General features: G+C 40.8%; 3 protein-coding genes across 4 annotated transcripts; all 3 read left to right on the top strand.

Annotated features, from left to right (window-relative positions):
• The first annotated feature begins 1,109 nt into the window (after window positions 1–1,109).
• On the top strand, window positions 1,110–39,029 carry LOC117674273 (b(0,+)-type amino acid transporter 1-like). Of its 2 annotated transcripts, none has more exons than XM_034432184.3 (6): window positions 1,110–1,929; window positions 16,102–16,235; window positions 22,976–23,105; window positions 25,193–25,317; window positions 29,382–29,469; window positions 32,780–39,029. In XM_034432184.3, the coding sequence occupies exons 1-6, from the start codon at window positions 1,174–1,176 to the stop codon at window positions 33,011–33,013; spliced, it is 1,467 nt and encodes a 488-aa protein (XP_034288075.1). In that variant the 5' UTR covers window positions 1,110–1,173; the 3' UTR covers window positions 33,014–39,029. The 2 variants fall into 2 exon arrangements, with proteins under 2 accessions (XP_034288075.1, XP_087738471.1); XM_087882345.1 differs by lacking the exon at window positions 1,110–1,929 and adding an exon at window positions 3,890–4,161.
• A 16,420-nt stretch (window positions 39,030–55,449) lies between these two features.
• Window positions 55,450–55,908, top strand: LOC117674504 (rho-related GTP-binding protein RhoB-like). The gene has a single exon (XM_034432547.2). The coding sequence runs from the start codon at window positions 55,450–55,452 to the stop codon at window positions 55,906–55,908; it is 459 nt and encodes a 152-aa protein (XP_034288438.2).
• Window positions 55,909–56,792: 884 nt separating this feature from the next.
• On the top strand, window positions 56,793–61,258 carry RHOB (ras homolog family member B). Its single transcript, XM_034432185.3, has one exon. It carries the CDS (start codon window positions 58,977–58,979, stop codon window positions 59,565–59,567), a length of 591 nt encoding a protein of 196 aa, XP_034288076.1. The 5' UTR covers window positions 56,793–58,976; the 3' UTR covers window positions 59,568–61,258.
• Window positions 61,259–61,845: the final 587 nt, after the last annotated feature.

Below are 61,845 nucleotides of genomic sequence, written 5' to 3'. Positions count from 1 at the left end.
GGATAGACTGCTTTGATACAGTGTGAGAATCGTGCATTGGCACAACTGTGTGCCTGTGTTGTGGGATGGGTGGGAATAGGTATTTGTTTTCCTAAGGGTGACTATATGATAAAACTCCCCACAAATACACCTTGGGAACTCCATAAAGTGATGATGGCCATGGGAGGTAGTGTGATGTTTCTAGAAGAGCTTGGTAGCCACTGGTACTATTCATAACAATAACATACAGGGGTTGTTTTGGTTCTTATGAGGGTCCAGCTATATCTTTGATTGAGTACTAGTGTTGGTTTGCGTTTGGGTGTGTGTGGGAGCAAATTAGACTTTTTTAGGAGCTTAGGCTCAAGGGCATCACTGAGACCCCCCCCCCCATTTGATTTTGTTGTTGACAGTGCTGAGGGTATGTGGTTTTGTTGCCTCTGAAAACCAAGGAATATTAGGAAGACATGTTCAGTTGCTGCCAGGACTCCAGCAATGAAACTTAAAATGTTCACCATACCTCCAGAGGAGGAGGGGGAGGGAGGGAGGAAGGGAGGGAGATCAGGGCACCTCACTGAGTTCCATGAAATGGCAGATTAAGCAGAGTTTTAAGTTAGACATACTCATGACTCTCTTTGGGTCTGAATCCAACTCCATAAGAATTAGTAGGCTGGTCAAGTAATTCCTCTTTGATGTTTTCCCAGCCCATTGACTTCTCCCTCGAAGGAGAACAGTGCCATTGTGTCATATACAATACCATACTTATTTCATGGGACTTCAAACGACTTCAAGCCATTCAGTTATACTATAGTTTTGTAAGAAGGTGGATGTAAAATATTCCCAATTGCTTTTCTTTTATCTCCTGAAGGGACTAAGTACAACAACTACTTATCTTGATGCAAACTGATATAAAAGAAGCCCTTAAGAGCAGGAAGATTCTCCGCTTATCTAGAAAATCAAAAGGATAAGTTACCAGAGCTCAAACAATTCACTACTGTGTTTCCCATCCTAAATTGCTTCTTACAAGTAAAAATAACCTTAATGTTTCATACAAGGTAGGGCTTTGAGGACTTCATGTATACTAGCCAAACGTGAGAAGACACTCAGTGCCTGCAATCATTAACTTAACTCAAAGTGTGAATTCTAATTTATTCTTCGCAATGGACAGACCTGCTCCACTCTGCTGAAGAAACAAGCATGGCAAGTCCTACCATAGGGAAGAGCAGAAGCAACCTCCAAAACTCAGCTGCTCAGCTGAGTGAGATGTCAGAGAACTTGACCTTGAAGCGAGAAATTGGCTTAACCAGCGCTATCTCACTCGTAGCTGGAACTATGATTGGATCAGGTATTTTTATGTCACCAGAATGGGTACTGCATAACATAGGGAGCCCTGGTGGTAGTCTCATTATTTGGGCAGCCTGTGGTTTGGTGGTCATCTTTGGAGCTCTGTCCTATGCTGAGTTGGGAATTTTAATCAAAGAATCTGGGGGTGACTACATTTACATCCTGAGGACTTTTGGGTCCCTTCCAGCTTTCCTTTTTGCATTCACCTCAATCATTGTGGTAAGGCCTGCTGGCGTGGCAGCCGTCTCACTGAGCTTTGCAGAATATGCTCTGGTGCCATTTTATTCTGGCTGCTCCCCTCCGCAGGTCATGATCAAATGCACTGCTATAAGCTGCATCCTCTTCCTGACATTGGTCAACTGCCTCAGTGTCAGGTTAGCGACGTCCATGATGAACATATTTACGGCTGCCAAACTCTTGGCACTATTGGTCATCGCAGTGGGAGGACTAGTGCTGCTTGCTCAGGGGCAAACCCACAGTTTCCAAGATGCGTTTCAAAACACCAATATGGAGGCTGGAGCTATTGGAATTGCATTTTATCAAGGTCTCTGGTCTTTTGATGGATGGAACGTCTTGAACACGGTGACTGAAGAAATTAAAAAACCTGATGTGAGTGAAGACTGCTTTTAATTTTTTAATAGATTAATACATTATAGATTAATTTATGGATGATACCTGAATTGTGATTTCATTTTGACATTTTATAGATAGTTGGTTTAGATCTGCAGATTTGACACTCAGGGTTATCAAATGACCCAATTTTCTGGAAATTGTCTGTACAGGTCATTTCTGCCTGTTTGGCTTAGGTTCCCAGCTTTCATTAAAGAAACTGAAAAAAGTAGAAGTCACTGACTAGTAGAACTAGTGGCATGGTATTGTTCTAATAAGGCTAGACAGGCATGTACAGTATAGGTAGGAAAAGAAGATACTTACAATGTCACTATCTTAAATGAGAATTTCTAGATTTCTTTTTGTTGGAGATTTGCGTCCAGCAGGAATGCTTGTTAGAGAATACGCTCCTGAGCATATATAGATGCTAAAAGAATATCAAGCCATTAGGTGGCATCAGGTTTCATTAGTAAGAAAATGCTCATAATATAGAGTATAGTATACAGAGTATAGGATGCAGAGTATAGTCATCATCTAGCTATTAGTGTAGCTCTATTCAAAAATGTTGCATTTCTAAATTAGTGGCGGTTCAATGGGCAACCCTGTTCTCTGCATTCAATAAATGTTGCCATGATGAATTGATCAAAATATCACATTTGCATCATATTAGAACAGATGGAATACAATGCACGTACCATTAGGTCACCCAGCCTTATGGAACTGGCATGTGGTAATCCTATTTCCTCTTCTACATTAGCACAATTTAATGCTGGAAAATGCTGCAATTTCCAAAGAGGCTTTCTTAGGCTATTAACTAGAATTGGGGAGAAAATGTATCTCTGTATTTAGGGCAAGAAAAAATTCAAGCATGGCATTCTTTCAAAAGCTCATCCATTTTTAGGCTTGCATGAGATCTAAAAAAACCAACAGGACCGCTTTAATTAATTAAATGCCATTTATTAAAGCTGAAGCCATCAAATGGCCAACAGCTTAAACTTTGTGAATTGTAATATCAGGTACATAGAAAAATGGCTACAGTTATGTTGCACACAGTTGCCTTTTAATTTTCTTTTGCATTAATATAAATATAATTAGTGTAAAGTTCTGTTCAGATCAATAAGCCATCCAGCAGCATCCATGGGGAGGTTAAAAAGAACCCCTCAAGATGGCAGTTATGGCATGTAATTGTAGAAGAAGAGCAGGTAGCACTGGAGACAGAGTTAAACATGTCATAAGCTTAGAGTACTTATGTTGCCACAAGCGATTCAAGTCCAAGTTCCCTTGAATTTCTTTGACCCTTATCTAATGCCAATTTAATGCCAGCCATTAGTTGACTAGATTCTTGTGTATAAGCTTGAAGAAATTTTCTGTGCTGCAGCTTAACATATTTTTCTGAACTTTTGTACCTGACAGCAATTGAAGCCTATTTGTATATATGTGACATTGCTGTAAATCAAATAACTTTTTTCACAGCCTTAAGACCTGAAAGATGTTGACTCTACAATTTTGCATACACAATTGTCAATTATATGATTTTCCTTGTGAAAAGAAGTGATGTCAGCCCTTTTGGCTACACAAAACGGAGAAACACGCACTAATGAAGTATAATGAACTATATTTCATTAAGATAGGCTTAATGACGAAATCTTGCAAGCCTGATTGTGAGTTACTTTCTTATCTCTTATATTCTGTCTACGCTGTGGCCCTTGCAGTGCCTCTGCAGTTACATGATTATAATTTGAGTGCTTGGCAAGCTGCCCACATTTATGACTGCATGAATGCTTCAACTCTTCCCCCCCCCGCCTTCCCCCCCTCCTCCCAATCTCTGCCCTTTTGGCTACCCTGCATTCCACTGTACCTGCTGCTCTGCAGCACTTGCTGTCCTGCCCCCCCCCTTCCCGGTACTGTACCATTCCTGCTGCACCCAACCTGTCATCCCTCATCAGTAGCTGGAGGAAGAAGATGGCAAAAACCATCTGGGGCAGCATGCTATAGCAGGTTGACAGAGTATAGGAAGGTGGGGAGGCAGGGCAGAGTGAGGTCAGTGGGGGCAATAGGGGTGAGGGAAGGCACAATGGCAGTGGCAGTGGAATGCAGGTCAGCCAAAACAGCAAAGATAGGAAAGGTAGGTGAGGTGAGTTAAAGCATAGGTGAGCACAGCTGGGCAGGAGAAGTGTGAAGTCCTCACCTAATAAGTGTGGTTCTGGCATAACAATGGCATACAAGACAGCGGTGAGTTTTAAATTTTTTTACTACCGGTTCTGTGGGTGTGGCTTGGTGGGTGTAGCATGGTTTGGTGGGCGTGGCTTGGTGGGGCAGGGGAAGGATACTGTAAAATCTCCATTCCCATCCCACTCCAGGGGAAGGATACAGCAAAATCACCATTTCCTCGCGATCAGCTGGGAAGTGGGAGGCAGAGAATAGATGGGGGCAGGGCCAGTCAGAATTTTTACTACCGGTTCTCCAAACTACTCAAAATTTCTGCTACCGGTTCTCCAGAACTGGTCAGAACCTGCTGAAACCCACCTCTGATACAAGACTACCGAAATGGCTGTCAGTAAGCAGTGGGATCACATGCTAACGGCTACGTTGCTTAGCAATGAAAATTTCAGTCCTAATGAAGGATGCTAAGTGAGGACTTTCCAGGACTTGAGGAATGTTTAAGCCCTTTTTGTTTCTATCCTGGCTCTTGCCTATTTCTTTCAAGGCCATCTCCCTGTGATATTCTGCACCACCTTCTCCATTAGCCTCAATCTTCCTTCTTGTGCGCACAGAAAATCTGAGGCCAGAATCATGGGAACAAACTGTCAATTTACTTCTCTCTTCTGCCATTAGCCTTTGCTGAAATCACTAGACAAGTCCTATAACACAGTGGTTTTTTAAAAAATAGGCTTTTCCCTCAGTCCTTTAGGTTTTAGCAAATGAAATTAATCACATCAGAAAAGGGACTAGGAAAATGGTGAGGTTGCATCTGAAGGCTCTATAGCAGGGCTGTCAAACTCGTGGCCTCTGGGCCAGATGCGTCACGTGCTGGCCACACCCACATGCCCAGTTTAGCAAAGGGGGGGGGGGGAAAGTCACGATATGTCATGTGATGACGCCGTGACGACGCGAGTTTGACACCCCTGCTCTATAGTCTGAAGTACTATCTTGGCAACTCACTGCAACAGAAAGCAAGGTTGTCCTAGAGTTTTCTTTGACAGAATTAATTGAAGGGGAATGGAAAATTTTATAATTGGTTTTAGTTTGGTTTAATCTCAGAGATTGCTAAAATACAGATAGTCCTTGGGTTCTGATGATTCAATTAATGACTGCTCATTGGCATTGAACAACTTCGGACTGGTCTGCGAAGTTGCAGCCATTGCAGCATTCCCATGGTCATGTTATCATAATTCAGGCACTTGGGCACCAGCTTACAATTTTGATAGTGGCACTATTCTGTGGTCCTATAGTTGCTATTTGTGACTTTCTTTGATGGCTTCCCATAAGAAAAGTAAATGGAAAAGTTAGCAGGAAGTTGCAAGTCATTCCTGCTGCTTTATTGCCTGTCCATCCCTGTGTCTCCTTAGTGTCTGGCCCAGCACCCAACCACCTGCCCATGCGCCATAGTGCCCATCTGTGACACCCATTCATAGCTCTGACTATTTCTCTGGGACTCTATCACAGTGGCGCAGTGGTTAGAGTGCAGTACTGCTGGCTATTTCTGCTGATTGCTTGCTGCCTGCCATTTGGCAATTCAAATCTCACCAGGCTCAAGGTTGACTCAGCCTTCCATCCATCCGAGGTTGGTAAAATGAGGACTCAGATTGTTGGGGGAAATATGCTGACTCTAAACTGTTTAGAGAGGGCTGTAAGGCACTGTAAAGTGGTATATAAGTCTAAGTGCTATTGCTATTGCTACCTCATCCTGTATTACTTCTCATACATGAGGTCCTCACTTAACAACCCACATCGTCCTGGGATTACAAGACAACTGGGACTGCCATTGCTAAGCAATGCTTTCATGTGACATCATGGTTTATGACCACATCACTTAGCAATAGACATTCTGGTCCCAATTGCCATTGTAATGTGAAAAACCCTGTAGAGACCTTTAAAAAAAAAATGAACTGATGAGGCTGCTTTCTTAAACCTGATGTGAGGAATGTCTAGATGTGGGCTCTGTTTGGAAATATGAAAATAATGCTGGTGCTGTTTTAATGAATAGAATTACATAACCTTTAGCAATTACGAAAAATAGGTGATGCATTTGGTCAAAGACTGAAGCATTTCTTCTGAGGCATTTTTGAAACTTTCACAACTCTAATATGAACACAGAGAAGATAATGAAATAAAGTGAAGAGTGTAAGGAACAATTCTGTTCCAAGACATATATAGCAATAGTAATAGCAATAGCACTTAGACTTACATACTGCTTCATAGTGCTTTTACAGCCCTCTCTAAATGGTTTACAGAGTCAGCATATTGCCCCCAACAATCTGGGTCTATATGCTTGAATTACATCTAAAAATGAAGAATGCTAAAGTCTCTAGGAGTAGATAATAATCTAGGAGTAGATAATACTAAATCAAAATCCTATGAAACAAACATGTAGTAATATTTTAGATACTCAAGAAAGAAACACAACTAACTGAATGGAATAAAAACTGGGTGTTATTTTGTGAGGGAACTCTGGATAATATATAATTGGATTAAAAAAATATTTAGCCTCTGGAAGAAAGTTGAGAATTTGGAAAGCAAATATTTTGCCCTGTCAACTTTGAGGAAACATAAGATATGTTGAGGCATATATGTTTTGCCTGTAAATGACTTTTTCTGTTTTAATTGCAATAATACGCATGCGAACAACAGCTTTAAACTCAATGCAAATCATTCTAAACTTGATTGTAAAAAATACGATTTTTGTAATAAGAGTTGTCAAGGTCTGGAATTCTTTACCTGATTCAGTTGTCTCAACTACAAAGCTAAAGAGCCTTGATAGTGCAGGGGTTTAGTGCACCCTGTTATTAACACAGCTGCCTGCAATTTCTGCTGGTTCGAATCTCTCCAAGGCTCAAGGTTGACTCAGCCTTCCATCCTTTCTAAGGTAGGTGAAATGAGGACCCAGTTTGTGGGGGCAATAAGCTGACTTTGTATAAAATATACAAAAGAATGAAGGCTATTGCTTAACGCATTGTAAGCCACCCTGAGTCTTCAGAGAAGGGCAGCATATAAATCAAATTTAAAAAAAAAAAATTCACAGTTTTAGTCACAAATTGACTTCCGTGGACCTCACTTCGTACTTAAGAGGTCCGTAGAGGGGGCGTGCACAAGTGCACTAATGTGCCTCTCGTCGCTGTCATTGTATTATTATATTATTTCTGTTTTCATTCCTGTTCGACAAATTACAATAAATAAAAAATAATATATATCCCACAGGTTGCCCACCCTTGTACAGGTAGTCTTAAAACTTACAACTGTTCCTTTAGTGATCGTTCAAAGTTACAACATCACTGAAAAAAGTGACTTATGTCCATTTTTCACCCTTACAACTGTTGTAGCATCCCCATGGTTACGTAATTTACATTCAGATGCTTAACAGCTGACTCACATTTATGACAGTTGCAGTGTCCAGGAGTCATGTGATCACCTTTCGCAGCCTTCTGACAAGCAGTCAATGGGGGAACCAGATTCATTAACAACCCATGTTATTAATTTAAGAACTGCAGTGATTCACTTAACAAATGTGGCAAGAAAGGTCATAAAATGGGGCAAACTCACTTAACAAATTTCTCACTTAGCAATATAAATTTTGGCCTCAGTTGTGGTTGTAAGCTGAGGACTACCTGTAGAAACCTAGTAAGGAGAAATGGCTTTAGTATAGATCATCCCAAAGAGTTCCAAATACCTTGTTACTTTGTGAGTTCAAAATCAACAAATAAATTCCCACGCTTTCCCGAAAATAAGATTGGGTCTTATATTAATTTTTGCTCCAAAAGACTCATTAGGGCTTATTTTCTGGTTAGGTCTTATTTTCAGGGAAATATGGTATACATATTCAAGATTAAGAAAAAATATGGTGTCCATCTGGCTGACGATCTTAACTGGGACTTATTTTGTGGGTAGGGTTTATATTACTACCATCCTGAAAAATCATGCTAGGGCTTATTTTCCGGTTGGGTCTTATTTTGAGGGAAACACGGTATACATATTCAAGATTAAGAAAAAATCTTTTTGAAAGCAAGTTAATAACATATTTAAATACTATGTCTACTGAAAATAGCAAAAAGGTCTGAGAATTGAATAATGAGTGGTTTGTTATTTTTTTAATTGTTTTTCCATGGGATTATTTCAGTTATAAATATTTTTTCTTTGCTGTGCTGCTATCAGATAACTAAATAATTGAGGGTCCTTGGCACTGTCTGAACTTGGTTGTTTTCTTGCAGACCTTTCATTATTCAAACTAGGTCAGGGGTCTGCAACCTTAAACACTGAAAGAGCCATTTGGACCCATTTCCCACAGAAAAGAAAACACCAGGAGCCACAAAACCCTTCCCATGCCTGACTATTTCTTGAGCAGCCACAAAACTAGCATATGTAGTTGAATTAAACATTCTGTTTTCTTCTGAAACTTTTCCTTTCTTGGATTTATCCATGGTTGACCTAAATCGCTTGCCAGTGGGTGTCACGGATTGGTGGTTGTGACACATATTTTGAGTGACAGGGAGCCGCAGCAGAGGGGTGAAAGAGCCACATGCGGCTCCAGAGTCGCAGGTTGCTGACCCCTGAACTAGGTAATAGCATCAGTTGTAGTCCTAGGTAATTGGGTAATGAAACATCTGCATGAAAACAACCAAGCTCAGAGACAACCAAGGACCCCTCATTTCAACCCTGACCTATTTATATTTCCCTTTATTGGTACTAAATAATTCCACATAGAAACAATTTTGAAAAGAGCTAATCAATCTGTGCTGAAAGATTTGATCAAATGCATAGTAGATCAATATTCCAAGTTCTAATCTGATAGTTTTCCTTAATGTGAGCCTTTCTGATGGTACGTTTAAAAAATAACTCTATACTGATATTCAAAGAAAATAAAAAAGTACTTGTAGCTCACATAATGTTCCATATATTTATATTATTTTAATGCTACTAATTACTATGACATAGCTCAAATATGGAATAAATAATGATCTCTAAGAAGTAATATGTGAAATCTTGGATTTCGAAATGCATTTGCTTGTTAAGAGTAACAATATTTACGCTGTTAAGAGTAATATTTTTAAAGAAATAAACAGGTTCCCATATCTAATGAATTATTCCATTTACAATTGTTTGAAGACTTCAGAAACTCTTGACTTAATTCTGAGATTGAGGTTTGTTATTCAGTGGACTTTCTCCCCATTTTTGTCCACATTCTTTAGCTAATGTTTCATTAGATATTAACAAATTGCTGCATAATTTACTGCTTAGAAACAGCCAGAGTAGGTCCATGCCAAAAACAGAAGTATGTTTGCTGCAGGTCATGGAAGCAGAATATATAATAGAGTTCATACATTGATCTGCTTTCTACATAATTGTCATAAACATTACTGTCAGTTCTGGCACTGGTTTACTTGTGGCTAATTCTCAGAGCAATCATCCATTTTATATAGGCCAACCTAACAGCAAAGCATTTATTACAAAATCATTGGCTATGAAGATTATTTTTAAACTATAGAGTTAGAAAACATAATGTAGAGATTTTATAGGGGAACTATTGAATGTGCCATTGCTGATATGCAACAGAGCATTGTGCAGTCTTTAGGCACCCATTTATAATATATTAATGATGTTCTTTCTTTTTTTTTCTTTTCTTGGTTGAATTACAAAGATCTTTGGAGAAAAGGATGGAATGGCGGGCTAGCCGCTCCTCTGCCTCCTCTTCTTGTTCCCCAGAGGACTGTCAAGGCAGAAGTTTGACTCTGCACCTTCAGGCACAGCAGTGTTGTCCTCCGCCTCTTGCTTTCCCTGGCCAGCCTCCCCCCGTGCATCTTCCCTACCACCCTTTCCTTCTCTCCAGAGATCTGTCAAGGCAGATGTTGGACTTGGAGGAAACTGCTTCCTGCAAGCTTTTTCCTCCATGCTTCCATGTGCAGCAGTGTTGCCCTCTACCTCCTGCTTTGCCGGGGGGGGTGGGGTGGGGGGGGAGGCACCGGATAGTGAAATGCCAACACTCAGATGTCTGGGATTGGGAGAAGAACATCTCTTTTAATGTGCTGTGTTTACATGCATACACAGACATTCCAAGCTTGGAGACTTTTATTCACATCTGGGCTGGCAAGCTGCCAATCATGCCTGGGCTTAGGAAGAAGGACCTCTCCTTCCTCTGTGGATAAAGGTCCACAAACTCGGAATGGGATGTGCATGTGTGTGTGCGCGCACATACGCAGTTGGCTGCCGGCAATTTGGGGAGGCAAGAAGCTTGTAGGGCACCAAATAGTCCCCATGACAACTTAGACAATGTGACTTGTTCTGTGCCAACTCAGCCATGCCGAGCCAGCTGCACGCACCTAGTCACACCTACCCAGCCACACCCATCTGGCCACTGTGAGTCGCGATAGACCCCTTTGAAGCCATGTTGAGAAATCGACTTTATATGCTGGACTACTAGAAAAGGACCAATAAAATTTGAGACCAACTTGCAGCAAGGTTAGGCAGAAGGCAACATTTTTCTTAAAAGCCACATCAAATCTACTTTGGCAATTTTGGCTCCCTCTTGTCTGTGGGTGTCTGTAGCTTGTATGCAGGTTTTGCCAGATCTAGTTGTTCCTGTAAAAAACAGTGGGCAGCTTGCTTCTCTTGCAGGAAGTCCGAGATATGAGGAACTGCAGATGCAAGAGCTCTGGAGGGCAATGTACAGGCATAGAAGCCATAATTTGCATGAAAAGGAGACATGCTGATGTAGGAATGTATTGTGTTTTGTGGGCAAATTCTACAAGTGACATAAGCTTAATTTAATTTTGTTGCTGATAAGAGACATAGCATCTCCCTCTTAGACGCTCTTATAATGTTGGGTTCAATCTCTCAAATTCTCCACTTGATTCCAGATGGTAAGAAGATGACAAATGACTGTTAATGTCTAATAAAGACTTGGTGGTAAACTGAGATCTGCAATTTGAGATTACATGCTTGTGTAGGCCTGCATACCTGAAAACATGGTCTAAAAAAGCTGCGCCATTTCCTGAGCTGAGGCCCTTGCAGGCAATGAAATGGATCATCTTTGTAAACAAATTGTAAACAAATCCACCACTGCAAGAATATCAATAGCACTTAGTCTTATATACTGCTTTACAGTGCTTTACAGCCCTCTCTACAGAGTCAGCATATTGCCCCCAACAATCTGGGTCCTCATTTTACCCATCTCAGAAGGATGGAAGGCTGAGCCGAACTTGAGCCTGGTGAGATTTGAACTGTCAAATTGCAGGCAGCCGGCAGTCAACAGAAGTAGCCTGCAGCAGGAGTGGGTTCTACTTACCTTTATTACCAGTTTGCAATGGGAGCATGCACATGCGCAGATCACCAAATATGACGTCAGGGCAGGTGGGCGGAGCCTCCCCCCACTTTTACTACCGGTTCTCAAGAACCGAACAGAACCGGGAGCAACCCACCACTGGTCTGCAGTACTGTACACTAACCACTGCACCACCGTGGCTCAGAATTCATTTATTTCCTTAAATTTATTATAGCCACCCATCTTACTTGCAAATTTTTGAGTGGCTTACAAGTTAAAACAGCAAAAAAATCTTGTGTAAATAAAGAAAGCTACAGCAATTAAAATACTACATTAAAAACTTGCTGGCATACCCCTCTACCAGCTGGAGATCAGTAATAAAATCTATTGATAATGTGTCCCAAGGTCACAAAGGTGAATTTGGTTTGCTGCACGCAGCTGGCTTTCGATGGACAGATTTTACCTGTCATCCCATGACGGGATGAAACATAATCCCCAAGATCTGCCCTTATTTTTAGGCACCCAAAGTCTCTAAGGACCTAACGCTGGATTTTAAATAGTCTCCCATAAACCAGCCGTTTATTGTCCTGACACAGTCATAACAATTATTCCCTTTAAGGAAGGGGAAAATATAAACAACCATTGTGAAACAGTTACCCTTCTTCACGCATGAAAGATGATAGTTCATCCTGTGGGGTTTCCTGTAGGTCATTCATATGAGTCCCAGAATAAACAATGTGTTTGTTGCTGCTCTTTAATTTGAGCTAGCAAATTCACAGTTTGTCTCCCTGCCCCCAGCCTTTCTAACTGGCCTAACCTTGATTGAGAGATGAAGTTGCTTAACTGCAGAATTGTGACATTGGGAGCAGTATAAAGAAGGCATGGGCAGGGCATCTGGAAACTTATTCTGGGAGCTTGATATATATAGGAGAAATATAAAAATTAAAATGGGTTAAAAACTGTGCTCACCTGACCTGCCAAGACAAGAGAGTCTGTGCTTTCTGCAGAGTTTCTGTGAGCAGTTTGGTCCTGGAACAGCTGGGATGTCCCTCCTAGAGGGTGCTTCCCAGGGGCGGGTTCCAAATCCTGTCTCTACTGGTTTGCTCATGCACGCGCAGCGCTTCTGGGCATGTGCAGAAGCATCCAAGCGGGTGGGCGGAGCCTCCCGCCACCACCGTTATTGGTTCACCCGATCCTGTGTGAACTGGTAGCAACCCACAACTGGTGACTCCATTGTTGTGTAGGAAGCCCCATCCCCTCCTAGAAGAATGAAATATTTTGGGAAATATTAAAAAGTCAGGGTAGAGTATTTCTCCTAAATGAGAAATGGGAAAAATCTTAAGGGAGGCAGAAACCAGCTCCAGTTTCCCTGCCCCAAGCAGAAACTGAGGAGGCCAGCTTTTAGAAATGCAGATTTGGTAATCCATTCAGAAAGACTGGGTGAAGACAGAAACTCAGATAAGCAACAAACAAAAGGTTGACAAAATTAGCTCAGACAAACACCTAGGATTTGCATTTCCCCTTTTGCCTATAGAGCCAGCCATGAACCCTACATGACCCCATAGGAATCCAGAAGGTATAAAAACCCACCCACTCTAAACTCCATTTTGTCAGCTGTCCCAGAATCACATGTGGTTCTGCTTCATCAATCATTTTTCCAATCAGCCTCCAGCCTCCATTTTATTTCCAGCGCCTTTCTCCCAGCATGCAACTGGACCTGGAATTTTTCTTCCAACAGTTGGAAAGCCAACTTTACAATAAATAACTCTATGAAAATGCCACGATTTCCTTTGGCTGGATGAAGCAACCTAGAATAAAATACATAAGGAGAGAAATGCAACATTCCCCACCAACTGGAGAGGAATTTGGAGGCAAAATGATCCAACCAACACATTGGATGCGTTGGTTGGTACCACAAATCGGTGGGCAGGTCTGCGTTGCTTGAGAAGTGCCTGTGAAGAGAAACAATGTTTAAACTCCTGCAATGTTGCTTATTCTTGAGTAGTGAATTTTCATCCTTTGTGAATTTTTATCCTTTTTTAAAAAGTTCAGTTGGTGGCTATGTGTGGTCTTCCAAATTAGGGATGAACTTCTGATAGAAATTAGTAAATTCCCAGAAAACTCTTGTACTCTAGTCTCATCTATGAAATTGTTTGTCATCCTTAATTTTGTAAGAGTAGAGAGTTGTATTTTCTGGCCTGAGTCAAAACAAAGAGTAACAGGAATCAACAGGAAAATGTCCTTGCCTGCCTTTGGCTATCTGAATGTTCCATAATGGTCTGAGGCAGTGGTGGGTTTCTACCGGTTCACCCCGGTTCAGGAGAACTGATAGTGGCAGCGGGGGGGCTCTGCCCACCCACTCGGATGTCATCACGGACACTCTGCACATGTGCAGAAGGTTCTGCGCATGGGCAGAAGCGCCACATGTGAGCGAAGCAAGCAAGTTCCAAACCGGTAGAGAAGGTAAGTGGAGCCCACTACTTGTCTGAGGGTCTCTTTTTGGAGCTCTTGTAAAAAGGGCCTGCAAAGTTTCCCAAAACCAAGACTTTCAAGCAATTCAGGCAGATGTTTATTATATGGCCAAGTTTATTTTCAAAATATTATTTTAATTTTGTTTTATAGCCCTCCACTATTGCTCCTATATGTAACAGCATTTCATTTAACCTTCATCTGAAAGGTTAAATGAACCTTTAAAGACCAAACGCACTGGATTATGATCTGAAAAGGGTTTTGGTAGTCAAATTAGTTGTCAGGTTCTTCAAAATCCAAATCATGTGTATTTTCAAAAAAAGGTTTATGTTTTTCAGAAAAATAAGTATATTCTTGAATTTCATTTCATATCTCCATGCATCAATAAGCTGTACCTTGTTCATCAAATTAAAAAAAAAAACTTTTAGTAATTTATCCTGTGTACTTTTAATATTTTTTCAGAATTTGTTTCTATTTGTAGGGAGATCATTCCATTTCTATCTCTAATTAGGTACTAATTTTCACAAGAAAAGCGCATTGGTCTGTCCATAAGTTCTTTATAGAACATTTCTTTATCTTCATTTAGGGCATAAATTCCCAATTTTGGAATCTTAACTCCATGCAAATTAACTTCCATCCCAACATACCAGTAACTACCATGCTCATTAGTCAATATGAGTTATAGTTGTAGCTGAGGGTTTATATACAAAGCAACTCCTTTTCTTGTTATTTGTTCCTGCTGTGAAATTCTTCACAATGCTTACAACAGCATTGCTTTGTAAGCAAATTATATCTTGTTTTTTTCCCCTCCAAATAATTATTTACTTTTCCTCTTCTGAGGTGCACATACTCCATTTATATTCCACTGACACAATTATAATTCATACGCAGGCCAAATATTTAGAAAAGTCAATACCTGCAATACCTAATTATTATTGCTGTGACTTTCCTGTTAAATCTGTAAAGACTTTTGGGTAGTCTCTATCTCTATCTAGCACAGAAACACAATCAAAACCTCTACTAAAATAAAATTGAAAATAAAAATTACTCCTCCAATTGTCCAATTGAAATGGAATCCTTTTCTGTTTAAATCATTCAGAAAATACACTTTTCTCATATACAATATTCTGATTGGAGTTACTTTGAGCACCAGTACATTTGTATTATCAATCTTCAATCTTATATTAAAATGCTGCAGAACTTGGTCTCCTGTTTTCTTCCTGACAAAGTTCCCCAGGATTTATTTATTTTTCAATTTTTATGTGATCCATCTGCCTATAAGGCAACTCTGGGTGGCTTATAGATGTCCTTGGAACTTTTGCAAATGTTGTATTTATTCTATAAACTTCGTCAATTTCTGCACCTGTATGTTCTTCATCCTATTCTTAAAAAATAGATAAATGTCTTCACTAGAATCCACCGAATATCAGAGGATTTGCTCTAAATCTCAAACAAAATTTGTTTTCTCTCAAGATTATGTTATCAGGCATCTCACCTGACAGCATACTACCACTAGTAGAAGTATGTCCTGAAGTCTTCAATGAGTTCAGTATGTTTAGGATTGCAGCCAACATAAAAAACATAAATGTTGTTTTACATCATATTATATTATAGTTAAGGTATTGGAATTCACCCAGAGGGATCCACTTTCAAATTCTGATTTACAAAGCAAATGTGTTGATTTAGAGCCATTCGTTTCCTCTCATCTTGATTACCTCACAGAGTAACTGGGGTGGGGGTGGGGATGAGAAGAATGGAGTGTTTCCTTATGCATGCTTCTAATAGAAGAAAGGTAGTATTTAAATGTAGCAGTACATCTCAGAAACGTTCAGATATGTGGACTTCCTGTGTGCATGTTGGCTGGGGCATTTGGGGCACTGAAATCCACAATCTGAAACACTCATTTAAAGATTAAAATACAAAACTATGACTTTTCAGCAGATGAAGGAACATAAGAAATATTATATACTACCGTAAGTTCCTTTTAGTCTTATTTTGTTTTCATAGCTGCACATTTGTTGTTTGGTGTTGCATTTGCGTATTGAACTACAGTGGTTTCTGTTTTATGAAATCTTTGTATTTTCTCTCCTCTACCTTCGCTTTTTGACTATGTGAGAAATATCTGAAATTGTGTTTATATATTTAGAAATCAGTATCAAAAAGTTATGCTGTGCCACACCTATATGTCTACATTGCTCATCACTGTGCATCTTATTTTCTTCTCTCTCCAGGTGACTCTGCCAAGGGCATTGATGATTGCTATTCCTCTGGTGACCTGCTTTTATTTGCTAGTAAACGTCAGCTATTTTGCAGCCATGACTTCTGTTGAGTTTCAGACTTCGGGTGCTATTGCCATTACCTGGGGGTGAGCAATGCTAAACACTAAGGCCTTACCAGCCTATTCAACATAGGTGGCTACATTTTCTCTAGCATTCATGTACCTGCCCTCAAAAACACTTTCCATCTCCAACATATGTCATAGCTTCAGCCTTGCAAAAACACTGAAAGCCAATAGCATTTATGTACAACTCTTTTGCGGGAGGAAAAGGAAAGGAAAGGAATTACTGATATAGTGTTGCCAGGTGTCCACTATTTGAGCGGACAGTCCACTTTTTTCACATTATGTTCACTATTTTTTTTCACAAAATAGTGGACATTTTTTTTATTCAAAAGCTGTATGATGAAATTAAAATGTAATTTAATATTTTACATATTATTATAATATATTTGATGTTTTGAATTTTAAGTAAAGTTTTGAAGTGGTTATTTTAATACATATTAAAATGTTTGTAAGAAAATATATAATTTAATTGTAAATTTTTTATTTTTTTTTTACTACTTAACACCCCCCCACCCCCCCACTTGTCCGCTATTTTTTGGAAGCAGACCTGGCAACCCTACTGAAGTATTGAAGTAATATTCAGTCATATTATCTGAATGGGACATGGAGCCTGAGAAAAATCTTTATTATTATCATTTCCTCCTCTCCAGTGGTGAAATCCAAATTTTTTTACTACTGGTTCTGTGGGCGTGGCTTGGTGGGCATGATGTGGCTTGATGGACATGACTTGGTGGGCGTGGCACAGGAAGGATACTGCAAAATCTCCATTCCCACCCCACTCCAGGGGAAGGATATTGCAAAATCCCCATTCCCTCCCCACTCCAGGGGAAGGATATTGCAAAATCCCCATTCCCTCCCCACTCCAGGGGAAGGATACTGCAAATTCCCCATTCCCTCCCCACTCCTGGGGGAAGGATACTGCAAAATCCCCATTCCTTCCCACTTCTGGGGGAAGGATATTGCAAAATCTCCATTTCCACCCCACTCTGGGGCCAGCCAGAGGTGGTATTTGCCAGTTGTCCGAACTACTCAAAATTTCCGCTGCCGGTATTCCAGAACCTGTCAGAACCTGCTGAATTTCACCTCTGCTCCTCTTCCTTTATGGCACAATCTCATTCTAAGTGGCACTGTTTTGTAAGCTACGTTAGTTTGCTGGCCTGGATTAGTGATTGATTTATCTTATGATCCTCTGTGTGTATATGTTCCACTGATGTAGAGTGGGGAACTATGGCCCCTTCATGACTTGTGGACTTCAACTCCCAGAATTCCTGAACTAGCATGGCTGGCTCAGGAATTTTGGGAATTGAAGTCCACAGGTCATAAAGGGACCATAAAAAGACAATAGTTCCCCACCCCTGCACTAATGCATTAATCCCTTACTACTTTACTTCCGTTGTCAGCAACCAGCTCCCTGTGTTCAGAAAGGCACATTATTATTCCTTATGAGTAGTCTGCTCTGTTTGCACAACACTGTGCCCACCTATCTTTCTGAAATTAACAACCAGTGTTTACATTTGAATATAACCTTGCCAGATTTCAGAAATATCTGCTCCAAAAATATTTTAACACTTCATTAATAACAAATATTTCTTCTGTAAAACACATTGAGGAAAAAACCTGGCATTTTTAATGAAATTAATTGAAGCCCCACTAATCTTAAAGGCATATATTTGTAGTGGTATGATATTTTGCTATGTCTAAGAGAAACTTAAGAGGACTCAGCTTAATGTAAAAGGTAAAACCTGCTTTATTACAGACTTATATTAGAAAACTAGTTGACAACTATGGTAAATCTGGGAAAATTCTACTTTGATCAAGTACAATATATGAAGCAAAATTTTGGGAATTTTGGGAGAAAGCTAAAAAGCTAGTTGCCCGTCAGATGAAACAACAAAAAGAATTGAATATTTTCTTTGAAATTAAGGCCAGAGGTAGCCAGTTATTTAGTACAGGTAGTCCTCGACTTACAACAGCTCATTTAGGGACTGTTCAAGGTTACGGCACTGAAAAAAGTAACTTATTATGACCGTTTTCACACTTATGACCCCAGCAGCCCCATGGTGACATGATCAAAAGATGAATGCTTGTTAATTGGTTCATATTTATGATGGTTGCCATGTCCTGGGGTCAAATTATCCCATTTTGTGACCTTCTGATCAACAAAGTCAATGAAGAAACCAGATTCACTTAACAACCATGTGACTAATTTAACAACTGCAGTGATTCACTTATTAACTGTGGCAAGAAAGGTTGTAAAATGGGACAAAATTCGCTTAACAAATGTCTCACTTAGCAACCTAAATTCTGGGCTCAATTGTGCTTGTAAGTCGAGGACAACTTGTAATATGGAGTATATTAACTATCAGGGTTTTTATTTTTACTATTATGGTCAGTGATACAAATTAAAAGATTTTACAACCAAACAACAACAGATTAATTTGGGTAAACCTACTGAAATGGAAGAGCTTTCCCCAAAACATAAAAATAATTTGACGCTATCACTGATGCTACAAGAAATTATAAAGAAATTATAAATTATTGTACTCTGACAATAAAGGTTTGAATGAATGAATGATGAATGAATAAAGACAGTTAAATCTATGGCAGTATTCTCTATGGAGACAGCCTTAGGCTCAGATAGATTTTCAATTGGATGGTATAGAACTTTCATAGCTCAATTGGCACTTTTAATTTATTTATCAGATTTATACCCTGGCAAAATCACAAAAGACTCTCAGCAGTTCCCAATACTAACAGAGCACAATAATATTAAACAGTTATCTTAAAATACATTGTAAAAAATCACCATACAATTCATGGTTGCAGACCCCCAAAGCTCCCACCCATTAAACATTTTTTCTAGAAGGTCAAACATCTGGATACAAACAACTGTCCATTCCAGAGGGCCAATCCCATCATTGGGCTAATCTGACTACAACAAAGAACAATCAACAAAGAACAAATATTGCCCACACCCAGACAGCACAAGTGCTTGGAAGTGAACACCAAGTTTAATGGGTGCTGTAGTTTCATCCCCCCCCCCAACCCAACTCTTAATCCCAACCTGACCTAAATCTGGCCTACTCAGGGGCCAATATCCCATCCCTCTCCTTCCTCACTCCACTCAGCTGTAGTCAGTTGTGGGTTGCCCCCAGTTCACACTGGTTCTATAGGACCGGTAGTAAAACCAGCGAGAGGCTCCGCCCACCAACCCCAACGTCATCAGAATGCTTCTGTGTATGCGCAGAAGCTTCTGTGCATGTGCACGCAGCCCCGTTGCGAACTGGTAGTAAAGGTAAGTAGAACCCACCCTGGCTGTACTATAGGGGTCAGCAATCTGTTCAAGACCATTCACAACAACCCTGCCAAGCAAAGGTGGAGAGAAACTTCCTCCACCATTTACAAATCAGAACCCACAAAACCCGAAGCGGACAATACATAACAATACAAATCACAGCAGAATATACATTCCATACAGACACAATGCTCAGAGATATTCCCTTTACCTTGAACATTGCAACCTCTTCTTGGCTAGTACTCTCCCTATTGGCCAGGTGATCCTAACCCCCTCCCCCAGTCTTTCACCTGTCCCAACATAGGTAAACCAAACCAATTAACTCTCCCCCTACAAGCCCAATAAAGCCACCAAGAAGAATGAGACAAAATATAGACGAGTCCTGCAATTTCACATCAGGCGCTAATGTTGCAAGAGTCCTCTCCAGGGGAAAAATATGATTAGCCAGAGCCCTGGTTAATATTATTAGAGAGCTCTCAAGAGTCATTCAATCTCACCACATTCCACTCTTCATTTTATGAGACTTATTACCATATTATTAAAACCAGGGAAAGACCCCACCAGATGTGCAAGTAATGAGCCAGTATCATTGTTTAACTTAAATGCCAAGATATTAACTATGACATTGGAGAAGAGATTACTGTACAAACACAGTGTCATCTCTAATTTATCCAACTCACTTTATCCAATTCAGTCAGGATTAATAAAAACAAACAGACAGACTGGCATCTATAATACTCATTAGGGATGTACATTTTGGAAATAGCCACAGACAATTGGACTCATCTGTTTTAATTTTGCTGGATATTGAGAAGGCTTTTGGTATGATTCATATTAAATTTCTGGGTTATGAATTTTAAAAAGATTTAGATTTGATTTTCTAAGGATCGGGGAATAGGAGATCAAGAACTCATCAGACCGTGCAATAATATTACAAGTAGGGATTCTTCCTTATCTATGGACAAGCACAGCAGACTTTTTAAAGTCATAGTTTTCCTTAATCAAGGAAGAATTTAATTTTACGCACAAGGTGAGAAGCTGCTCGACAATCAGATCTTTTGCTGTCAGGTCTCAGTTTTGATAGTTTGACACACACACCATTCGGCAACAGCACTTTTGCATGCTGTCTATCCAGAAGATTGAAAAAAACTAAGCAATTATAGATTCAGCTAAGAGCTAGAACATATACAGGTAGTCCTTGACTTACAACAGTTCCTTTAGTGACCATTCAAAGTTACAACGGCACTAAAAAAAAGTGACTTATGGCCATTTTTCACACCTATGACCACTGCAACATCTCCATGGTCACATGATTTACATTCAGACATTTGCCAACTGTTCATATTTATAACAGTTGCACTGTCCCGGGCTCATGTGATCACCTTTTACGACCTTCTGACAAGCAAAGTCAATGGGGAAGCCAGATCCACTTAACAACCATGTTACTAATTTAACACGTGCAGTGATTCACTTAACAAATGTGGAAAGGAAAAGTCATAAAATGGGGCAAAACTTACTTTAAAATTTTTTCACTTAACAACATAAATTCTGGGCTCCATTGTGGTCATAAGTCAGGGACTACCTGTATGTACTATGTCTAATGAATTAACGTAGAGCTTTCAAACCTGGGCTGCAAAAATCCCTGCAATTTCCTAAATGTCATCAAAGACAGCAAGATGATTCTCTTGGCTACTAGTGGTCTGTTGTGTTTATGCAGTTGAGATTTGATAGACCTTGTTAATGGAACCATATAAATCCTCTTGTTCTGAGGCAAGGATATCCTTTTTGAAATCTTCCCTTCCAAATCTTCTTGATTGGACTGATGGAAGTTATACTTCAAAATAATCGAGGGGGCACATATTTCTCTCTTGCACTTCAAGCAGTGTTTTAATTATGCTCTGAAGCTTGTATCTATACTGTTAAATATATTTCTTCCAAAAGTGGCATAACCACCAATTCTGGTTAACTGTGAAACCAATGTTTTAATATACTTTAACATTTTTAATTAGTGTTTATTGAAAGTGATAGCTACTATCAGTAGTGGGTTCCACTTCCCTTCGCTACCGGTTCGGAATAGGGAGCGCATGCGTGCGCGCAATTGCTTTGCTTGCATGCAATGCTTTTGCGCATGTGCAGAACCTTCTGTGCATGCGCAGAGCGTCCATGATGATGTCCGGCTGGGTGGGCGGAGCCTCCCGCTGCCACCATTACTGGTTTGCCTGAACCGGGGTGAACCGGTAGAAACCCACCACTGGCTACTATTGATTTGGAACATGGAGACTTACAGTATGGAAAAGCCATACAATTTGACTAAAAAGTGATGAAGAACAGAGTTACCTGGCATACAGATTTCTTTCAACCAACGTATTACAAAAGTCAAGTCAAAATTAGACGACTAATTAGACAATTAGTTAAATTAAATTAAAATTTAATTAAATTAATTAAATTAATTTTAATTAAATTTTAAAAAATTAAACAACTTAGAACTTCGCCATCTTCGGTCTGATCTAAGCGTAGTACATAAAATTATCTGCTACAATGTCCTACCTGTCAATGAATACTTCAGCGTCAACCAAAACAATACACGAGGACACAATAGATACAAACTTATGGTAAACCAATCCAAACTTGATTGCAGAAAATACAACTTCAGCAACAGAATGGTCAATGCCTGGAATTCACTACCTGACTCAGAAGTTTCTTCCCCAAACCCCTAAAACTTTAACCTTAGACTGTCTACTGTCGACCTCACCCCATTCCCAAGAGGTCTTTAAGGAGCGTGCCTATCGTCCCTGTCCTAATTTTCCCTTTTATTCGTACCCATTTCATGTATTCATAGTCATGTTTATACTTATATTGTTATTTAATACATGCTTGACAAAACAAACAAACAAACAAACTGGGGAAAAATATAAACTTACAGATGAAATCTGAGCTTGAGTTGAGATCTGCTCGGTCCTTAACCAACACTCTAGCCCAGTGATGGTGAACCTTTTTGGCACCGAGTGCCAAAAAGGTCATGCGGAAGCATCACTCACACACACGCACCCTTGTCAGGCTGCGCTCCAGAAAAGCTGAACTTCTGGGTTCTAGCACACATGCACACCTGACAATCAGCTGGCTGACACGCATGCGCAGTCCAGTTTCCGGCACTGCAGTGCACATGAAGGGATCACACTCCGGAAAGGCCAAACTTCTGGATTCTGGCGCACATACGCACCTGACAATCAGCTAGCCGGTGCGCACACACGAACCAGTTTTTGGCACTGCCGCACACACGAAGGACAGCTGATTGTTGCATGTGCATGCGTGCCAGGAACCTGGAAGACAAACAGGCAAGGCTATGCGTGCCGGGCGACATGACTTCACATGCCACTTCAGGCACGCGTGCCCTAGGTTCGCCATCACGGCTCTAGCCAATCCACTATGGCTCCTTTTTGGTAATATTTTATTTTATTTCCCTCTCAAGAAATAAAGTCCTGGGCAACTGGGTATGGCTGATGTCCCTGGCAGTTGCCCTTTCTTGCTTTGGATCGGTTAATGGAACGTTCTTCTGCGGAAGCCGGGTGTGCTACATTGCAGCAAGAGAAGGCCATATGGTAAGGACTGTGAACATACTGCTTTTTCCATTATATTCATGGATCTATTATTATTTAATCAATCATTTTCATGCTAGAATCTTTTACTGTTATTTCATGTCCCCCTTGGCTCCTTTGTGGTTTTGTAGGGCTGTCTTCTAGTCAGCAGTTGCATATTGTTAGGGGAGTGCAACCCATAGGACAATATATAAATAAAATAAAATGCACTGGCAAGATCGGAGAATGAAAGACACAGTGCTTCACATGCCATAAATTGCTTATATAACTTACATTCTCTATTAAAGTTTGACACTTTTAATTACCTGTAACTCACTTGAGCCAATTTGACAATTTAAATTCTGTAATTTGAACCAACTAAACCTAATGGTCCTGAACTCATTTAAAACTAAGACTGTTTACTTAGCTGTCAGCTATATTGGGCTACTGGATTTTTGGAAATACATAAAATTGAATCCAGATTTAGGATGTAATCCTATACTTATGTACCCAGAAGTTAAATCCAATTAAACTATTTTTTGAGCAGGCATGTGCATCAGTGTATAAATTAATTGTATGTAAAACTTATTGGAATTAATAGAGCAAGATAGTTACTACTAGTAGTTATCCTTTATCTTAATGGGAATTGAGAACAATATATTTACTTTGGCTCTAATGGCTTGAGTTTTAATCTATCTGTATATAGATAACACTAAAGAATCAACGAAAAACAAGTGAGGCTTCTGGGAATTTGTTGTAACTTTCTGATCACAATCCTGCACACCTCTCTTATTTAATGAAAAATGGATATTAATTTTTATCAGCAGAAGCCACACACGCAATTCTTCTATATGTTAATAGCATGCATTACCCTCCTACACAAGATTGTAGCAGAAACGCAATTGCAATTATTATTAAATTCAGTCATGAATAAATGTTATAATACTGAGCTATAAATCAATTATTTTGTGATTGATACCCACGTTTTATCAATCTGACGATTATTCTCCCCCTCCCTTCTCTACTCTAGAGTAGCTTATAAAATTCTAGCTCTGGAGTCCAACAGCTGGTTGGGAACAATGAAAATAGCTATAATTTAATTTAAGTTAATTAATTAAATTTATATGCCGCCCCTCTCTGAAGACTCAGGGCGGCTCACAATACATTTTAAAAAATAATTATAAAAAAACATTGAAAAATTACAAACATTAAAATCATTAAAAACTCATTCACGGCATTCATGGCTGGATCTCGCCAGATCACAAGAGCGAGATCAACGGCCCCAAGCCTGCCAGAAAAGCCAGGTCTTCACCGCTTTTCAGAAGGCCAATAGGGTGGGGATGGTCCGGACCTCAGGAGGTAATTGGTTCCAGAGAGCTGGGGAGCCACAGAAAAGGCCCTCCCCTGCGGGCCTGCCAGACGGCATTGTTTAGTTGACGATATGGAGGTATCAGCTTGGGCCTGATTGGTTTATATTCTGCCAGAAGAGCTATGAATTTTGTACTTCCTAACACTACAGGAACTTAGTGTGCAAGTACTCAACAAGAGGAAAGCAGAAGGGTATTCTGTCTTGAATAAAACTATAGAGAGGCTTCCTACCAGAGGTGCTATTCAGCAAGTTCTGACAGGTTCTGGAGAACCAGTAGCAGAAATTTTGAGTAGTTTGGAGAACCGGCAAATACTACCTCTGGCTGGCCCTAGAGTGGGGTGGGAATGGAGATTTTGCAGTATCCTTCCCCTGCCACGCCCACCAAGCCACGTCCACAGAACCGGTAGTAAAAAAATTTGAATTCCATCACTGCTTCCTACCCTGATGTCCCCCTGAAAACCAGTAGGCTCTAATTCAAGTGGGTTTAGTAGTTCAAAGATACAATGTTCTAGAGAAATTAACATGCAAAAAATAAGTTTGGTGGGCTTCCGACAGAGAGAGATCATTACGGCTGTGAAATTCCAAATGACATGAGTGCCGTACGACAGAATTTACTGTGGTTCATGACCTCGCAGCATAACCACCTGTTCATTCATTTACTCATTAAAACATTGGAGTGTTGGACAGAGGGTGAAGGAGCAAAGCAAACCTCAGTCTTTTGTTTTCATGTCTTCCTTTTCAGCCTGACTTCCTATCTATGGTTCATATACGTTATTTTACACCTTTTCCTGCTCTCATATTTACTTGTGTGGTGTCGATAATAATGGTAATACCTGCAAGTTTCAACAAGATAGTGAACCTTTTCAGGTGGGTATTTCTAGCTACTCACAATTACTCAATGAAATTGATCTCTCAGCCTCTTTTTGATTATTTTTATATTATGAAAGTGATATTGCCTAGACTTCAGAGAGAAAAAGAGGACATGGTATAATTTATTTAGTTCTTTGTGTTACTTAATTATTTCTTTTATCCAAACTTTTTCATCCTGCTTGCCATGCAATACATCTCTACGCTGGGCACAGCATTTTAAATAAAGGCAATACAACAGTGGAGGTGTACAAAAGATTTTGAATGACCATTATAAAAACACCACTATTTTATTTGTAAAACAATATCAAAATTGAAGTAGAATTAATTTTTAGCATCTTCATGGCTGGTCAGATGTAGTTGTGTTTGTAGCATTCACCTGAACTCTAGCACACTTCATTTGGAGGGGAGGTCCTTTTAGAAAATTAGCTTAAAACCATAAAAGCTCTCTTCTTAGGTGTCCTCCATTCTTTTGTCACTTTTTTTAAAAAAAAAAGTTTTATTGGATTTTTTAAAAAAATATACATCAATATCAATACATTCTGTTCGTGTGGCCTCTGGGTATAACTCATTTTGATACAAGCAGCAATAATAGTAGTAATAATAGTTGTTGCATTAATCAAATTTATGTAATCCTAGTATTGATATACATGATTGTTTTTTTAGAGTAGTTATTCAACATTTCAATGCCATTTTAATGCCAATGATATTATTAAGCATACATAGTAATGCCATCTTTCAACCTCAATCTGTCCATCTAATTATTAGTTATATTCTATTATATAAAAATTATATCTGCTAATATTCCCCCTATTTCTTATTTCTACCTCTATTCTAACTTCTAATCAGGCCACCATCACTAATCCTAGTGTTAATACACTTGTTTATATTAAGACATAGTCCTTCATTATTTGGTTATTTATTTTCCTCCATTTTTTCTACTGTCTCCTCTCTTTCCTGGGCTCTTTGATCTTCATTCATTATCAGTTGTAGCATATTTTCTATTTTCCCATTTATGTCTTGCATTAGGTTCTTTATCACTCTGTGATTTTTTGTCATAGTATCCCTAATGCTTTGAAACATCAGTGCCATTTCTCTTGAAATCTCACTCATTTCCTCCTGATGGAACATCTTATTTTAATAAGTCCCACTTTTATTCCAAAACAATATTTTCAAATCCAATGTTGCTCCTCAGAAAGTTCAATAATCATAGTTCTTTATATCTCAGGATTATTAATCAGTTCCATTTAAGTAGTCCAGGCAACCACCACAAATCAAGAGTCACTTTACTTTACTTAAGAGTCTTCCTTATTCTCACAACAGAGTCTACGGTAATCATAAAGTGGATAGTTATAGAACAGTAAGTATTACCACAGTCCTCCAGATGAATGTTGTTTATTTCTCTTAAGAATTTTCCTAGTCTTGTAGGGGTATGGTATATTTTCCATTCACCAGTAGATGGCGCCCTCAGCTTAGGTTTCAGCATTGTTTCAGTTCTGATGAATTGATTAATCCAAATTTAGTTCAATTTATGGAAGCAAAATCGGCTATTCAAGTAAATTCAAATAGATAGTTCCAGCATTTTATAATGCTTTTCCAAAACAATGCCTACCCAGTTTAAGAATCCAATTTTCTATGTTTTAAAAGGTCTTTAGCTTTTCTCCCCTTAGTTCCTTTCTTTCGGGTCTAGGATTTTTCTCTCTATGGTAGTTTGCCACTTTACAAAATAGTTCTAAGAGTCTCTTTTCCTGGATTTTCCCCTTTCTTTTTTCTTTAAAGTTAGGGTCTAAATAAAAATAAAAAGCAGATTAACATCTGCTGTTTGCAATTACTGCAAGTTCAAATCTCACCAAGCTCAAGGTTGACTCAGCCTTCCATCCTTTCAAAGGTAGGTGAAATGAGGACCCAGATTGTGGGGGCAATAAGCTGACTTTATATAAATATACAATATACAAAAGAATGAAGGCTATTGCTTAATGCATTGTAAGTCGCCCTGAGTCTCCGGAGATGGGCGGCATATAAATTAAAGCAAAAAAAAAAAAAAAAAGGAATCTTCTCACCCAGCTCCAATCACTGTTCATCTGCACCGTTCCTGCACATTTCTTTATTGTCTCAGCTGTCCCAGCTTCATGGCAGCCATGATGGCTGCCTCTTCTCCTCGTCTCGAGGGAGAGGGAAAAGCCCTGAGTCCAGCAGGAGAGTTGCTGCTCTCCCTGAACTACAGGGCGCCCCTTTTTTCTTCACCACCCCTACAGGGTGGCTTTAGCTCCTTTTGGAGCCCTCCAACAGGGAGAACTTGGCATGGGAGCGCGGAGACCCACTCCTCATGTCTGATATCACCACATCAGCCGTCAAGTCACTTCTAAGGTGACCTCAAATAATGATCTTCAGTATGTGCTACCATTAGGATCATAGTCAACAAAGAAAACTCTGTGGAAGAAGGTGCTTTTTCAGCATTCTAGTCTGCTTTGAGTTTTATAAGTTAATACCAAAATCTTAACCTTAGTCCCATAGTAAATCAATAAGCAATGCAATTGCTATAACTGTATATACTGCAGTGGCCAGGTTCACTGTTACTGACTACCCACATCATTTATCATCCAAACCAGGATGTATGGTCAGCCAAGAGAAAGGGGGCAGGAAGAAAGGAAAAAGCTGGCTGCTAGACTGCCATGGAGAAGAAGTCAGTCATAGCCTGTGGACCTCAAAAGGGAGGTGTACCACACATAGGCAGAGGTTAATCAGATGAAACCCTGGAACAATAGGCATAAACCAGAATGAATGGCCAACGTAATTATATAGTATTTATGTTTTGAACTGTAGCTTCCAGTCCAGACAGATGGGCAGTTCTATTTAGAGTACCTTTCAATAATCAAACTATGCAGTTCTCAGTTCATGTGTCATACTGACTACGTTATTTCCTATCTAAGAGTAGCTATTGCATTTGTATTTCTTTATAGCTCTTGTATCATTAAAATATGTCCTTTATTGCTTCAGTCACTTGTGCCTTGTGACTATAATATTTTTTAAAATATTCCAGGGTATGTAGCTGCAACTCTCCAGGATAACCAAGTTGCCAATTTCCCCAGAAAGGAACTCATTTACCTACTGGATCTTCACTTTAACATGCTTCAGAGTCTTACATCTAGGACAGTGATGGCTAACCTTTTCCGGACCGAGTGCCCAAAGCGTGCCTGAACCCCACAAATGCAATGCGCCCCTGTGCATGCACCCCACCCCCACACATGCACGGCAGAGACCCAAAGACCAGCTGGCCAGTGGGAGGCGCACACGCATGCGTAGCAGAACTAAACTGGGGCAACAGCTTGCGTGCCATCAGAGAGGGCACTGCATGCCACCTCTGGCACACATGCCATAGGTTTGCCATCATGGATCTAGAGATTACTTTCCCCAATTTAGGTATAAAAGAGAAGCAGAGCTGGGTATTATCAGAGTATGGATATCAAATCTCCTGACTTAGGCCTTCTGTGCATGCACAGAGGATCAAAAACGGGACGTGATGACATCCGGGCGGGTAGGCAGAGCCTCCCACTGCTAGCGCTACCGGATTGCATGATCCGGATAGAGCTGGCTGAATTTCACCACTGATATTGCCCAGGATTAAGCAATGGCATTCCAAATAAGTGCAAAAATATTATGTTTATGTGACGTCACTGTTCATGCTGCAAATTGACAAATTTATTCATTTATTTATTCAATTTCTATATCTGCCCATCTCTGTCAATGACTCTGGCCACCTTACAGTTATGTTATTTGTGTTATTTGCGTGACTCTATTTGCCTCTCCTCTATGGATGCCCATAAATTAGGCTCCTAGATGAAAATAGAGATAATAATGTACTTCAACATCTATGGTTAACTGGAGATGTATTGTCAAACTGTGGAAAATGAATGAGACCTTTAGTATTATATTATGTATATTCTTCTGATATTTAAGTAATATGTGTATATGTGGGGGGTTGTATCTGGGTGTGCATTTTTAATAGCAGCAGAAATTGCATGATCGCACATGGAAGGGCTACTACTAAATGTTACTTTATATAGCTTTACAGCTTGGATTTTCAATGGGATAAGTGTTGCAAGTCTCCTGTATTTAAAGATTAAGAAACCAGAACTCCCAAGATCTTACAAGGTTAGTATTGTATAAAAACGCTAAAATCCTTTTTTCTCTTCATTTCCCTTTTTTTTTCTTTAGTTGTACAAGACAATGGTCATAATCTGAATTTGCTTCCTCCCACCCCAAACTGATATCCTGTAGATAGGTAGGATTACAAATGTTCTATTAACTTTCTACAAACATGTAGGAGTTGTAGTTCTACAGATCTGAATACCAAACTGGGAAAGACTATTATATTTTCCGGCCGTCCATAATTTCCTGGCTACCTCTTGTCCTGTTCTGTATTCAGGGTTGACCAGGGGTAGGCTGCTGGGGGTTTGCAGGGGTTCGGGAGAACCTCTAGTTAAGATTCTGTGCAGTTTGGAGAACCCCCAAATCCCACTCCTGGCTGGCCCCACCCACCCCACTCCACCCCTCCCAGGAGTCCCCATGTGGCCCATTTTGGATGCAGGTAAGTGCAGGGTGCTTGGGGAGGGCAAAAAACGGGCCTACCGGAAGTTCAGGAAGGCCACAAATGGGCCTTCCAGAGCCTGCAGAGGCCATTTTTTGCCCTCCTGGAGGCTTCAGGAAAGCCTCCGGAGTCCGTGGAGAGCAAAAACGCCCCTCCCCCCCACTGTGGTGCAGGAGGCTGACTAGAGACTGGCCATCTGACCTGATAGCCATGATGTATTAGGCAGGTTTTGTGAAGAGGAACGCCTTTACTGGGAGAGGATCAGAGGTGGGTTTCAGCAGGTTCTGACCAGTTCTGGAGAACCGGTAGTGGAAATTTTGAGTAGTTCAGAGAACTGGTAGTAAAAATTCTGACTGGCCCCACCCCCATCTATTCTTTGCCTCCCAAGTCCCAGCTGATCGGGAGGAAATGGGGATTTTGCAGTATCCTTCCCCTGGAGTTGGGTGGGAATGGAGATTTTACAGTATTCTTCCCCTGCCACACCCACCAAACCATGCTCACCAAGACATGCCATGCCCACTAAGCCACATCCACAGAACCGGTAGTAAAAATTTTTGAAACCCACCACTGGAGAGGATGGTGGTTAGGGAAATTTAGATTAGGACCAAAGCAGGGTGAAAGAGGAATTTAACCCCCTCTCATATTGTTTAACGCATTGTAAGCCACCCTGAGTCTCCGGAAAAGGGTGGCATATAAATCGAACCAATAAATAAATAAATATTGTACACTGGATTAAACTGTTGAGTAACTGTGAACTATTTCACGGGATGAAATACATACTGTAAGTTTGATATGGATTAATGATAGTGAGATTCATCCCTTTGAATATATATAGGTAGTCCTCATTTAGTACTCATATTTGGGAGTAGCAACTTAGTTTTTAAGTGTAGCTGTCCCTAAGTGAAACTATGACTGTGCTTATGATCTTACTTCAGCTTCCCTTTGCTTTACTGACCTGCAAAGGTTCTAAATGTGAGAATTGGTCACAAAGATATTTTTTTTATCATTGTTGTAACTGTGAATGGTTGCTAAACAAGGCAGTCACTAAACAAGGGCTACCTCGCTAATTCTTTAAAATCATCATTAATTGTCAGTTTCCTTGCAATCATGTGACCCAGTGCAGATATTCTCATCCAAAATTTATCTGAAGGCACTTCCTGTTTCATATCATCAAAACGCTGCTCTAATTGGGCTAATTTGGATAGTAGGAGGGCAGTTTTTAAGAACCTAGGGATACCGTCCAGCTTATAAGACAAATTCCAGGCAACGTGTGTTATTTTTGTTCATTTTAGGATCCCAATTTATCTCAGAAAAAGTTGTTTAAAATCTAACTTGGTTATTTTTTCCCCATTCACTTGTCTGAAGGATCATTGAAAAATAAAACAGGGAATACATGCTGTTCTATACTACATAAATCCAAAGATCCCATAAAATACAAGAAATTGAAATATAAGAAATGTTAGCTTTGTAATAAAGTATACCAAACTACATAAATAACAACTGGGAGTATAAAAGATGGCAACTTATAATAGGCAAGCTGGTGCCATCCAATGTTTCATATCTTCTCAGCTTCAGCCACTGGCAGAAAACTATAGGATTTACAGTCAGTACTATTTGGAAAACTTTCACCTTTTGGGGAAAACCATTAGTATAAGAACCTTCCTACCATCTTTTAGCTGTTATTCTTGGCAAAAATCAATTTTTATTTTTTGACTTATTTTTAATTGTTTCTGCTGCTCTTGAAGCTTGAGGAACAAGATAAAGAGACTAGAGTGTTCGTTTGTTTTTGTTTTTAAAAGCCTCTTGGTTTAGAACTTTACCTCACTCAAACTGTGCTTTTTCTATTTCTGTCTCCATTGTTGAATACCTTGTAGCTGAAATAGCATCATTCATATCCAAGAGGGAGACATTAGCAGGCTTGGGGACATTCCAAAATTCACAGGAGTGCCAGAAAATTTAAAAGAGAAGAATAAGAATGGTGGGAGGGGCAGAACATCCAACATTAGTTCAACAGAGACTGAGTTTGTTCTGTGGCTATGCCATGTAGGTTGATTATTGGAGGACACCTGGAAAATTTAAGGAGCATCCTTCAAACAATCATGGCTAGTTGGTTGATGAGATACCTTGATCAGGGGTGAAATGCTCCCGGTTCGGACTGGATCGCCCGATCTGGTAGCGATGGCGGCAGGTGGTTCGGAGAACTGGTAACAAAAATCCCTGCCCACCCCCCCTCCATGCCCAGCTGAGCCGCACAATCATCAGAAGCTTTTTTTTTTACTTTTAAAAGCATTTTTTCTACAACCTCTTCAGCAGAAAAAATGCTTTTAAAAATTAAAAAAAAAAAAGCCTCTGATGATCGTGCGGCTCAGCTGGGATCGTCAGAGACTTTTAAAAGCATTTTTTTCTGCAACCTCTTCAACTGAAGAGGTTGTAGAAAAAAAATACCTTTAAAAGCCTCTGACGATCCCAGCTGTGTTACCTGGTCATCAGAGGCTTTTAAAAGCATTTTTTTCCTGCAATCTCTTAAGGTTGTAGAAAAAATGCTTTTAAAAGTAAAAAAAAAAAAGTTGGCCACGCCCACCCAGACATATTACCCCCACCCCCACCAAGCCACGCCCACAGAACCGATAGTAACAAATTTTACATTTCACCACTGACCTGTATAATATGACTTTTGTTACGAGGTACTTCTTATTTCATCTACTGTGAACAATGAAGCTGTGCTTCTTTTCACACTGAGTATGAGATGCTAATGATGGCATCTTTGTCAAATGCCACCATTATCTTTCCTGGAAAACTTACCCAAACAAATTATACAATGACCAGAAACGTGTTTGAAATAAATAAATAAATAAATGTATCTTCTTATTCCAGGTACCAATCATCATACCAATCATTTTTCTGATGATATCGATCTACCTGGTACTGACACCCATCATTGACCAGCCACAGCTCGAGTTCTTCTATGTTATACTGTTCATCCTCAGTGGTATCATATTTTACTTCCCCTTGGTTCATTACAAGTATTGCCCTGCATGCCTACGGAAATTAACTATTTATATGCAGCTGTTAATGGAAGTTGCAGCAACTGAAAAGGACACAAAGTGAATTAATATTCATAAAGGTTTTTTTTGACAAATGTCAAAAGAGAGGTTTTAAAAAAAACCAATAGATTTTTAGATTGCTTTCTTTTCTACAAGAAATAATATTGCATTTATGTTCCTGGAGATGCAGTGAAACTACCGCTTTATTTAAACATTCCATCTTGTTCCATTTTGGTAAGAACCGGCTACATTCATTAACTCTGCTTGAGATTTATTTCAATCACATGGGAATTGCCTTTGGTCAGACAAAATGAGCACAATATCAATTGACATATTGTTCAGCATTGGAACGCAAATATATGAGTCCAACTATTTAGCAGTTTGCAACATTAATTAATATAACTAAAGCATGGATGATTGTAATGAATCATGGTTTCCATTTATTAATATATGTCCGCAAGTATGTATTTTTATGGTTTTGCTTCCTTTTTAAAAAGTTTTTTCTTCTTTTATAATTTTGTGTATTTTTTGTCCTTTTTTTTGTCTTTAGCTAATAATAGTAAATTAAAAACCACTGTTGTTCTTGCCTTCATCTTCCTCAAAACAGAGAATTATGGATGAATTAGTCAGTAATTCTTCAAAACAGACAATAGGGAGAACTAAAGTAATCCTTGCTCTTTTCCATCCATCTTTTGGTTCCTTTTGCACTGGTTTCCTTAGCAACTTCAAAACAATGAGATTGGTACCTGTGGGGAGGGACTTTAAAAACACCCCTCTACTAATTTAAAAAGTAGAACAAAATAGCTGTATGGTCCTTTGATCTTGACAAGGAGTTCATTTTTACTGTAAATCTATAGTAACAGAATCTTGCAAGTCTGAATGTGCTTCCTCTCTCCCTCCCTTTATCTTTGTGTGAACTGGGAACCCAGAGATTTAATTCTTCTGGTAACTTTAAGTATTTTGAAAGTAATTTTTTCAAACACCTAGAGTGAATGTTATCTGTAAATATACTGTAAATATGACCACTGACATTCAACAAAGCTCTAATCCAGGAAGAAGTTTATATAGTGCTAGCTGAAATCCAGGATCAGGGAGGGATTTGTAATAAAATATAACTGTGCTGTATTTTTCTATTAAGGAAGATTAATATATCGCCATAGAAATGGGATTTCTTCAATCTCTTCAAGAGCTTGGAGCATTTTATACAAAAATAATGAACATTTAAAATATTTATATAAGAAAGAGTACATAAGAGTCAATTAAAAATAATGTTTTAAATGGATATTAGCAATAGAGGATTTTGAATGAATTTATGACAGCTCACATGCCGATTTCAGATGGGAGATGGAAAATTTTGAACTGGAAACCAGATAAGTTCTAGAACACTGTATCCTATTTATATTCCCCTTCAGTATCAAATATAACAATCCCAAACAGCTTGCAATGGCACAATCCATTTTTTAAAAATGGGCTGCTTGTGGATAATATGCTAAAATATTACTTAGTCAAGTGTCTCAAATTTTCCAAAATCTTATGAAGATTTTTTTTCCACTCAATAAATTTTTCCCCAGGTTCACAACATATTGATTCATGATGTAGTGATAGTTGACCAAAGCCATTGCTGATGGAAAGCTTTGACACTCTCTGGCACCCAAAAATCACAAGAAGTCCGATAGTACCTTTTCAGACTAACACATGTTAATGACAGGCATAAGTTCCCATGAACGACAACTCACTTCATGCAATGGAGCAACCAGCCTGATGTAGAATTTAAATTGAAATGTGACCGGAAAGGAAGGGAAGACAAGGTGTTATGCATGAGAGAGATTATAAGTAGTTTACCTATTAAAAAACTTGCACTAATGGGTTAAATAGCCATTGTCTTTGTTCAGACTTCTGGAGATTATTTTGATGCACATATGTTCCGCAATCTCTTGCTCAACTGTGCTAGCAGAATTAGTGAGAATAAGCTTCACATGGCTCTGAATGTAAATATACTGTAGGCCTACCACTCAAGAGTCTGAGAAAATGCAATGTCATTGCCAAATATGGGTTATAGCCAATGATGTGCTGGAGCTGGCTTGTCCTGGCTTGCAAAAGCTAATTGTTAAATGTTTGGAAATTTTGTGAGCCGGTTGAGAGTAGAAGCAAACTCCGACATCTAGTGGTGTGGCAGTGCCAATGGAGCCAGCAGAACCAGCTGTGAAACATTTACCAGCACACTATTGGTTGTAGCTTATTAATAATGTGTTAAAGTGGCTTGAGCTGTGAACTACAGTTGGCAACCAGTGGTGTTCCATTTTCAGCTCCTGTGGTGTGTCTTTTAATAAGTCTTGCTTGGGAATTGATCTGGCTCTGTTGATTTGTCTATTGATCTTGATAGTTGAGCAGTTCAAACCAGTGGTGAAATCCAATTTTTTTTTACTACCGGTTCTGTGGGCGTGGCTTGGTGGGCATGGTGTGGCTTGGTGGGCATGGCTTGGTGGGTGTGGCAGGGGAAGGATTCTGCAAAATCTCCATTCCCACCCCACTCTGGGGCCAGCCAGAGGTGGTATTTGCTGGTTCTCTGAACTACTCAAAATTTCCGCTACCGGTTCTCCAGAACTTGTCAGAACCTGCTGGATTTCACCCCTAGTTCAAACTCCTCAATACCTGGTTTAATCCTATCAGTTGAGTTTCTCAGTCAGGTAGATCAGAACAAATGTGGTTGTACACATAGTCCTTGCTTAATGACCACTCATTCAGCAACTATTGAAAGTTACGATGCCACTGAACAAGTGGTATTTATGACTGGTTCTCAAAGTTCTAGCTGTCCCAGCAGTCCTCGTGGTCACATGATCACAATCTGGCAACTGGTTCACACTTACGATGGTTGCGGCATCTCATGCTCATGGGAGTACCATTTATGACCTTCTCTGCTGACTTTCCACAAGCAAAACACTGGGAAAGCCAGCAAAAAAGGTAGATCACTGGCACTCTCCCCTACCTGGCAGCTGCCATTCCCAGCACCACTGTACTTGTGCCATGTTCCATGGGTCACCCTTGCACTCTGCGCATCTGGGTGGGTGGGCGGAACCTCCTGCCGCCGCCGCAATGGGTTCGCCCAATCCGGTGCGAACTGGTAGCAACCCACCACTGTCCTGCTTGTTGAAAAGATGTAATGTTCTATATTTTTCAATGGACTGAAGGAAAACTCACATAGCAACTTGTAGGCTTGCAATTTCAAAGTTTTTTCAATCTTAAAGAGGCAATAAAAAGGTAAAATCCAAAATGATTAAAAAGATGAGGTTTGGTCAATCCTTGACTCCACAAAAGGCTGAATATTTATGGCTCATGGCCCAATGGACTCTCAGCTGATTCTGTGTGCCACTCCTTCTCGAAATAGTGTGAGAATGAGGTTTTCGGAACCACTACAAGGATAAGGCTCTTGCCATTCTTCAAATAGCATACCCATTCTCATGAGACCTGGGAAAGACTAGCAGGTTTCTGAAGGATCATGAGAATGGGGCATGTGGCTTGAAAAGGAAGGCGGCACATGCAGTGGTGGGATTCAAATAATTTAACAACTGGTTCTCTGCCCTAATGACCAGCTGGGTAGACGTGGCTGGCTGGTCATGTGACTGGGTGGGCGTGGCCAACTTGACATCACTCACGTCGAGGGGCGCTTTGCCTCACCTAGCTTCTCATGACCGTGGGGATGCTGCAACAGTCATGTGAAAAACAGTCATGGCATGCCAATGAAGTTGGGATGGTCCCGCTTAAGACAGTTGAAGCCCACTGGCAGCAGAGTTCCTTGGACTCTCTCAACCGGATTAATCTGGATTAATCCAGTTAAGAGATTAATAAATACGGAGCATCCTGGAGACACTCGGATGAAGTGGAAGGATAGGTAGAAGCAAAAACAGATGGCCTCATCTCTCCTACTCCTAATATGTAACTGTTACATATTCAGATTAGGGAGTGAAGCCAGTGAATAAAGGCTTCCCTCAGGTCCGCCACCAAGGCGGGAAAATAGTTTGTTCTTATTGGCTAAGCAGGCTGACAGCTCCCTATAAAAGGCAAGCTGTCAGCCAGGCTCTTTGCTGGGTTTTACTTGTTGTTAATAAAGAGCTTTTGCTGAAGATCACTGTCTGTCTCTTCCATCATGACCCCAATTTAAATGTAACTGTTGCCTTTTGTCCTCTTAGGAAATTTAGTTCACAATTTCTAAAACACTGGAGTACTGTAGTTGATAACCCTGAAGGAGTTTGGGGAAGTGGGATGAAGGGGAAGTGTTCCAGCTAAACTGAGACTGCCAGCCGTTTGAAGTCCTATCCTGAAAAGAAGTTGGACTGGTTTTTCTAAATGACTTCTTCCAACTGTAGGATTTTGTGATTAGGGAAATCAGAAAAATATGTACATTAAACATCAGTATAGACATCTTCACACAGACCCTCATCAGTTCCTTTTCCTACTTGGAGGCAAATCATTTCTGCTTGTTATACTGCCAAATAATAACTTTATAAAAAAGCATGACAGCGCTTCAGAGGATGATACATAATTTGGCTTCAGCCACTGCCTAGTCACAAGCACCTGTTATTAAAAAGAATCATCATCATCTGATTTTTTTTTTTTTTGTAAACTATCATGACATGAACATATGTGAGAAGCTCAGGCTTATGCATGTATGGTAATAGAAGATTTTATTTTCTAGGTGAAACATATGGTCCTCTTAAACCATGAGAAAGAAAGGAGAGCAGAGAAAGGAGATAAGTGTGTAGGTGGGCAAAGTTGGAGAGTGTTTTGAAAACATTCTAGGACTTTGACCGACCATGAATGACAAGCAAACAAGGGCTGAGAATCAAACGATGGAGAACGTGGGCTGCTGCCAAAGAAAGCATCATAGCATATGATTAATTTCTGCAACATATTTTGAAATATCAAAAGATAGAGAAAGATAGAGAAAGATAGAGAAATACATGGACACAAAGAGGAGGTGGCTAAAAAAGCCACTATTATTATACATACATAAATATTGCATATGGCAGGGGTGTCAAACTCAATTTCATTGAGGGCTGCATCAGGGTTGTGTTTGACCTTGGGAGACCAGGTGGGAGTGGCCAGGGTAGGCGTGGCCAGCTTGATGTCATTCGTGTCAGTGGCACCTGTAGGTGGCCTGAGCACTCTGCCACGGAAAACAGAGCTCAGGAGGGCCCCACACAGCCCTCCTGAGCTGTTTTCGCTGGCAGAGGGTTTCAGGAGGCCGTCGCAGCCAAAAACGGAGCTCGGGAGGCGAGCTCCATTTTTGCTGGCCAATATACCATGGGCCAGTCTTTGCTGTTTCCACGGTGGCCCTGCGGGCCAGATCTAAGCCCCCCGTGGGCCAGATTCAGCCCGTAGGCCTTGAGTTTGACACCTCTGGCATATGGAATTTGTCAGGCACAACTTGAGTCCGTCAAGTCAATTAAATCCCACTAATATTTAGAAAAAGACTTGCTAATAACAGAGGCAGTTATCCTGGTAACAAGATAACTGTTGCAGCAGATACAGTGATATATTTTACCTCAGGATGCTGTTCAATCTATAATTAATTTTCAGCTGTGATTTATTTTAAAATCTGCACAAAATATCAATGCCATTATATATTCATGAATAAATGTATTTTAGATATTTATTCCAAATACGCATTCCTAAATTACATCAAAATATGTACATTCTGAGGTTTAAAATGCATCTTTTTTGGGGGGGGGAACCCCAAACTGCTCTGGAACATATATGGAAAGAGTATTCTGATACAACTGATTACCATGTCTAACTTCATGTATTGGAACATGTGGATGACCTTGGCAAAGGAGAAGAAGAAATGCTGCCTAGGAAACAATGAGACAAGAGAGGCAGGATGACAGTTTCCTAGGCAGCCTCTCTACCCCTCATTCCCAAAGCTCATCCACACATTGCATTACACATAAGCACGTTTATGGTTTGGTGCATCCCAGAATTTGCACATCTCTGTGTACTTCAACCTGTTTAGGAATTGTTTTTCTATTGGAATTTGTTTATGTAGATGTATAACAGTAATAAACCATACTTTCCTAAATGTACTTCTGATATATATATTTTTAAAAAATACACAATTTGAGAAGAGTATTTCCCATTTATCTTGATAATCCATGTTTTATTGTTAAAATATTAAAATGCAAAGAAAATAAAAACAAGATAAAATCAACACTACTATACTTCTTTAAAAAGCATAGCTAAAAAAAGAAAAATTGCTTTTAGTGATACATTTTCCTCTTCCTTTCCATTTGACTCAATTATTAGTCAGAATTTAAATATTTAAATTTTGTATCTACCATTACAGTTGTTAATTTCTATTTAAGTCCTAAAAACCACACTTCAGATATTTAAATTTGCCTTGCTGTATGATACATTGTATATACTGTAAGGAAGTCATTCTTGCTTCAATTTGGTTAAACTTCTATGTGGATATATATACTGCCATCAATTTTTCCACTACAATATAGTCTCCAACCTTAGTCTCCCAGATTGTTATAAAAGGCAAGCTAGCTCTTTTCTAATGTTGTGCTAAATTGAAAGCAAAAACACACTCATCTTGATTTTATAGATGCAACAATTTATCATGCTACATTTCCTCCTTAAAATACACATTTCAAGAGTTTAGAGCTATTTAGCAATAAGAAGTCTGTGAAGAATGGAGGGCTTTTCCCTTTTGTTGATTAGAAGTATTTGCTAGGTCTAACAAAACAAAGAAGCCACTAAAATTCAAGATGCGTGGATTTAATATTCTCCTTTTAAAAAATGTTCCCAGCTAATCTTCAGCAAATATTATTGGATGGATGAACAAAGCATGGCTAACAATTAAGAGTGGAGAGCTAAAGGCTGTGGATTTTGCTTAGAATACTCTAAAACCAAGAATATTTTTTCCTCCTTTCCCACTGTTTATTTATTTATTTTATTATTCATATTTCTATGCCGCTCACTCTCCGAGGACTCTGGGTGGCTTACACCAAAGACAGTATACTAAATAGCATATTGCCCCCAACAATCTGGGTCCTCATTTTACCCACCTCGGAAGGATGGAAGGCTGAGTCAACCTTGAGCCGGTGAGATTTGATCCGCTGATCTGCTGAACTAGCAGTCAGCTGAAGTAGCTGCAGTACTGCACCCTAACCACTACGCCACCTCAGCTCTATACCTTTCTCTACCTTTGTGTCTGTTTCTCTCCCAATGATTTTGAAAGACAGAGATGTGTAGGCCAAGCTTTCATAAAGAATGCCACATTTGATAAATTTTATTTTCTGACCCTGATGCTGTCAGATAGCCAGGAAGACAAGCTTATATCCTATACTTATTATGAATTTTGCCAGATGGTGATACCAATATTAAGATTATAATTCCATGCACATATTTGGGAGTAACCTTCCTGGAATTCAGTGGGGCTTACTTTGGAGTAAACATGGACAACTTTGTTATAGGGACAATTTATGATGTGGATCTTCTGGATTAGTGACAGCAGGAGGATAAAGAAAGGTAAAGTGTCCCTGAAAGAAATGTTAGAAATTTGAACATGCTCACACAAAGGTAAAACAGCATTGCCCCTGATTTGCTGAGAATGTAATAAAAGAGGTGTATAAGTTTTTGGCATGGGGGATGGCGGTGGTGGTCCAATTTTCCTTTATTACTAGTGAGTGGGATCATCTTAAATGAAGAGACTTACGTTTTTGGATAAACAGAGTAAAAGCCAATAACCATGATGCTGAAACTTATTCACACATCAGATTAACAGAGTTGGAAGGGACCTTGTAGGTCATCTAGTCCAACTCGGTCTTTCCTAGACCAAGATGCCCTTCGCACGGTCACTCATGCCCTGGTTACTTCTTGTTTGGATTACTGCAACTCCCTCTACATGGGGCTGCCCTTGAGGTGCACCCGGAGGCTCTAGCTGGTCCAGAATGCGGCCGTGCGGGTGGTTACCGAAGCTCCCTGTTACTCCCGGGTAACACCTCTCCTACGCGAGCTGCACTGGCTACCAGTGGTCCTCCGGATCCGCTTCAAGGTGCTGGTACTTACCTTTAAAGCCCTACATGGCTTAGGTCCGGGGTATTTGCAGGACCATCTCCTACCCACCTCCCACCGTCCTGTCCGCTCTCACAGGGCTGCCTCCTCAGGGTACCATCAGCCAGACAATGTCAGCTGGCGACATCCAGGGGTAGAGCATTCTCTGTAGGCGCCCCTGTCCTCTGGAACGAGTTACCCCCGAGCTTCGGACAGTGCCTGATCTCCGCTCCTTCCGTCGGGACTTAAAGACTTGGCTGTTCCAACAAATGGGTTGACCCTGATCCTTGGGTTTTATTATTTTGATTGTTGTTATTTTAATCTGAGTTTTAATCACTTTACTTTTTATTATTGTATGTTTTTAACTTGTGTTCGCCGCCCTGAGTCCTTAGGGAGAATGGCGGCATATACATTTTTGGTAAATAAATAAATAAACCCCCCATCCAAGCAGGAGACCCTACACCATTTCTGACAAATGGCAGTCCAATGTCTTCTTGAAAGTCTCAAGTGATGGAGCTCCAACAACTTCCGATGGCAAGCTGTTCTATTGGTTGATTGTTCTCACTGTCAGAAAATTTATCCTTATTTCCAGGTTAAATCTCTCCTTGTTCAGTTTCTATCCATTATTCCTTGTCTGGCCTATAGGTGCTTTGGAAAATAGCTTGACCCCTTTATCTCTGTGGCAACCCCTCAAATATTGGAAGGCTGCTATCATGTCTCCCCTGGTCTTTCTCTTCACTAGACTAGCCATGCCCAGTTCACGTAACCGTTCTTCATATGTTTTAATCTCCAGTCCCCTAATCATCCTGGTTGCTCTTCTCTGCACTTTTTCTAGTCTCAACATCTTTTTTATAGTGCAAAACTGGATGCCAAAACTGGATGCAGTACTCTAGGTGTGGTCTTACTAAGGCTTCATAGAGTGATATTAGTACCTCACTTGAACTTGATTGTATCCCTAATTATGCTATTCTTCAGCATAATTATTAGAATTTCAAAAATATTATCTTTCTTTGCAGTGGGGTGCAAAGCTGGGTACTTTCTAGATATATACATTTCAGCTCCCCAAATTCCTGGGCCAGCATGATATGCCAAATTCTGGAATCTGAAAGTCCAACATCTGGAGGAGGCCCACTTTGGACAAAGCTGGGAGGCATCAATAAATGATACAAGCAATTTAGATCAAACAGTGATTTGAAATTAGGGAACTCTTCCCCAATAAGTGCATAGTTGTAATTTAGCAGAACTTTCAGATTCTTGTAATGCAAGAAAAATCAAGATCCAAGACTCCTTACATAGGGAGCAAGGGCTGTTTAACATATGGCTTCCCAGTTGTACATGTGTGGCAAGCTCAGGATTCTGATATATCATTTGATATAGCAAAGTACACAGTCTTAATATGAAGCTTAATTGTTACATTTATTACCATATTCAATGAGTTAAAGACTAGCACATTACTGTACATTAAACCATGCCCGGTTTTAGCCATATTGCATTAATCATAATGTCTTAGCTGTGGTTTGTTTAATAAGCCACAGTGGCTGAGTTTATATTAAGGCCTAAATGATAGCTTAGACACAATATCATATCTGGGTTAATAAATCGCACTAAACCACAACTAAACAAAGCACCTAGAAACTTAGCAATGTGTGTGAACCCTGCCTCATCCAGCTAAACATTCCCAGTTGAGGCTAAAGTATACTGCATTTGAGTGAATGGCAGATGAATGAAAGGCACATTGGACAATACACAAATGCCAGCTGCCTTAAAATACTGAAAGTACTTACGATACAACTCAGGATTAGATCGGATATGCTTTATTGCAGCCAAAGGCCAGTGGTACAACCCAGGATAAATCCTTTCTTCTCAGTAGACCATCAGCTATTAACACAAGGCACAGATGCTTACAAATAATAGATTGAAAGGGAACACTTTTAGACTACGATTGTATGAGTGGACTGGGGGGAGGGTGTCATATTTTTAAAGATATCCCAAGAAAAATACTCTTGGTTACTCCAAATCTTTCTGATGTGCTTGCCTGCCATACAGAGCAAATTCTTCCAGAACTGTGGTAGCCTGACCTGAAAATAACTATAGCCTGAAATCTCACCATCCAGAAGCTTTTCATCATATGCTCTGAATTATGTGTAGGCAAAGTTGAGGCTTTTATTTTTAAAAATGTATCGGGGCCTGATTTTTCTCTTGCATTTCAAGAAATAACCCAGCTGGAGGGAAGGCAGAGCAGAAAGATCAATATAAATCTTCACATTCTTATCTGCATAATGAATGCATTCCATGGAAATGAAGCCAAAGGCTCACAAAGCTGTAGAACAAGTTGGAGAGTTGGGGGAAAAATGAAGTCATTAGACCTCACCAGACAAAAGGCCTACCCTCTAGAAGTGTGTGTGGGGGGGGGGGGGGAACCTGGGCTTAACTAGATTGTTTTAGTTAGGGAGAAAAGAATGTGACAAAGAAGACTTAATAAGATTTTATGGTTGAGGATTGCACGCACATTTGGAGTTAACAAAGAACCTCACTGCTGTTATAATCCTCTGCAGAAAAGCTGAGGGCTGGGAGTGCAACATCTGGAATGCCATGAGCTGTTTATCCTGTTCTACCTCCTCTAAAACATGTGTTTCCCTCCCACCAATCTCACACAAAGAAACATGTTGGCTAGTCATGTCTTTATTTGTGTAGCTTTGGGTCTTAGGGGAAAGAATCCTCTTTAAGGCTTGCTAGGAAACAGGGAGGCTAGAAGAGATGTACTGTGTTTATCCGATTTATATCCATCCTTTCTTCTTGGATTTAAGATCATTTTTTCCCACATTAATAATTTGGTAAGGTAGTTTGGGTTAAGACAGATATTCTCTCTCTCTCTCTCTCTCTCTCTCTCTCTCTCTCTCTCTCTCTCTCTCTCTCTCTCTTTTTTTGCTCATGGCCTCCTTCTCAGCTGGCAAAGTACCTTTTCTTCCAGCTAACAATAACTATGAGGGATGTCACAGAGGTACTATATTTTTCAGAGTATAAGACACACTTTCCCCCCCCTAAAAGAGGGTGAAAATTTGGGTGCGTCTTATACACCAAATGATAGCCCTGCCGACCCGCCATCCCCCGCCCTTCAGCCATTTTCGGCCTCTGCACATCACGTTTTAGACCTGTTCCAGGCTGCAAGGATTGCCACAGGCCATTGCCCGCCTCCATGCCTCGCATTTTTAGCCTCTGTGCCATGTGTTTTCAGCCTCCGAACACTCTGTTCCAGACCCGTTCAAGGCTGAGGGGATCGCCAGAACACATTGCCGCTGATCACTGCCTCTGTGCATCTCATTTTTGGTCTCTGTGCGTCATGTTTTCGGGCAGTTCCAGACAGTGGGGATCGGTACAGCATGGTCTGTGGTAATCTCTGCAGCATGGAACAGCTGATTGGGGGTATTCCGGGAGGCCGATCCACCTGCCAATCAGCTGCTCATGCTGAATCAGGCTGCAATAATGTGCTGAAGCTGACCTGGCTGTTCTCTATCTGCTGCAAGGACTCTAGCCAGATGAATACTGATGGATGCTGGTAGGCAGAGGCAGAATTTTTTTTTTCTTATTTTCCTCCCCAAAAACTAAGGTGCGTCTTATACTCCGGAGCATCTTATACTCTGAAAAATATGGTACTTTATCATCTGCTCTCCTTTATTAACCAAAGCTGTATCATATAACTGTCCTTATATTATAAAAACAAAGTATTTGGAATGGCATTGCCCCTGGGACACATATGGCTGTATTGAAAGCCATTGAGTTAAAGAGATGGTGAAAGATCTAAAGTCCCAATAAAGGAGAATATTTGTAGCTCAGGGTTGAAATGAGAGCTCCTGGGGTGTTCTATGAGCTTAGTTGTTTTCTTGCAGACGTTTCATTGCCCAAATTAGGTAACATTTTCAGCGCTGGTCCTGATGTACCAGCACTGATGATGTTACCTAATTTGGGTAATGAAATGTCTGCAAGAAAACAACCAAGCTCAGAGAGCACCGAGGGCCCCTCAGATCTAAAGTCATCTAATGCGTTTCCAAGGATGGGGTTAGACTCGACTCTGTGTCTCCTTCAGTTCAGTAATCTGTGTCTCCTTCAGTTCAGTAATCTAAGTGTGGCACAATGAATCAGCTACAATAGAAAATGCAAAGAGGAAGGAAGGCCACAGAGACCATTGTCAAACTGAGCCACAATATTTCAAAAGTTGTTTCTCTGACATGGGGGCGAAAAAGAGTTTAACACAGTTGTTGCTAGGCAACACTTTTTGCTTTTGCGGCATTGGCATAGGAAGTGTTGCTAACTGGCATGCTACTGTAGGCGTTACTAGATTAACTTTTGGTATATATAACCCAGGGGAATGATTAAAACATTAGTTCAGTGCCAGCCTAAACATAAAATCAAGGTGAAAATAAAATGTCTGTTAAAAGACATGATTAGTTGAAGGATAATTTGTAGGGATAGATAGATATTCTACTGGTGAGGCCGAAGTGACCCTGCCATATCATACAGGCCTTTTGCACATACAAGGAGAATACCATGATCATACCTTCATGAATGTTCAATAAAAGATCCATTATTAAGCTAATATTATCTGAGATTTGCTCCCCTTTTATGAAACAAGGTTGTGCAGGATGGACAATCAAATGAATATTATTTATGTCTCCATGTCTAGATTGCTGTCAAAAAGTTGCCATCAACATTTAATGAGAGAGTGCAAACTGTTGTCCATTCAGAAGAATCTTGACTTCAAAATTATATAAGCCTTATTAAAATAGGAAAAACTATTGTAAAAACCATCATTCTAAACCAGTGGTGGGTTGCCCCCGGTTCACACCAGTTCTATAGAACCAGTAGTAAAACCAGCGGGAGGCTCCGCCCACCGACCCCAACGTCATCAAAACACTTCTGCGCATGTGCAGAAGAGCACGCAGCCCCGTACTACTTACCTAGTAAAGGTAAGTAGAACCCACCCGTTCTAAATCTCCAAAAATTGATAGAGATAATAATCAGTATAGGTCATATGTTACTCAGAGTAGTTATCCAATCCAAGAGCTATATCTTCATAGACTTAATGATATATAATATTTCCTGAAAAGATAAAGATGCAGCTAAATAAACAGTTCAATTAAGCAATCTTTAGAAAAGCTATCTTATTATTATTGTATGCTTGGTCATGCCGTTAACCAAGTGCTTTGGCATTTGGATTTGGCATTTTTATTCATCTATTGAGTTCTTCCCAAGGACCTGGGATAGACAGATGTTGCTGTTTGATTGTCACAGGATGATGTAAATTGTCACAGGATGATGATGACAGACAACAATGTGCAATCACAGTTACCAGTTCTTTAGCTGGTGTTGGCCTTCAAACACATTGAATTCTTCCCAAGAACTTGGAGTGTTGTAATGTATTGGTGTAACACAGTTTTTGTATTTGTATTTGTTATATTATATATAACATGTATGGGTAGCCTACAATTAGATTCACAGTCTAAAACTGGTGGAATGATTAAGGTAGCAACTAAGAATATAGGTAGTCCCAACAGGGTGGTTTTTTAGGGCATTCAAGTTTGTGTGTGCGCACACACAAGCATACATGCATATCCCTTTGGCAGCCAAATTTCAACTATATTTCACTAATCATCGACAAGGTGTATGATCTCAAGAATAAACAATGTACTTTCTAAAATATGATCTTTTTTTCAAATTCAGTAGAAAATATTCCAGACTTTTAATAAACATTAAAAAGTCCCTTTACACAAAGACCTGAGCTTAAAATATCCACCAAACAGGTAATGGTATCATGTGGTAATCTTCTAAGAACATTTTTTTAAAAAAATATTTGCCTCCCCCCCTCCCCATATGGTGGCTAATAAGCATTTTATTTATGCTTTCCATTTAAATGTCTAGGAAAAAAGACATTTCCACCCAGGACATCATTTTGAATAAGATTTCTACAGGATTCAATATCTGATACTCCTGTGAAGGATTCAATGGCCAGAAATACATAAACTAACATAAGGCATCTGTGAATTAAGATCTCCAAGTGCCATCCTTCAAAAGGTGGGGGGGGGGAGGATTTGGTTGCAATTGTCTAAAAATAATAATTATTCAACAAATCAGTCCAACAACTTTTTAAAAAAAGAACCACAGAAAAGAAAGGAATAAAATAAGTGCCAGCTTTCCAACAAAAAGGGGAAAGCTATGTTACAAATGTTCTTGCCTCAGTTATGCAAAACTTGTACAGGAATATTTTATTTGAGCAGCAATCTACAGATTGGTAATCAGCAAACTTTTTTGAAAAAAGAACATCAAATACAGTACCTGGTTAATGTAGAAATAAATAGGAAGATAACGACCCAGATGAATTCAGTCAAGCTAATTGTAAGGAGGGTTACCCCATTGGTGTCAGGGCATGTCTCTAACCTTGATCATTATGATGAGTCCAAAATGATATAGGGTTAGGGTTAGGGTTAGGGTTCCTGAGCAGTAGGGTTGGACTAGAAGACCCCCAAGGTTCCTTCCAACTCTGTTTTTATCTTTTCTGTATTCAATTGTAATTGCGAAATTATCCCTCATATCACAAGTTTCTCAATGCCTCTTAAGAGTCCAAACAAAAAGAACAACACACAGTGTGCCATATTATACTAATAAACCAATGTCACATAAGGACTTGCTAAAGGATTTATCAAGAAGTTACCAGCTCTACATTACAATACCTTAATCAGACCACAGCTGAGTATATAGTTGCTACTGAAATTAGAAGTTTTAAGCATGCAGGTTTTTTTGTGCTGATTAGTAAATAGTATCATTTATTTTATGCCTCTTGTATATAGAACCAAAGTTGCATGTAGCCCAAGATTAACAACAATGGCTGGCTCCATTTTTTCCCCATAGCCTTACCAGGAGACAGGAAAGACCATATTTAAATTTTCCTTCTTGCAAAGCAGATGTTCTGCTACTGAGTACAGCCCTCCCAGAAATACAAGTCATTGGTGAAATTGGAATTTCACCTGGGCCTTGCCTTCACTACAGGAAATAATTGATCACAATCAGGACCTGAATTTTGGTCATTGTGTAAAGTTGTTCAGTGAGAGATCTGGTGACTGCCCACATAACGGTTTCACTCCACCACCACAATCCTGGCTCACCCAATTGTGGTTGTTAACATCCATGAAGGGCATTAAGCAGAGTGCAAGGGTGCCTTGGGGAAAGGGGAAGGCTAAGAGAGGCCCTGGAGGCTTGGAGTCTATCGGTACGTGGGTATCTGCTGTAGGCCGGGAAGCATTGGCTGGCTCCAGGACTTACCAGTGCATATAAAGCTGCAGGATTCTGATGTTCTTCCCACCCAGCCACCCAACAATGCCTGGGAGTCTTCAACCAGCTCCAGGGCCTACTGGTACACATGAAACTGCCTTGGCCTGGGGGTGACCTTTGGCCTTCTCCCCACCTAGCCACCAAGCAGTGTGCAGAAATCCTCGGCCAGCTCCAGGGCTTACTGGAACACAACTTACTTTTCCATTTTTCTGCAGCTTTTTACACACGCACCCAGTCAATGCTTTATGCATGCCAGCTGAGGGATCTCCATCCCCTTGGCTTGCAACTTTCCCTGTGGCTTCCCCAGGGGGACAGCCTTCTCTGTGGGGGCACCTACTATCTGGAACGAGCTCCCCCCAGAGATACGGAGGATCCCGGATCTACGCACCTTCCGCCGCGCTCTCAAGACCTTTTTATTTCACCAGGCTGGTCTGGCCTAACCTCTCCCATTCTCTTTTTAATATAAATTTTAATGTAAATTTTAATTTGTTCTTAACCTGGGGTTTTAAATTTGTCTAGGGCTAAATTGATTTAATCCGATTTTACTTCTGCTCTTAATTTTTTGTATTCTATGTGTTTTATCTTGTGCCTGTTCACCGCCCTGAGTCCTTCAGGAGTAGGGCGGTATATAAATCAAATAAAATAAAATGAAATGAAAAATTAACTTTCTGGAGAAGCCGGCAGAGAAGATTTCAGGATGATGATTACATGATCGCAAGATGCTTTGCAATCACTACTCAGTGCAAATGGGTTGCCAAGCATCCAATATGTCATCATGTGAGGGTGGAGTAGAAGCAGTGGGATGTTTTACAAGGGCCAGGAGTGCTTTACTGGCCATAAAACATCCCTTCCAAGACCCTCCTAATGACAAATGGTTGTTAAGTGCCTAGTTGTAAATCAAGGATTACCTGAGTGTACAAAACTTCATCAGGCTAAATTGTTGTTTTTTTAAAAAATGGGATAGTAGAAGAAACAGGCAAGTTAAAACATCTGATCAAATGTTGTGTCTACAGGGAAAATGGATGGAGACTGCATGCTGAATGAGTCACAATTTGGTGTTCCACATATCAGATGATACTCATTTTCTTGGACAAAGAAGCAGTGAATGGCACATGGGCTGCATCTATCTGGCATCTTAAGACAAATCCAAAGACAAAACCACAGTTTTGCCTGCAGCGTGATTGCATAATATAAGCCAGCTGCTTAGATTCACAGAATCTAATGGGATTGAGAGCATATGAATAAAGTAAGTAAAAAAAAAATCTGATTTACTTAGCAAACCGTGCTAGAAATAACCCTGGTTTAGCGCCGTATGCAAACAGTTCATGCACGCACATTTTTTGAAAGTGCATTTTAGATTGCTTCTCTTGAGAACAAGCCAGTTCCTGAGTATGCAAAAAAAAAAAAAGAGAGAGAAAGTATTGTTGTATTCGTTCAGCAACATTTAAGTGAGTTTAGCTTCTGGAGAGCTATTATTTCAGATCCATAAAGTACTGTAATTACCTGCTCATTTTCCACGGACAAAAATCTCCTCCTGCTCTCCCCCTGCCCCCCCCCCAAATCCTCAGCACCACACCTTGCATCAATCATACAGATGACCACCAGAGGGCAGTAAAGCCCAACTCAATTCTTCTGTTTTAGTTTGTTTTTCCAGCTCTATTGTTTGTCTCCCTTCAGCCAGTGACTTACTTGGGCAGACCTTGTCTGGGTTCAGAAATGGAGCAGGAAGAGTTCTAGCTAATACTTGCTAGCAGAGAATTACCAAGGTGATACTTTGCATTCTTGGAAGTTCAAAAAAAAATTTCCCTGGAAGATGGTCAAAGTGAACAGCACAGACCAGCAGAGACATGTTCAAAAAAAAAAAAAAAAAAATCACAGGAGTAAATCCAGTCTTGAAAGAGAATTATTTAGCCTGTGGCATGAAGTAATTATTGAGTAATGGCCTTGCTGTATTATGTAAAGGAGAATAAGGAGTGTATTCCTGTAAACCGAACCCAACAATAGATTTTTCTCTGAAAATGAAACACGGTTGTGCTTGCCATGATAATCTATGGCAATAAAGCATGCAAATATCCTACAGATGGATTGGCAGATTTCTTGAGCAATAAAACATATTTATGGGTATGTTCATCAAATTTTAATACCAGCCCTCCCCAGATGTTCCTTTATTTGCATCATAATACATCAATATTAAGCAGGCTTAGCTTTTCTTACCCTGACATGAAGGATATTGTTTACTGCATTTTGTGTTAATACAGTGTATATATAACATAACATAGGCTTAGTATAATATGCAATTCTGCAGGTCAAATTGTGATGAAGTTATGACAAAACATTTGCCCACAGATAATTCCAGATTTGTTTACTTCAACCTTGGCAATATAATGTATCATTCTGAACCTAGACAGGGTGGAGAAGGAGGCATGTTCACTCCCTATTTTGTCCTCCAAACAATAGAAATGGGAGAAAGGAGTGGCTCATGTTAGTGCTGATTCAGTATCTCTGTTTTTTCCCAGCTCTACTTTCTCTCCATGCAAATCTGAAGTTTGTTGTGCCTATGGAAAGCGGCACCAATGTGGTAAGAAAAGATTATCATGGGCGTTGACGAAGGCATCAATTCCAATCAGGATATTATAGAGTTTTAAAAAAGAAAAGGAAAATATTAAAAAGGAAAAAAAATACTTGCTGGCCAACCACTGTAGAGACGGTTAGATGAGAGTTAGGGAACTGTTAAACTTTTGACTGAAGCAGTTGTCAGTTAAGATTGTGGACCTTTTTTTTAGAGCAACCTCAATGTTATTCTAAGATAGGAGTGTCCAACCTTGGCAACTTTATGACTTGGGGACTTCAAATGGCTGGCTGGAGAATTAAAGTTGCCACAGTTGGTCACCCTTGCTCTAAAATAACCCCAATCTTCCTTTTTGGATACATGGATTCTGGCCTCAGCTTGCATCAAGACCATGATCTGAAGCCTTGTGATTGATATTGTCTTCCAAAATAAAATAAAAAATGTTTATCTTCTTCATCTGACATCCCCCCTTCATTACAGCTTCAAGATATATAAAATCAGATTCACCAACCATTATTGACAAGGTCAAGTTGTTTGTTTTGGGTTGGTTTAGGCAAGCACTTCTTTTCCAGTTACAGGCCAATATCTACCATCGACATGTATCGTCTATCTTTGCTACTCCAACAATATATTCTTGATATAATTTGGAATGTTCTATCACAGGAAAAAAGAAGCTTTGCCAAGCACTCCCAGCAAGGTATTCTCCTCCTAGCTTTGCACCTGATCTCCACTGCTCCTAAGCCCAAATATCCCTTGTAATAGTGAGTTTCCCAGCTGATATTTTCAGCAGAAGGTTATGTCAACAACCAGCTGCAAGCTTTTTCCTTCTCAGTAGTAAGATCTGCCTCTTGACAGTTCATATAAAAAGGCTATTAGAAAGAAGGAAAAGTCTCTACCTTAATGTAATAAGAGATTATTTGATTTATATCCCACCCAAGTGGATATGTTTAATACTCCCTCCTTTTTGCTACAATAAGTATCCTACTACTTAGGGTGGGTTAAGAGTGATTTGAGTAGCCCACAAGCTTTTGTAGCTGAGTGTGGATAAGAACCGGAATCTCCCTATTCCTAGTCCAACACTTAATTCCTCTCATTCCAATAAATCTCGCTAAAGAAGAGTCTATGAAAACCTCACTTGGAAAAAAAAAACCTACCTCCAGTTTAAGACAACTTCCAAGAGGCTCTTAATTACGAAGACAAGTATACAGCAGTCAAAAGTCACCAAGAGGAACTGCGTAATTCTGCAACCTCTTCACCAGTTGCTGTCATCACCCATATAATAAGGTATATCAGAAAAGAAAAGAAACACTATTTTAGCATCAGATTACTCATGACATTAGTCACCCTTAAAGAATGTTTAGTATGGCACCTTCAAGCTGCACTTAGGGAGCGCTATGAATAAGGCCATTGCAAGAGTGAAGGAGCAGGAATAGAAAGGTAAAGTCAGGGATTAAGAAGACCAAACATGGAAGGCATTTTATAAGATAACTCTTTTCAATTTTAGGTCAGGATTTAGTAATACACAATCTTCTAAGCATTGTAGAACTAAAATTCTCAGCAACTTTCGCACCTGTTCACGCTGGTTAGAACTGCTGACTGGTGATTCAGCAGCAACTGGCACTTTCATCTGTTTTGTTTGCTTATAAATTAGGTTTTTTTTTAGGTTGCCCAACTTATCAGAGATTCCACACAATATAATAAAAAGCAAAAATGAAGAAATAAAAAATAAAGATGGGTCTCATAATGCATCACTGAGGGAACATAAAAGATCAATCTAAGTTGGTGCACTTCAGATACGCTCAAACAATGGTATATGTATCAGGACCCAGGAAGCATGCCTTATTTCTTGTGGGGTCTGCTCCCTGGAATTACCTCCCTCCTTGGCTCTATGGTGGTTTCACCCTGACAATGTTCCTGAATCTTTAAAAACTTGGCTGTTCTCCTAAGCTTTGCATAGGATAGTAGTGTAGCCCACTGGTTGCAACTTATGGTATATGGCTGTGATGGCGAGCCTCTGGCACGCGTGCCACAGGTGGCACACGGAGCCATATCTGTGGGCACACAAGCATTGTCCTAGCTGAGCTCCAGAGCGCATATGCGCGCCAGCCCGCTGATTTTCGGGCCTTCCGGGCCCACCAGATGTCGGGAAATGGGCCATTTCCGGCCTCTGGGGGGGGAGGCCATTTTCGCCCTCCCCAGGCTCCAAGAAAGCCCCTGGAGCCTGAGGAGGGTGAAAAACAGGCCTACCAAGTCCACCAGTAACCTTTTTGCCATCCTGTGCCAAAAGCGGGGGGAACGTGGGGGGGTCATGTGCGCATGCACTGGGCCATTGAATTAAGGGTGTGGGCACGCGCCTGCATGACCCCCCGCGCTCCCCCTGCTTTTGGCACGCGACGGCAGAAAGGTTAGCCATCACTGGTATATGGGGTGTGGTTTGTCCAAACGTATGTGGCTTTTTAAAAATTGTTTTCTATCTTTTTAAGTGTAAATCACCAATAGTCATTTAAAGTTGGGCAGCCTCTATGTTTAATAAATAAATAAATGGAAGGCCCATGCCTGAGCAACAATGGGGCTCAGGCCAGTAATGCAGTTGCTGCTTGATCACTTCTGCTGCTCAGCCTCCTCACCACTGCACCTGTGACCCTCTTTGCCTGTCAGAAGACTGGCATGCTCTGCCCATCAATTTCTCAACCCCTCCTGGTCATCCATACTCTTCAAAATTGCAAACCCCTAAATAGATCTCTTCCACACCAATGGTAACAAGAACGGTCTGAACTAGAGTTGGGTCATTATCCAAGATTCCATGTCCCTGGAACCAGAAGGCCATTGTGCTTTCGTTAATAGAGAGGGCATACAGCAGTGTTTCTCAACCATGGTTGAGGGTCTGTAGACTTCAACTCCCAGAATTCCCCAGGAGCATGCTGACTGGGGAATTCTGGGAATTGAAGTCCACATATCTTCAAGTTGCCAAGGCTGAGAAATATTGACATAAAGAAGGGCCTTACAGGAAAATAGGAAGATCTGTTTACCAAAGCAATAATCAAGCAAGAGCTGCTGAAGTCGATTCCAAGAAACTAATTGGGGTGGGGAAAACAGATGGCTGCTCCTTACTTCACACAAAGATTAAGTGAGGGAGGAGGGAAGCACATTCAGACTTGCAGGATTCTGCTGTTATGGCTGTTCTAGTTAAAGGAGTTTTAGCCCTTTACGTATGAGGTTCTCAGTCTGATCTACTCTATAGGGCAGAGGTGAGGGACTATGGCCCTTCTATGACTTGTGGACTTCAACTCCCAGAATTCCTGAGCCAACAAGGCTGACTCAGGAATTCTGGGAGTTGAAGTCCACAAGTCATAAAGAGGCCATAGTTCCCCACCTCTGCTATAGGGTGACAGTTAACATCTCCCTACTATCAGTGCCCTGTTCCAATACTGCCAGAGCCCATGCCATAGCTGCCCAGTAAGATTTCCACCCTCCCAAAAAATTATCACAACCATCAACCCAGCTATGTATTTCCAGTCCAAAACCCACCAATTAACTCTCTCTCATAAGCTCATCTCCAAAAATCATTCTCCCCAGATGCCATCTTAGTTATATTGTTTTGTTCTGAGCAATCTTGAATAGGATTTTGGCTAGAAAGGTGGGATATCAGTATTAATACTTATGCACACGTGGGTCACCATAACTTAATGGACTAAGGAGAAAACATGGGGTTTGGGAACAGAAGGAGCTATAACTGATGGAAAAAAACCAATGGGTGGTAGAGAATCTGGAGAAACTAGTATATTGAGACAAGGCAAACATTATTTTTTTAGCATGATTTTAAAAGATTATTTGCTGTGTCCATGTGCGATCACAAGGAAGGCTGAATGAATATCATAATGATGATATTAATTCAGTAGTATTAATAAGCTCTCCCTCTCTCTCTCTCTCTGAATTCTAAGACATTCAAAACTTGCGCAATAGAGGGCTAAAACCAGTGGTGAAATCCTCTGTCAGTCGCCACCGATTTGCTACCTGTGCATGTGCAATGCGCACCAGATGCGCACTGCATGCATGCATGCAGTGTGCCAGATGCATGCTGCGTGTGCACGCAGGCGCAGTGTGCACCAAACACATGCTGCACGCACAATGTGCACCAAATGTGCACTGAGTGTGCACGCATGCGCAGTGCGCACCAAATGCGTGCTTCACGAGTAAAAAAGGAGCCATTTGAAGGTAAGTAGAACAGCAAGGGGGGAACAGCTGTGCTGCGTGATTTAGATTAGCTAGAAAGCAGAATTTCCAGAATATTTTCAGAATTTCCAGAATTTATATTCCAGAATATAAATTGCGCGGCACAGCTGATCATCAGAAATACCGGTTTCGACCAACCGGTAGCTTTTTTTTACTACCGGTTCACCAACTGGTAGATTTTATAACTAATGGTTCTCCAGAACCGGTGCGAACCAGTAGGATTTCACCACTGGCTAAAACCTGGTTACCTTTGGCTAAAACCTATCTTGTTGCTGGTTGCTTGGAAAAAACAAAAAAAAGAAAAGGAAAGAAGAACTTGGATGGGAGGAGGAAATGGGACCACTGTGATTCAGTGGAAACCAGCCCATCATTGGGGAAGTGAAGGGAAGCTAGTGGTGGTGGGCGACGGTGCGTGCGGGAAGACGTGCCTGCTGATCGTCTTCAGCAAAGACGAGTTCCCCGAAGTCTACGTGCCCACCGTCTTCGAAAACTACGTGGCCGACATTGAGGTGGACGGCAAGCAGGTGGAGTTGGCCGTTTGGGACATGGCCGGCCAAGAAGACTATGACCGCTTGCGTCCTCTCTCCTACCCGGACACCGATGTGATCCTCATGTGCTTCTCGGTGGACAGCCCGGACTCCTTAGAGAACATCCCGGAGAAATGGGTGCCCGAGGTGAAGCACTTCTGCCCCAACGTGCCCATCATCCTGGTGGCCAACAAGAAAGATTTGTGCAACGACGAGCACGTTGGATGGGAGGAGGAAATGGGACCACTGTGATTCAGTGGAAACCAGCCTATCATTGGGGAAGTGGGGAAGTGGGATGGGACAGAGGGTGGAAAGTGATGAAAGGGTAAGGAGAACTATGGGGAAGAAGTCAGAATGGACTGGTGTGGGAGTGAGGGTGGAGGTTGATTAACAGGGAGTATTCCTTAAAGAGAAAATAATTACTGGGAAGAATACAAATCTTCCCATCTGGTTCAAATACTTTCTGCTAGTCCTTTAATAAGTAGAAAAGTGTAAATGGAATATTCCCCGCCGCCAAGCCCTATTCAACAGAGTAATGAGACAAAAAAAATAATAAAAATAAATGGTGCTAACCTTACTTACGATTGTGGGTCACATTTAGGAAAAAGATTAATAGATTTCTCCAGCTTTGTTTCTGTTTTTATTAAGCTTCACCTGCCAGTGAGGGGGAAATTCAACCACTCTCCCTAATATGGAGTGGGATAGGGCAATGTTTAGACAGTTGCTTAGATTAGTGGGTTTAGCCACCTGTCCAATTGCCGGGCCTAGTGACATGAGAGGGAATGCTCCCTTTGCTTCCACTCAGCAAACCCCCTCTTCCATGCCTATTATTAGTCAGCTTGGCAAAAATTAATCTGATAACAGGAGCAAAGACTGAAGTAGGAGGGAGTGGTTTATATCTAGAAAGAAAAGAAGATGACCTTGATGGACATATGCAAGATATATTGCCAGGGTGATGAGGAGTAAAACATATTTTCAGTTTACAATAGACAGATAATATTTGGAAGCGGCTCTGTCAGACGCCTCCCTAATTCACTAAGCAAGGAGGAGGAAGAGACCAAATGTTTGTAAGACTGATATGAGCCCCATTAGGTAGATCAGACTAACAAATCAAAATCAACTCTGCAGGAAAGTTGAAACTATTTTTTTTTTAGATTGGCTAGAACAACAATCAAGGATAAGTTGAAGCTGCTTATGTCCTCTAAACATGTCCTCTAAATAAAATTACTCAGGCCTCACCATTGGGAGCCAACGTGTTATACAGAACCGCTGTGAGTTGAACTCAAATGCTCACCAATCCTTTGCCAACTCATTATTCTGTGACTGACACTTAATCTGAAGTAATTCTGCTGGACTTTAGAGCCAAGAGGGTTGTTACAATCCGCTTCTGTATTGCAAAATCCACCTTACTTGATTCTGCGTAGCACTCAGTATTGTTAGTACATTGACTTACTAGAGTCACAGCTCTTTGGATTTTTCATTTTTTGTGAACATTTTGGTACCGTCGGGTGTTGGAAGAAAAGCAAAAACTCTTGTTTTAAAACTAAACAGAGAATTTCTTATTTCAAATCGGTTCTAAATAATTCCCAAGGAGTTGAATTTCATTACATTTTTTTCTTTTAATTTCTCTACTATGGCATGGCTACATTTTATGGTAGTGGTATAATGATGTGCCATCAAGTGGTTGTTGACTCTTAAGGATCACATAGGTAGGTTTTCTCCATTATCCTAAGGCAGGGGTTTAGGATAAAGCTGGCTCAGGAATTCTGGGAGTTGGAAGTCCACAGGTTGTAAAAGAGCACCATTTGCCCACTCCTGTCCTAAGGGATACAGTAGGGTTGTTGTTGTTTTTTTAAAAAAGTTTTATCATACATGTAGAATGTCAGCATGAACCTCTCTTCTTATATGATTTGACGCTCATTACATAAACCACAGCTTGATAGGGCCCTGACTTTGTACTGCAAAATATTACTTTCATTCGAGGAGAGTTGGGCCATAAAAATTCATCAATTATATAGATCATATTCATTTAGATGATAATCTGAACATGTGTCTCTAAACTTGGCAATTTTAAGCCTGGGAGTTGAAGTCCATCAGGCTTAAAGTTGCCAAGCTTGGAGACCCCTGTTCCAGAGTACTTTTATCACCTCCTCTTAAACTACCCCAATTTAAATTGGAGGGTTGATTCGAATTGAATCCAGTGAACTCAGCAACAAGTGACCAACTACTGCTTGTCGAGTCTTTATAAATAAAACAGTACTGCATAGAAAAGCTCTAAAATAAAATAAATAAATAAATATGCAGAGCCTTTTTAAGCCACCTTTTGTGGTTCTTTCTTGAACCGAGCTAATATGTATCGTTTATACAACGGGTGCTGCGAGGGGGAGGGTGTCTGGAAGCGAGAGCTAGATGGGAAGACTAAAGAGAGAATAATTTTTTTTTTTACCTTGGACGAAACTTTTTTTTTAAAAAAAACAAAAGCTCTCCAGATTAGAGCAGGGAATTTGGAAGAACCTGAAAATTCTAAATTTTCAAATGACAAAAATTCTAAAGCCTCTTTTCTTGCTTCGGATCCTTCCAAAAAAAAAAAAATCTCAGCAGCTCACGAAATAGCAGAAAAGACCCCTCCCTCTTTTCATGATCGATTGTCACTCACTTCCTGCTTCTCCCCCGCCCCACCCCAGCGCCTGCAATACTCTCCACCAATCACCCGCCTCCTCCAAACCGATGACCTCATCCTTTTCCTTTCCATTGGCCAGCTATATTAAGAAAGTAGCCGGCCCCTTTAAATAGCAGCGTCCGACTGTCGCCGTGCTATGGCATAAAGTACGGACGGCTCGCTCCGCTCTTTTGACAAAAAGAAAGAAAGGAAGAAAGTAAAGGTGGGAAAGCAAAGCCGGGCCACAAAACTTGCAGGGGAAAAGAAAAAAAAAAAGAAAGAAAAAAACTGCAGCCACTTTCTTAAGAGCTCCGGTGCTTTCGCTTCCTTTCCGCCTTGCCTCCGCGTCCTCTTGGAAAGGGAATCTGGGGGACAGAAGAGCGCCGAGGAGCCGAGATCCATTTCTCCATGCAAGCAGGCAGAGGGCATCAGAGGAGCCAGCTAAGAAGAGAAGCGAGGCCCGGGCGAAGTGGGCGGATCCCCCTTTCCTAAAGCCGCGCGGAAGAGCCATTATCTCTGCCCCCGGCGCCCGGAGAAGAGAGCCACGCTGCCCTGTCGAAAAGGCGAAGAGGCCGGAGGAACAGCAACCAGGCGCGGGGAAGAGAGCGCTTCGGTCTCCCTGCTGGAGCACCACAACAGGGCGGGGTTGGCGACCCTGGCCATGGCGGCGATCCGCAAGAAGCTAGTGGTGGTGGGCGACGGGGCTTGCGGGAAGACGTGCCTGCTGATCGTCTTCAGCAAAGACGAGTTCCCCGAAGTCTACGTGCCCACCGTCTTCGAAAACTACGTGGCCGACATCGAGGTGGACGGCAAGCAGGTGGAGTTGGCCCTTTGGGACACGGCCGGCCAAGAAGACTACGACCGCTTGCGTCCTCTCTCCTACCCGGACACCGACGTGATCCTCATGTGCTTCTCGGTGGACAGCCCGGACTCCTTGGAGAACATCCCGGAGAAATGGGTGCCCGAGGTGAAGCACTTCTGCCCCAACGTGCCCATCATCCTGGTGGCCAACAAGAAAGATCTGCGCAACGACGAGCACGTTCGCAACGAGCTGGCCCGCATGAAGCAGGAGCCCGTCCGCACCGAAGACGGCCGGGCGATGGCCATTCGCATCCAAGCCTACGATTACCTCGAGTGCTCGGCCAAGACCAAGGAAGGCGTGCGGGAGGTCTTCGAGACGGCCACCCGAGCGGCTTTGCAGAAGCGCTACGGCACCCAGAACGGTTGCATCAATTGTTGCAAGGTGCTATAATGCCGTGGACGCCCGGGGGAAAAGGGAGGAGGGGGCGGGAGACGAGCGTCGAGGGACTCGGGGCTGACTCCTAAAGCCCGTCGGAGAGAGCCCGCCTGCAGAACAAAAAAAACCGGGGAAGGGTGGGGGTGGGAGAGAGCAAAAACACGCGCCCGTTTGGACGTGGGGGAAGCGTTGATTTTTCACGAAGGGGTCCCCCCCCTCGCCGCCGGTTGATGCAAACTCCCGTTCATTGATCTTGGCTCTCTTCTATGCCTGTGGTTCCTCATTCGCGAAAGACAGTCGTCGGACTTCCGCGAACCGAACGCGCTGGAGGAAAGGAACTGGACTTGCCTATTGGTGCGCCGCGCCTAGATCTCCCGTGAAAAAAAAACTGCAGGAGGAGATCGGAAGACTGTAGCTGCGGCCCGCTGCCGCCTTGCTCTTCTTTTGGAAGGAGGCTGGTGGACGGGATCTGCCTAAATCGGGATCCTTTCTCCCCCCACCTTGCACTGAATCGGTGTTTCCCTTCAAAGCTGGGAAGAGAGTTCCTGCATTGAGAAACGCTGAGGGGGAGGGAGGGAGGGAGGGAGGGAGGGGCATCTGCTGAGTGTACATAGCCAATTGTTTGAATTGGGGCAAGGAAAGGATGGGGCTTGTTTTAACACTGGACTGGGACCTTGCTCTCTCTGAGACTGATTCTAAGGGTTTTTTTGGGGGGGGGTCTTGAGTGGATTGGACTTCCGTCTTCTTAGCCCCTTCCACAATGAAAATATTTTTTTCCTTCTTGAGATAACCACTTCTCACAGAAGAATGGTATAATTTGTTCCCCTTGGGTTGCTGGGGAGGTGGAGACAATTCCCAAACTTCCCAGAGTCTGGTGCCTGCTGTCCTTGATATGGTTTGGATGCCCTCCTTTCTGTCTTTTGCTCTCCCCCCCCCCATCCCTTTAATCTGATTTCTATTGCAAAAGAACCTAGTTTGCACAATGATGAGGGTGATTTGGACACCCTAATGCACTTGTGATGTGCAGTGTGACACTGTACCATTGCAACAAAAAACAAACAAACAAACCCTTGTGTCAGAACCTCATTTGGAGCACAGTCCAGCTAAGCACTTTCCAGGGGAAACACTTTTTAACACCCTCCTTCCTTCCTTGAAGTTGAGCCTTTGAAGAACTTTCATCAGATAGCCATCAATGGGACTTTCAAATGCTTCTCTCTCTCTTTTTTTTTTTTGACTGGGTTGTGCGCCTTTGTTTCTGTATAACTGATGACCTATGTAAAGCCACTGTAATATCTTCTGGGGTTGTTGTTGCATCAAGAAATGAGTGGAAACACTGTCTTTCTCTTTTTTAAAAAAAAAAGAATGTGACATTTTTTGTCATTTTTTTTTGTTTTACTTTTTCAGCACTAAGTGCCATCTCTGGGTGCCATCTCAAAACAGTAGTACGCTTATTTTCACCAGCCAACTTCCGAGTGGTGTGTGTGAGAATAACCTGTGCTTCTCTGTTTCAGAGAGTTGATTGATTTAATCCCCTTCCCCACTGACCATTTTTAACAGTGGTACTAAGAGTTTTATTATTTAAAACAAACACACAAAACACTATATTGATTTGGTTACAGAAAAGACATGTGAAGTTTACTTAAAATCATCTAAGCTGTATATGCAGGACTTTTTTTGGTAAAGTATTAAAAAGTTCTATGACTACATTCATGAGATACTTTGCTTCTTTGTTGTGACTGATTTGTTGTGACTGATTGATTGAATGAATGTCTGTCTGTTGGTTCTGGAAAAAAATGTAAGCATTTCCCTTTGAACTACAGCTGCTGGAAACATTAGTGCTTTAAACATCCTGGATCTTTACTGGCCTAACTAAAATTACTTCACTCAGGCCTACAATACTGTAATGGGACCCCCTTAGAAGTATACATAATCTCTCAGTAGCATAGTAGATTAAAATTGGGTGCCATTTTTCCATCTTGTTTTTTTAATTGCATTGATTAAGTGGATTTCAACATCCCAAGTGCATGCAGGATTACAGTTCTAGAAGTAAAGAGTTTGCATTAAAGAGATATATAGGGATAGAGATATATATATATTTATAACATAGGAAAGGGATTGCTACTTAAAACAAGGTTTTGAGAATAGGTCCTAGATCCTTAGGAAACAGCTGTGCAGTATTTTTTTTTTAAAAAGCCTTTGTCCTACTTGAATGAGGTCAATGCCCTTTGCCCTGAGTCTTCTGGGTCCTAGGGCCCATTATTTACATGGAGATAATAAATTGTAAATCTGCCTT

This window comes from Pantherophis guttatus, chromosome 1 (genome assembly GCF_059756535.1).
Source record: "Pantherophis guttatus breed Tessera chromosome 1, ASM5975653v1, whole genome shotgun sequence".
Taxonomy (NCBI): domain Eukaryota; kingdom Metazoa; phylum Chordata; class Lepidosauria; order Squamata; family Colubridae; genus Pantherophis; species Pantherophis guttatus.
The sequence above is the reverse complement of the archived record's forward strand: the minus strand, read 5'-3'. Positions and strand labels throughout refer to the sequence as shown.

Excerpts from the sequence above, each read along its gene's own strand:
- LOC117674273 (XM_034432184.3), top strand. The coding sequence starts at position 1,174 with ATGGCAAGTCCTACCATAGGGAAGAGCAGAAGCAACCTCCAAAACTCA. Across the intron at positions 16,236-22,975 it reads GCTATTGCCATTACCTGGGG|AAATAAAGTCCTGGGCAACT; the intron begins GTGAGCAATGCT and ends TTCCCTCTCAAG. Across the intron at positions 25,318-29,381 it reads AAGATAGTGAACCTTTTCAG|CTTTACAGCTTGGATTTTCA; the intron begins GTGGGTATTTCT and ends TACTTTATATAG.
- LOC117674504 (XM_034432547.2), top strand. The coding sequence starts at position 55,450 with ATGGGAGGAGGAAATGGGACCACTGTGATTCAGTGGAAACCAGCCCAT.
- RHOB (XM_034432185.3), top strand. The coding sequence starts at position 58,977 with ATGGCGGCGATCCGCAAGAAGCTAGTGGTGGTGGGCGACGGGGCTTGC.